This window comes from Pagrus pagrus, assembly GCF_965226575.1.
Source record: "Pagrus pagrus genome assembly, chromosome: 18".
Classification (NCBI taxonomy): Eukaryota; Metazoa; Chordata; class Actinopteri; order Spariformes; family Sparidae; genus Pagrus; species Pagrus pagrus.
The window spans coordinates 28,393,421-28,464,462 of record NC_140202.1 but is presented as its reverse complement, the minus strand read 5'-3'; the positions used below and the strand labels follow the sequence as shown (position 1 = coordinate 28,464,462).

Here is a 71,042-nt window from a genome sequence, read left to right as displayed (position 1 = left end):
TTTTCATACTCCAGAATTCTGTTGATGTACTTTTACTTTTCCGCGCTGACTCGACTTCACCACATGACGCCTCCTCCTCCTCCCGCAGGTGCACGCCTACATCGTGAGCTACCTGAAGAAGGAGATGCCGTCTCTGTTCGGCCGGGAGAAGAAGAAGGAGGAGCTGATCATGAGGCTGCCGGAGATCTACACCATCCTGCAGAGAGAGCACCACATCAGCCCCGGAGACTTCCCCAACGTCACCAAGATGCAGGTACGGACGCTGACAGGAAGTGACATCAGCAAAATGTTTTCAACTAAAATTCTTTGCATGTTGCACCTTTTAAAGTGATTTTGATAGGGAATCAGGCCTGGGAAGTCTTGAAAAGTCATTGAATTTGTTGTTTAAGACGGTGTGGGAACCTTGAAAATGACAGTTGTGTGAGAACAAACTGATCTTCAGATGACAGTAAACACATTTTTGAGCTTTACTGATGTCAGAGAGGAACACACACGCACACACACACACCTGCAGTGCAGCATCTCTACAGGCCTCACACACCAGCTGCAGAGTGTGTGTGTGTGTGTGTGTGTGTGTGTGTGTGTGTGTGTGTGTGTGTGTGTGTTCCCCAGCTACACTTGTATTTATTGGATTATTGGCGAGAGAGGATGTTTCACATTTTTCAGTTCCCTGGTGAGATGTGAGCCCTGAGGAGGCACACACACACACACACACACACACACACACACACACACACACACACACACAGTTGTGTCCTATCCTCCTGTGTTGTGTTCTTGCTCGGAGGTCAGAGGTCATCGGAGGACTCTGTGTCCAGCTGCAGAAAGAAAACAGGAGGTTTGACTCAGCTCAGTCTCATCACGTGTCGCTTTAATGTTTCAGCCGATCAGGTTCGTTCACCTGTGATGTCATCCTGTGGCGATTTTCTTTTCATTTCAACATTTTATTGACAAACATTTAAAGGAGCAGTCTGTAGTTTTGTAATGAGCAGGGAAAGATCGTCATTGGCTGATTTTAAACAAATTAAATAATCATCATCATAAATAATCTTAAAGGACAACACAGTTTATACTGTTTTACTTTGTTTATATGTGGCGGACCCTGCCACCTTTCTAGCTTCATACAGTGTTCTGGGACAGTGTTCTGCTCTGAGAGCAGCTTGTTGATTCACTCATGGAAATAAATAGTTTTATTACCTCATTAATATTGTAAATATTAAAATTCTGACTTTGAATTTCTTCTACAAAATGACACAGAGCTGCTCTGGGTCTGACTTTGGATTTTATCGCCCTCTGTCTGTGACCAGCAGGAACTGCAACAAACGACAGTCTCTTTACAAACAACCTCTCTCTAGATAAAAGCAGTGAAACAACCAATCAGAGCAGAGATCCAACAGAGGAGCTGGAAGAATCTGCCAGTTTTAAAGGAGCACTATGTCGTTTTAGTGAAGACATTTAAAAATGTAGTTTAGGCAGAAAAAAAATCAGCCAATGAAGATCTTTCTCTTCTTTCCCAAAACTACAGAGTGCTCCTTTAAATAAATATAAAAACTTCATAGAAATTAGATTCATATATTTGTTTATATCTTATCACAACAAACTCAATAACCCACCCTCGATTTATAAAAAGTAATTGTTCGTAATGAGTTTTTATTTACTGAAAACAATAGAGTTCATCAGTTTGAACATTAAACATCTTGTTTTTGTTGGAAAACGGATCAATAAAGATTTGTTTTTGAATTTATCTGAGATTTGAATGTTTGTGTGTCTCCTGCAGGACATGCTGCAGCACTACGACTTCAACAAGTTCCCGTCTCTGAAGATGAAGCTGATCGAGTCCGTGGATAAGATGTTGGCCACAAAGATCGCGGTTCTGATGACGATGATCCGGGAGGAGGAGTCGAAGGCGCCGCCGGCCATGGTGTCCGGCGGCGCCTTCGAGGGCTCCCAGGACGGGCCCTTCGGTCACGGCTACGGCGAAGGCATCAGCGCCGGGGCCGACGCCGAGGACTGGATCATCAGCCGTGAGAAGCACCGCTACGACGAGCTCTTCTACATGCTGATGCCCGTCAACGGCAAGATCACCGGCGTCAACGCCAAGAAGGAGATGATGAACTCGCGGCTGCCCAACAACGTGCTGGGGAAGATCTGGAAGCTGGCCGACTGCGACCACGACGGCATGCTGGACGACGAGGAGTTCGCGCTCGCTCAGCACCTCATCAAGATCAAACTGGAGGGCTACGAGCTGCCCACTGAGCTGCCCGACCACCTGGTGCCCCCGTCCCACCGCAAAAACCCCACCGCAGACGCCCTGTACAACCACAGCGAGGACTAGAGTGCCGACAGGGCGGCGAGCGAGCCACCAAAGAGTCTGGCTGAGCTGAGAGGATGTTTCTGCTGCCGATGTTCAGACTAACACGAGAACCAGTCAGCAAATAGAAGGTCAAAGGTTAAAGTTTAGGATGTACACACGAGGAGCTCGCCACCAAGATGATCTTCAACCATCGTTAACTAATCACACGTTCAAATCACAGCAGCACACAAACAAACAGTGACTGAGAAAAGCTAAGAATATTATGCTTTTATTTTGGTAAGATTTTATATATTGTAATTGCCTTTAAAGCACCAAAGAAGAAGAAAAAATATAATGTAGCTTCATATTTTACTAATTATGCTTTAATTTGGCCACTTTCATTTTGAAAGGACGGTGTGTTTAAAGGAGTATCTTGATATTCAACCAACTTCCTGCCTTATTTTCCCTCCATCTCTCACCTGTGTGTCCAAACGCCTCCACAGCTGATCCTCCCTGATCGACTGATTTCCTGTAAGTTGCTTGAACCTCTTGAATTTTCTCTTCTTCTCTCTGTCGAGTTTATTTTGGTGGAAGAGTTTTAAAACTTTTCTTCATTTCCAAACAGCAAAAGTTTCAGACATGAATAAAATCAAACTTTTTTTTTTTATGCCAATAAGCAAATATATATATGTATTACTTTTTTAAATTAATCTTTGATTATTTTACTCTCTAAAATGTCTGAAACGATGTCTGAAGAACACAAACGCACCAATATATTTTGTATTTTATAGAAAATCTATTTAAATATTTTATCTCATTTCCGTCTGTTCGAAGTTGTAACCAGCAGAGATTTCGTGATTATTACAACATAAATGACTCAAATGATTAATCGATTATCAGAATTACTCTCTGATTTTCAGCAGGTGGACACTCACAGTAACTGTTAACGTAACGTCACGACTCAAACAGGATCACAAAAATGAATCACATCCAACAAGTCTTCACGCGTCGAGCTCCAGAGTCGTCTCCACGTCCACGTTCAGATCAGATCAGTAAGCGTTAACTCACCCAGTTCATTCAGTCTGAGAACCAGGACGCAGGGTCTACGGGGGGTCGGAGGTCGAAGGTCAGAGTCTGTTGTTTGAACAGCTCACAGTCAGGAGGAGATGACGGTGGAAACGTCCGCCCGCTCTGCTGCTGCAGCTCGCCGTTAACTCGTCCTCCGGGACGGACGGCGTCCTGAAACGTGTCGCAGTCGACAGTTTCCTCACATTGTAAACAGCAGCAGAGAGGAGGAGAGACGGTGACCTCTGACCTCTGCTGACTGCGTACTTTGCTCCTTATGGACACTATGGAAACAGATGTATTTTAATTATGGAGCAAAAATCCACTCGAACGTCTGTGGACACTCAAATATTACAAGGCCGTGTGAGTTGAACTGCTGCCTCGCCTCCACAGGAACATCTTCAGTCATTTCGTGTCTTATTAAAACGTACTTATTGTAACCGAAACCATGATGTGATCCTGAACCTAATCGAGTAGTTTTGACTCCTCAACCTGACAAATCTACAGTCGTTTGACAACACTGACAACGACCAAAGTCCTTTCCTGCTCGTCGGAAAAGCGTGAAACGCGAAAAGCTCAAAATGTGTGACATGACACACGAAACGTTCTATTTACACACCATCCCGCCATCAAAATGTCCAGCTCATCTCAGCGGTGTTGGACGGACACAAACTGTTGACACTCAGCTGGAGGAACTTGTTTGTATCGTACTGCATTAGGATTTGTCAAGAAAAAAGCAGACTGGGGGTGTCCACATACTTTTGGCCATAGTGTCTGCGTGACGTTACACCATAAAATCTTTAAAACATCGAACTATTGGTGAAGCTCTGCCACCAGTAGCTAACGATGCTACGTATCGGCCACGTCTGTAAATCCCAGATTTAATCAACAAAACGTTGAGAAAAGCAGCTTCTCATTTCTAGCAGCAACAGTTTGTTCTACCAAGTGTAAACTTCCACAAAACCAATAAAGAGCAGCTAATGTTAGCTGCTAATGTTAGCTGCTAATGTTAGCCTAGACTCTTGGCCTTGGACGTAACTTTAGATTTCATTTACCAGCTGACATTTGACCACTTTTGCTTCTTTGTTTTTGTTAAAAATGTTGAAATCAGTCACTGTTGAAAGGAAGATTTGATCAACAGTCAGCTGTTAATTTAAAAACATTTTCCATTTGCAAAATTATAAAAATGAGTCAGTGAAAGCGAATCTTGCTCTGAATGTGCCTTTAAGTAGCCTGAAAACAGGGAGTTTATTTGGAGAAAAGTCGGCCGCAAGTCTTGAATCTGAAGCAGAAATTCATCTCGTCTTATTCACATTAATTCTCTGTGCGGCCCGAACAGACGTCGGCTGTTATCAGCTGCAGCAGCGAGACTGCAATGTTTGCACGAGTGGGTTCTCTTCAAATTAGCATCTTGTTCCAAAGCTAATATTAATGAACTCAGATTTCAAAGCTACGTTTGCACATTTCCCCAGCAGTGCCTCTTCAGTGCGACGTGCTTCGATGCCCTCTGTTTCTATGACAGGACAGTCGTCGTCCTCGAGGACTCAGCAGCTGGGCGGCTTCTGTTTTGTGCCTTTGACCTGCAAAGAACGATGAAAATAAAGTTTAATGTGTTGATCAGAATCTGTTAAACTGTGTGCATTTCATCTTCTCATAAGGGAACGTCTGTAGAGTGATTAGTCGTCCATAAAATTCAGGATTTCAGTGAATAAACATGTCAAATGATCTGTCTGGTGGTCTGAGGAGCCTGGACAGAGCAGGAACTGTCAGGTTTGAATGTTTCTGTGTGTAAAGATCTTCTCTCAGTCCGACTGTACGTTCAATGAAAAACTCAAATCTTCATTTATCAGAATGTAAAAGTTTTTATTTTTGTGATTTTGACATTTTGTATTCTGTATTCTTGTTGTCTGAATGTGTTACTGGTCAACTGTCTGTTACTCTGTTCTGATCATGTTTTATTGATTATCTCATCTGATCGGCGAGGTGGAGACTAATAAAGTTTATTCAATACATGTACTCAACATGTTGTGGTGGTCAGAGAGTTTGTGTTCATATTTTGGCAGAATTTCTGTTTTTAACCGAAAATGTTCTTTTATATTTCAGGGAGACTGAGATTTACATGTAAACTATGAAAAGACTAAGTGAAGTTTAAAGTATTCAACAGTAAAGACGTTAAAGAAAGAATCAAGAGTTTAGGAGAAGACTGCCGTCGTCAGCGTTGTTGGCTCGTTCACCCAATAATTCATCTTTCATTCAGAGGACAGAAGGACAAGGACGATTCAGAGGACAGAAGGACAAGGACGATTCAGAGGACAGAAGGACAGGGACGATTCAGAGGACAGAAGGACAGGGACGATTCAGAGGACAGAAGGACAAGGACGATTCAGAGGACAGAAGGACAAGGACGATTCAGAGGACAGAAGTGCAGTTTGTCGTGTTAAACATTTTAAAAAACCTCTTGGTCTCTTTCTTCTCTGAGATTTAAATGTAAAGATGGAGATTAATATCATGTCTGTGATCAGTAGCCTACAGAGCTCAAGTCAGGATGTGGTTAGCCTAGCTTAGCATAAAGGCTGGAAACGGGGGAGAAGCTAAGCCCTGAGGAAGAGCGGCAGGCTTTGAAGCCAGTCCTCGTGTAATTACATCATCACGTGTCTCTAAACATTTACGTCTCTAAAACGGTGGATGCATCTTTTCGAGCTTCACAACCACCGTGAAATGACTCGTTTCATAACATTTGGAAAGTCTAGAAGAGCTGAACTTAAATTAAATTAGATTAAATTATTTTAACTCTATTCAAGTTAGCCGGGCGCTAAACTGGAAATTAACTCGGTAGAAAGAAAATAGTTCCCACATGAAGGCAGACGTCTTTAAAACTCTGCAACTCACGGCAAAACAATGTAGAGGGATGAAAAGAACGAGGTAAGTTCTTGATTTTAGAGTGAAACGTCCCTTTAAGGAGAAAAGCGATGACTGAGACACTCTGGTGGAAAAAGTAAGAGATATGAAATATGTGATGTAGCTTTGACTTGAAGTAGCTGCAGTCTGCAAATCTGAACCTCATGACAGAGTCCTTTTTAAAGGACCAGTGCACTGAAATGAGCCCACAGTTAAACACCTGCAGGAACTACTTATCTTATTTAGCAGAAAGTCGTTCCAATGAAAACTCTCCAGTCTCCGGTGGTTGTTGCATAACTTCCTGTTCCTGTAGAGTCAGGATGAAGGATGGACGTGTGTCATTATTCATAATCCTGACAGGAAACACACACACACACACACACACACACACACACACACACACACACAGACACACAGACACTTAATTCTGCTTTTATTGTACCTTGGACGGTTTCCTCCTCTCTTTCCTCTCAAGAGTCATGAATATGTTTCAGTTCAGACTCAGCAGGAGTTTATGTTTTATTAAACTGTTTCTACACTCATGAATGTGTTTGAGTGTGTTTAACGTCTGATCAGCCTTTGAAGGAGGTTTTTCTTTCAGCTCTTATAAAGAGTATAAAGAGACGTCAGAGTGAAGGAGACACTGGTGTAGTTTAAAGGACCATTGCACTGCTTTTACATCCCTGAGCCTGTTTTACAAATCAGTTGTTGCAAAAAAAAATGTCCTTAGGTGCATTTACAGAAATTCAAACATCTGAAATAGAAATGTATATCCAGTCATCATCTCCTCCATGCTGACTGATGAGAGTCAGGTGAAGTCTCGTAGTCCACAAACATTTCTGGAGCTTCACAGTAAAACAGAGTTGCAGCGTTCTGCTGAACACCTGAAGCAGCTGGAGACTTGATGTAAAACCTCAGATGGATCTGTACAGCTCGCCTGCTGTGATCACAGTCTGCAGAAACCCCCAGATAAAAAATTGGTTTGTGAAGACATTATTTACACCCTCTACGAGCGGTCAGACGAGGTGCATGCTAACACTTTTAGCTAATCAGCTACAGTGAAGATTTAGGCTTTAAAAAGGGTGTAAATGACGTCTTTGAGATCAGTTTGTGACGTCAGGGCTTCTGGAGAACTGGAACAAACAGATCTGAGAGATGTTTTTAGTGTTTTTAGTGTTTTCATAACATGTGTTTTGTAAGAAAGTGAAAATATTAAACAATTATTTTCTAATTTTTTGTTTGAAAATCCGGCTACAATAACTGTTGCCCTCGGACAAACTGATGTTGATGAGCCCTTCGAGTGTTGATGAGAATCTGTTGATCTGCAGCACGAGAGATGATTTTGTCCTGCAGACAGTGAACTAAACTTTCACCTGCTGATTCTGGTTCATCATAAAGCTTCTTTTAGCTGACAGCAGTGTGTCTCTGTGTGTGTGTGTGTGTGTGTGTGTGTGTGTGTGTGTGTGTCTGTATGTCTGTGTGTGTGTGTGTGTGTGTGTGTGTGTGTGTGTGTGTGTCTGTATGTCTGTGTGTGTGTGAACTTTGAAGCCATTGGATTTACAGCATGAGCAGCTCCACTCACCTGACAGCAGGTGCAGGGGGGTTAAAGTTCACATTGACATGTATGAACACACACACACACACACCCACAGCCACACCCACACACACACACACATATGCAGACAGCACCATCAGATTATTCTGATTCCAACACGTCTTTGGATCTCTCACTCTGTCTGAGATTCTACAGCTGAAGATACAAAGAGGACGAGAGTGAAAGGTAAGAAGAAGAACAGCCTGTGCTAACTGCAGACAGATATGTATGAAGCCAATCAACCTCATGTTACACTTAGAAGAGCAAATTAAATCAAGGCTCGATAAAAAGAGGAGTTGGTGCTGTGTTGATGTTTGTCTAACAGGATGCAGTGTGTTAATGTTTGTGAGCCATCGTCTGCTAACATGAAGTTTGTCATGGTTGTTTCACAAGGTTCTGTGTTTGGTTCCTGATCATTTAGCCGATATATGGATGATCTCCTTTAACGGAGCCACGATGTAGAACTGCAAATAGTGTAAATGCAGATGACACTGTCTTATACACACATGCAAAACAGCAGAGCTAGCAGCTACCCAGCTCATAATTGTGCCAACATTAGCTTAATCAGTTACATCTGAGTCTAAATGAAAAAGGTGTTTTTTTCTAAAACCATGTAACAGTCTCCCAACGCTGGTATCTGCATCATCATCATAACTTTATACAGTATGTTGTTTTCACTCTTTCACATATGTTATTGTGCTGTTTCCTACCTGCTGATGGTCACTAACCAAGCATGATATACCATCATGCATTGTGCTGGAGGAAAAAAAATGATCTGAGTGGCGTCCAACAGTGAAATAATCTGCTGGTCCTGATTGATTGAGCCATTGGTTGACCTCGAAATGATCTCACTGCAATGACAGAGTTTTTAGGTGTTATTGATCACATTCAGCCACTTAATGCACCCGTCAAGTGGTTGCCAGTTTGTTGCACGAGCTAATGTTGCTAACTAACTGCTAGCGAGCAAACGTGAACATTGCTAACTGTAGCTAACTTTAAGGCAGAACAGTAACTCATCCTGTTGATGCTGACGAAACACAGATACAACATGATACCAATGAAACAAAACAATAAAACCATACTTTCATTTTGCACAAGCTCTGTAGATGTGTTACTTTTAAGATCTGATTTGTCGCCATTAAAATGTTTAAATGTCTTTTAAGACAAAAGGCCTTTAATACTGAATAAGAGACACAAAAACCTCGGTAAGACAAATGTAGTCAAGTGGAAAGTACAATATTTCCCTCGGCGGTATAAAGTGGCATAAAATGAAAATAGTGTAAAGTACAGACACACACACACACAGATTATGACGGTTGAGGTATTTTTACAGCGTCGTATTGAAGGTGTAACTGCTCCTGTCAGCAGGAAGTAAAATGAACTCTTCACTCATTTTAACTGTTTGACTCAGAGACAGTGAACTCGGCTCGGCTCGATATTACTTCAGTACAAATTTAAGGTACTTTCCTCGAATATTTCCATTTTATGCAACTTTACACTTTGTACTTGTACTATAGATATTGTATTTAAATATATAATATTTAATATTGTATATCTGTCTGACAGCTTTGGTCACTAGTTACCCTTCAGATTACCTTCCTGTCCAGTGAAAACCACGTATCTCCAGATGTGTTGAATGTTTGTGATAAACTTAAAGTATCTGATGATAAATGTACTTTAGTATCAAAAGTATCAGTAAAGTAACTGGTCCATATATTTAATGTATGTATAAACTATGAGTCAGCTGATTATCACAATCACTGTTTTTATCTGATTGATGAGAAAATCAATTAATTTAAAAATGTGCAGCATGTAATCTGTAAAGTAACTAGTAACTTGGATGGATGAATGGTGGAGACTTTGTGATTCCTTCAGTTGCAAAATCAGGACTTAAATCTGCTCTGACACCAAAACTTGGTGCACAGATTTCTGTTGCATGTCCTGATCACATTTCTGGTCCCTCAAACCTCTCAGAGTTCAGATTTTTAGCATTCTGTGGCTCAATCATCTCCTTCAGGATTAATACAATTTCTCGTATCGTATCGTATCGTATCATATCGTTTCATATCGTATCGTATCGTTTCATATCGTATCGTATCGTATCGTATCGTTTCATATCGTATCGTATCGTATCGTATCGTTTCATATCGTATCGTATCGTATCATATCGTATCGTTTCATATCTTATCGTATCGTATCGTTTCATATCGTATCGTATCGTATCATATCGTATCGTTTCATATCGTATCATATCGTATCGTATCGTTTCATATCGTATCGTATCGTATCATATCGTATCGTTTCATAGCGTATTGTATCGTATCATCGTATCGTTTCATATCGTATCGTATCATATCGTATCGTATCGTATCGTAACTTATCCAACTTCCATCTTAAATATGTTTAATTTGTTAAACTTCTTGAGACTGATCATTTTTAAGCATATTTGAAACTTTCTCTGTGTGCTTCCAGCCAATCAGGATGGAGGGTGAGGAGGATGGGGCGGGGCGAGTCAGGGAGCTGCAGGAGCAGAGGATGGCGGTCCAGAAGAAAACCTTCACCAAGTGGATGAACAGCGTCTTCTCCAAGAACGGGGTGAGACAGGACGACGTGAGGAAGATGAGATGAGATTTTGACTTTATCTCATAATTGTGACTTACAATGGCAATATTTTTTCCTCAGGCTTGGTTTCATCTTCTTTTTTTTAACTGGCAGAAATGAGCTTCTGTAGGATGTGACAGGCTTCACAAGGCCCGGCCATCTTTCTCTCTGGCTTATTATTTATGTATCCATCTCCAGCACTAACCTTCATTATTTTAGAGAGCCCCACAAAGTTAAGATTATAACTGGAACTGGCTGCTGAACATGGTCCTCTGCACACATACTGCAGTTAGTTAGTTATTTCTTTATTTCTGTGTCGTGCCACACATGGGTTACTAGAGAAAGGACTGGGCAGAGCAACAGAACAGTGCTGAGTCGCTGTATTAATGTTGGTTACAGTAATAATAATGCTGATGCATGCGTCTGCACACTGATGCAACAACAAACACACACACACACACACACACACACACACACAGTCAGCATGGAAACTAAACAACCTGCACACCACTGACACTGTGACATTTACTCAGCTGCTGTACTTAAGTACACATTTGAGGTACTTGTACTTTACTTAAGTCTTTTCTTTTCATGTAACTTTCTCCATCTACTCCATTACATCTCAGAGGGAAAGATTATTACTAGTAGTAATAATAGTACTTAGTGCTATACTGTACTTACTAAGTACTTAGTGAGATGATTACAAACACTTCCTGTATTTTATTTGAGCATCATTGATCAGTGTTTTTAACCTGGAAAGTAACTAAGTACATTTGTTTGAATACTTTAGTACAAATCCAAGGTGCTATACGAAGTATTTCCTTTTATGCCACTTTACGTCTGCTCCACCACATCTCAGAGGTAAATATTGTACTTTTTACTGCACTTCATTTATCTGACAGCTTTAGTTACTAGTTACTTTACAGATTAAGCTTTTTCAATGCAGTAACAGTATTGTTACAATGTAGTATAAGTACTTTGACTTGAGTAAAGTAATGCTTCCTCCACCACTGGTTTTGTGGCTGCAGTGATGATGTCATTAATGATGTCAGTGTTATTGTTCCCGCCTGATAACCAGTTATTAGCTGTGTCTCTCAGCTGCTAACACAAACAGTAATCATCAGAGATTGTAACTGAGACAGCTGCTCTCAGCGTCCACACGTTCTCAGAAGGAACAACACAGAACATGGAGATAAGTGTTGGTGCTCTGTCTCGTGTCCAACAGATGTGAGTCTACTCTGGGTTTGATTTCACGTGTTTTCTCTGATAACCGTCCGCCAGCTGTTGGCTGAACACTGAGGCCTGCTGCTGCTTCATTCCCAGAATTCCTCTGAGATTTCTGCAGGATGGCAGCAGGGAGGGAAACGTGCAGAGCTCTCACTCTGTCACTGTTTCCACCCACATTTTTACTTTACCCACGTATGATCCTGCAAAGATCTGCAGCTTTTCACCATGAGCTCATGTCCTCTGTAATATATCTGGAAATGTGCAACAGTTCATCAATGAGTTCTTCTGTTACACTCACACACTTTTATTGATGCGTTCATGTTTCATCATTTCATCACTTTAATGTGACAGTCATATACTGATAAAACTGCCAGGATCAATAAAGTCTCATCTTATCATGGAGACAATAAAAAAATACATTGTAATCTAATTGTTGATTATATTTTATATCATTAGCTAGTAGGCTAACTAAAAAGATCGAATAAATGTAGCATGGAGTCAAAAGTTACTGGACTTATTAGTATTATTATAAATATCTTCAGTGTCCAGTGTACCTCCTCAGGCCAAAGATCATGATGACCTTCATGGTCGTGTTGTCAGATCCACAGCCGCATGTCTTATACACCTGTGTGACGACAGAAGTCGAGCTGTCGGCATAAAACGATGAAAATTGTCCATCGCACTCCCAAAGTCCAGAGTCCAAAGTGACATCTTCAGATGTCCTGTTTGTCCGACCAGCGGTCCAACATACTAACAATAAAACCTCAGGTCTTGGAAGATGTGCACGAAGAGATGCTGGACGTTCGGTGACAGGGAGTCTAGATTTAAAACAAACACTCCACTTGACGAAAGATGTACCCTGACCTGTAGATAACCAGGATGTCCTGAGATGTTGTGTAACACTCTTCAGTCCACTCAGAGTGGCCTTGGGGAAATTTAGCTCTCACAGTGAACTTCCTGCCAGTCACAGAGCTGTAAACACACCTACTTACATCTTTAAACAACAAGAATCAGTCCTCCTGTTCATGTTAAAAGAAGTGATGGACAAAATCAAAGTTTATCTGAAGTCTGAGGCTTCAGCAACCAGAGTCATCAAATCAAGAGAGTATCGGTTGTAAGTTACAGTTGTTTCAGTACAAAGTTCCTCATAGTTCACCTGCAGAACATCAGAGTCAAAGGTCACCTGTCAGTCCTTAACTGTCACCTCCTCCTGCAGGAGAAGGTGGAGCTGACGGATGTTTACACTGAGCTGAAGACAGGAGTCGCTCTGATCCGTCTGCTGGAGCTCATCTCCAGAGAGACGCTGCCTCCGCCCAGCCGCCGCAAACTCAGAGTCCACTGTCTGGAGAACAACAGCATCGCCATCGGCTTCCTCAAAACCAAGGTAACTCACCTGTCCGTCTCAGACAGTCCTGTCCCCACCAATCAGCCCACTCAGAACCAAGGTAACTCACCTGTCCATCTCAGACAGTCCTGTCCCCACCAATCAGCCCACTCAGAACCAAGGTAACTCACCTGTCCGCCTCAGACAGTCCTGTCCCCACCAATCAGCTTCCTCAGAACCAAGGTAACTCACCTGTTGGAGTCATTCAGAGTCTGAAGACCAAAGTGAAGTCCTGTCCCTGTCCACTTCGTACCCTGCTTGATGGTGCTGGTTCTGAGACAGTGGGTTCTGGTTTCTGCTCCACTTTGATTCAACACACTGCCGATGCCAACAGCATCATAAATACAGATTAATGAACTGCAGCTTCTCCCTTTTCATTCACTGTTTTCTTTTCTTTCATTTCCTCATTCAGCCAATGAACAGGAGGCGATGGTTCTGCCAACATGAGTAAATTGCAAACAGTATAATGAAAACTGATCTGACTTTCACTTTAATTTTCTCAAAAACTGCTTCAGTAGAATAACTCAAAGTTCCTGGTGTTGGTAGTTAACATAAATCCATTATTCCTCCAATCTGAGAACTGTATTATGTCTTTAGCTCCATCTTGTGTTCATGTTCATGTATTACAGCTCATTTGACTGAGTTGAGTGAGATCATGGAGCAGATTGTTTTACTGAGCAAGCTGCTTTAATCTGTTTGAAGTGAGGGTCTTTAAATCTGAGCCCGTTAGTTCATCTTGACCAACACAAAAAACAACCAATCACTGTGTTTCTGTCAGATTCGGGTGGATCTGATTGGTCCAGAGAATGTGGTGGACGGGGACCGTACGCTGATCCTGGGTCTGCTGTGGATCATCATCCTCCGGTTCCAGATCGGACCCATCAACCTGGAGGAGGTAACAAACATAAGACCTTCAGTGGAGGATTATTATACCTGGAGTTCACCTGTCGTCTTGTTTTTACTCCTCATACTTCATCTGATAGACTCAACAAAATGTATGAACGATGATTATTCACTGAATGATCTGATTTAATCTAAAATTACTCAACCCAACATCATCATCTCCTCTTTCTTCCTCTCCATATTTTCTTTTTCTGGGTCTTCTTTTCTCCTCTCCTCCCTACTTCCTTTTCCTTTCCTTCCTTTTCCTTTCCTTTCCTGTCCTATCAGGGCGGAGCCAGCGTTGCTCATCGCTCTGCGAAGGAGGCTCTGCTGATCTGGTGTCAGAGGAAAACGGCAGGTTACCATGGCGTTGATGTGCAGGACTTCTCGTCCAGCTGGAGGGACGGACTCGCCTTCAACGCCCTCATCCACGCACACCGGTAACACGCGCACACGCGCGCGCGCGCACACACACACACACACACACACACACACACACACACACACACACACACACACACTTTCCACTCTCCATCCTCTCTCTCTGTCTCTCCATCCCAGGCCTGACCTTTTCGACTACCGCCGCCTCCATGGCGACGACGCCGTTCGTAACCTGCAGCACGCCTTCACCTTGGCGGAGCGGGAGTTCGGGATCATGCAGCTGCTGGAGGTGGAGGACATGGTGGTCCCTCGTCCGGACGAGAAGTCCATCATGACCTACGTGTCTCTGTACTACCACTACTTCTCCAAGATGAAGCAGGGCCAGACCATCCAGAAGAGACTTGCCAAGGTCTGAACCACCTCCAGGGGGCAGCACTCAGACACATATCACATACACTGGCTTTAAAACGTATTCACCCACTCAGGCGTTTCCCTTCGTTTGCTTTTATAAAAGGAATCAAACAGATTTCTACGAAGTTACAATTAATTTAAATATATAATGTTAAATAAGTGATGTCATAAGTACTGACCACCAGTGAGTGTGTGTGGAGGTCTCAATCAGGCTCGACACTGAAACTGAGTCATTTACTGGAAAAGGAAACAGAAAGGAAAGGAAACAGAAAGGAAAGGAAAGGAAAGGAAAGGAAACAGAAAGGAAAGGAAACAGAAAGGAAGGAAAGGAAAGGAAGGAAAGGAAAGAAGAATCTCAAGTAGTTTGATTTAAAAATCATAATTTTCTACTTATTTGAAACATCTGAACACCGTCAGTCGTCTTATTTCTAACAAACCAACTTGATTGAAGATTTCTTGTCTAGTTAAATGATCTTGCTGCATGAACAGATTGTTTAACTTTTAATTTAACATAAACAAGAGTCCACCTGTTCATTCATTAAAGAAATAGCAGTTAAAGAGAAGTGGCTCAGGTAGAACAAACTGTGGACGTGTCCGCCCTCTGCAGGCTGAGTTAGGAACAGCAGCTGCCTCACACTCATGGTGACTGTCTCTAATCCGTCGGCCTCCTCCTGCCTGTCAGACATGGTGGATTACTGCTGGATTAGATTCAAACAGGAAGTCACCTGCTGACACAGCTACAACACACAGAGCAGAACACACACACCTGAATGAACACACAACAAACAGCTGGTGTAGAAAACCAGTTGAGTGAATCAGAGAGACATTGATGAAGGATTACTGGAGGTAATGTCTCACCTTAGCTGGTCAGGTGACCTCAGAGCCTCTCTATCCTGTGTGGGTGATTGTGGGTGGGGCTAAAGAGGCTAAGCTAATCAGATGAGATCACACACACACACACACACACACACTACTGGAGGCAGGAAGAGAAACACCTGCTGAACCAAACTGAAGCTGCACACCTTTACCTGCTGTCAGCACCGGCTCAGAGAGGAGACGAGTCTCTGGTTCAGCTCAGTCTGAACTAAACCACCGAGGATTTAAGAGTCTGATGGAGATTGTTGTGTTGTTGTTGTCTCTGTTGGGTTGCTAGGCTACATGTTTGTCTTGAGAGCTGTGTTGTGTTGTAGCTGCACAGATGAGAGATTCTTCACATGCAGAACAACCACAGATGTCTGTGTGTTGGCTAGAAAGTTGTAATTTCTCTCCTGTTTGTTGGTTTCTGAACTTTGTAAGGATTCCAGCTGGACTCCGGTCTGATACAGATGTTTGCTGTGCTGTAAAGGTTTCCTTCAGATCATGACTGCTGTCTGCTCCTGGTTTTAAAGGCTGCATTACAAGAACATGATGTCGTTTTCTGAACTTAATAGACTGAACTACTTGTATTTACGCTATTACTCATTATATCCACGTCCACACACTGTTTCCTCCAGGAGAAGTTCAGATACTTGTATTAAAACAGACTCTGGTAAATGTAGAAGCACTGATTCAGCTTCTTTACTCCAGTAAAAGTAATCGAGTACAGGCTCTGACATGTACTCAGAGTATCAGAGTACAAAGTCTCCCTCTGAAGGACATTTGTGGTCAAAGCTAACTGAAGCTCACGTCATATTAATATAATTCAAAGACTATTAAAGTTAAAGGTAGAGTCAGTAGGATTTGTCCCAGCTGTTCCTGAACGCACCACAAAGATAGTTGATTGTTGCGTCTCATTCCCAGGACGTCAAATAGCCACATGTTGGGTTGGTAAAGCGTCCCGAGCAGCAACAAAGAGAGAAAATAAGAAACTCTCTGCAGATACGAGACACTAACACGCCTTTTCTCCCCATTCCAGCCTCCCTCTCTGTCTGTTTACGTCTTTTTCGTCTTTGTGTCGTCTCGCTGCGTCTGCCGTGCGTGATGTGCTCTGATAGGTCGACATCAGTCTGGTGATGTTGGGAAGGCGGCGTGCGATGACGCCAAATAACAATAATCCATAATTCACCTCAGATGCATCAAACTAAAGTAACAAGGCTGTTTTGAAGCTGTGAGGAGGAGAAAGTTCAGGTGTTTGTGTTCAGGTGTAGAGAGGAGGAGTCAGAAGTAAAGTCCAGATACCTTCAGTGTGTTGAAGTATTTCAGTGATCGGTTCATTGATTCTTTGGATTATTGATCCTCTGATCTCATGTTGTGTTGTGATGGTTGGAGCTCAAACAATGTTGGCTGTGTATGTTCATGTCGCAGGTGAACCAGGTATGTCCAGGTCCAGTGATTTACCTGGGGTCACATAGTGATGGTTGACTTGTACAGGTGGGTTCAGGTGTGTCACCAGTGTGTGAGTGCATAGAGATTTAAAATGATTAAACTGGAGGGAACACAGGTGTATCCAGGTGTGGTTGAATTATCTAGAAGCGTCCCCAGCAGTTGTATTGTATGTACCAGGTGTACCAGGTGTCTCCGTGTTTACCTGTGTCACATGTCGTATGTACTAAGTGCAGCAGTTCTGTCAGAGCTCGGTTCAGGTGCATAGATGTGTCTCTTTTGACCAACAGGACTTTTTCTCATTAGGTAAAGAAAGTACAGGTTGTGTCCAGGTGTGTTCCAGGTGTTTCAGGTGTGTTTAGCTGGGTTTGGTGTGTGACAGAGTGAACAGTATGTCAGTGGGAGGACGTCTCAGTGGTCAGTGGGTGAAGAGGCAGTACAGGAGAGAGTCCTCCACCAGATCCCTCGACAAGGTTTGTTGTGTGTCTCTCCATCGTCCTGTCCCGTTGTTCCTCTGAAACTTCTTCAGCTGGTTCGCTCGTTCGATGAGAACTTCTCAAAGCTGGTGTCTTTGAGTAGAAACTTCAGTGTGACATCGACACAGCAGAATAATTAACAATTTGTGTCTCGAATGTTGTCCTCAGATAGTCGGGATGCTGATGGAGCTGGACAACATGAAGGTCCAGTATGAGAGACTGGTCTCAGATCTGCTTCACTGGATCAAAACCAAGGTGACAAACACAGCAACAGTTCTCACATTTAAGGAACCGAGAGAAAGAACGTCTGTCACAATGGACTGATTGATTATCGTGTGGCTGATTGATCAGGTGGTGCAGCTGAACGACAGACGATTCCCGAACTCTGTGAGGGAGATGCAGAAGCTGATGATGACTTTCAAGACCTACAGAACTGTGGAGAAACCTCCCAAATACCAGGTGAGACTGTTGTCATTTTAATCCAGAATCTCCCTCATTCACTCAGCTCTCAGTTTGATTTCTCAGCGTTTAAATCTCTTATTTTATTTGCAAATACATTTTTTTTCAGCCACTGAAAACAGCTGATTCAGAAGAATTATTATTTTGGCATCGTAGTTTATCTTCCTTGAGTACATATCGAGGTTTGTCTTGTGTGTGCGTTTTATTATTGTGCATTAATATTTAATCTTGTGATCTTCTGGTCGTGTGTCTTCAGGAGCGTGGAGCGATTGAAGCTCATCTGTTCAGTCTGAAGACTCAGCTGGCAGCCAACAACCAGTGGGCTTACAATCCTCCAGAGGGTATTAATTCACATTCATACGCTGAGACACTTGTTGTATTATATTGTTATTTTGCCATGGCACATAACTCACATGATATGATGATGACATCAGAAGAATGACCCTGTTGACCTCTGTAGCCTTCTACAACACCACATCTCCCACATCAGCTAACACTGTGTTTTGTGTATTTGAAGGTAAAACTCTGAGTGACATAGAGAAGAGTTGGGTTTTGCTGGAGAGAGCTGAACATGAGCGAGAGCGAGCCCTGCAGGAGGCGCTGCTTCGCCTGGAGAGCCTGGAGCAGCTCGCCCAGAAGTTTGGGAGGAAGGTAAAGACATCTGTACCAAAGACATCATTACAAACCTCCAAACTTTACACGATCTAACGAGTCTGTAAAGATTTAGTCTCTCTTTATGTTTTTGACTGTAAGTGAACTTCAACTCCAGTGGCACTGAAATAAAGACGTTTCTTTAACCCATTACTGTCCTGACATTAGCCAAATGTAAAGTAAAGTTGAAGCCTACATGTTGCTCTCTAAACCTCTGAAGGATGAAGACATGAATAAGCTTTGTTCTCATTTCTCAGGCAGAGCTGAGGGACGGGTACCTGGAGGACACGCTGCGTCTGATCCGGAGGCAGGACGTCCGAGCTCTCTCCACCCTGGAGGAGGCTCAGGCGGCCGGCCGGCGTCTGGCGGCCCTGGCCACCGACGCTCTGGCCAGAGAGCCTCGCTTCGGCGCCCTGAGAGACATGGCCAAGACCATCGAGAGAGGAAACTACCACAGCAAGGAGCAGATCATCAGGAGGTGAGTGAGGAACATCATCCAGAAACTGGACTAAAACTAAGATGTTCTTGATCACAGAGGGCATTTTATGTGTGTGTATATTGCATGAACATGAACATATATCTGTGTGTGTTTGTCAGGGAGGAGAGCATCAGCCATCGATGGAAGGACCTGCTGCAGCAGCTCCAAGAGCAGAAGGTGCTGCTGGGAAATGTAGTTGAAAATCTGAGCGTCCTCAGAGACGTGGAGCTCGTCTCCCAGGAACTGAAGGAGCTACAGGTGAGTTCACTCTGAAACTGTATTAACACATTTTATTATTAAATAATTCAAATGTGAAATCTTCTCGTCTCTACCGTCTCCCCTCTCTGTCTCTGTCTCCAGTCCCAGGCCAGTTCGTCTGAACTGGGCAAACAGCTGGCCGAGGTGGAGTCTCTCCTCCAGAAACAGGATCTGCTGGAGGCTCAGATCTCAGCTCACGGTGAAACCATCAGCGCCATCAGCAGCAGAGCGCTCAAGGTACAATACTCATGATCATCCATGTTACTGTCAGACAGTACATTACTCCTGTACTGTAGTAACCACGGCTGGACGATGAAGAAAATGATACTGTGATTATTTGTATGGATACATTGAGTGAAGATCTGATCTAACCTTGAATGTTGACCTGTCTTTGTCTTCCTGCCAGGTGAAAGTGAGGGACGGTCAGCAGATTCAGAGCAGAGTGAGAGCTCTCGACACTCAGTACAAATCTCTGGTGTCTCTCAGCAGCAGCAGGTTCTCTTCTGTTTTCACTCCAACAGCTGATTGATTAATTCATCACTTATTGAACAACAGATCCAATATTCTCTGTTTGTCTCCTCTCCTCTCCTCTCCTCTCCTCTCCTCCTCTCCTCCATCAGGAGGAGACAGTTGGAGGCTCAGTTGAGGTTGTTTGAGTTCTTCCATGACTGTGAGGAGTTGGAGGCGTGGCTGTATGAGCACTGGCTGAGGCTGCAGACCGCCGGACTGGGTCGAGACCTGAACCACATCGAGCTGAGCCAACACAAACACAAGGTGGGACACACAAACACACAAACTGAAAGTCTCTCTGATCTGAATCAGTTCCAATCGATTCAATAAATCTGATTGATGCTGTGTCAGGTTCTGGAGGCGGAGCTTCAGGCCCAGGAGTCTCTGTATCAGGGGGTTCTGGCTCGAGGTCAGGACCTGCTGTCCAAACAGAGTCAGGTCAGCCAGCGAGCCATCCAGAAGTGGATCAGGACCCTGAAGAAGCAGTGGGGTCACATGACCGACGAGGCGACAGGGCGCCGCGACAGACTGCAGGCCGCCGCCATCATCAAACAGGTAGAACCAGGAAACAGGAAACAGGAAGGAAAGACAGGAACCGAGCAGAAGAGGAGGAAGGAAGAAGTTTTGTTGTTATTCATTACATGTTTCTAAGAAGGAGAATACAACTTGAACACACGGCCACACTAGCTGTGTGTAGCCTAGCACTGAAGCTAAGCTATTGATCAACATAACCAAAAACAAAAACTGTGTTTGTACGATTCACTCTCGTGTTTCAAAGTAAAGAAGCCACTGAGACTTCCCCCGGCTCTCTGACCTCCACAGCTGACTGCCTTCTCTCTGTTCAGTACTTTGCAGATGTGGCGGAGGCCAACTCCTGGCTGGGCGACAGGAAACCGCTGCTGACCAGCGAGGATCATGGGAAGGACGAGTCGAGCACGGCGGCGTTGCTGCAGCGCCACCTGCGGTTGGAAAAGGAGATGGCAGCCTATGGCTCGGAGATAAAGAGGCTGTCAGAGCAGGCGAGGAGCGCGGCGCAGCTGACGGCGCTGACTGTGAGTATAGCAGCTGATCATAATCAGTTAGAGATTTTCATGTTTATTGATTTTTTATTGTGCTTTCTTATTTTTATTTCCAGATTTAAACACTTTATGTTGTTACTCTCTTTTAGTTTTTAATGAGCTTGTGATGATTTCTCACCTGCAGGTGTTTACATGACCTTTCATGATTAAAATAAAAAAAAAAGTTTAATATATATATATATATTCATCACATTGTTGTTTTTAATATATTTACAATTTTTATGTTTCTTTATATTTGTATTGATTTTCAGTATTAGGCTGAACCATCCATAGTTTTATTTTAAATTTCTGTTATATTTATAATTATTGACTTCTGCAGTATTTTTTCTGACTACGTTTACTGTGATTATCATTTAACTTCAGCTGATTCAAAGTCACATCACTCTTCTCCTCTCTGCTGCTGCGTAACAACTCAGAAGTCAGAAGACTGATTTTCACTTCACAGCTGATGTTTTTCTTCTAAACCGTCTCTCCTTGTGTAGGCGGAGCCTCAACAGAGTAAAATGATCCAATACAGCGACTCCTCTGATGAGGAGGAGGGGCCTGGAGCGATGACATCACTATCGCCTGGTGCCAGTAGTGGGAGGGGCTCTGGGGGCTCTCAGAGCGACGACAGCAGGGCGAAGCTCCGCTTCAGATACAGCCGAGGTACAGGAGGTCCGCTCTGTCACTGCCACGCAGCAGAGCATGATGGGAAATGACACAAGCTTGGACATGATGATGTTCGGTCACCAGGACAGTTAACACACAATACATCTTTATATACCATCTTTATATACCATCATATATACCAGTTGGTTATAGTAGTTAGATTCCTGTTTCCGCTCGCCTTATATAGATTTGTTAGATTTATATTTTGAATAGTTTTCTTCACATAAATAAATACATTTCCATCCGTTATTGATGCAGAAAATGCAGATATTCATTAATAAAAAGGAAGATTGACCTCAGGTGGAGGAAAAGTTAAAATAAAAAATATCTGAAAAATGTGAAGTAATTTGATCTGAACTGATTTCCAGGTCAGTATCAGTGGGATCGTAGTGAGATCGTGACGATCGTCAGCACTGAGCCGGATGGAGATCGAGTTCTGGCGAGAGACGGCCGAGGAAACCAGCAGCTCATCCCCAAAACCTACCTGTCGCTGCTGCCAGCCGCTGTACGATCAGTAATCAATAACATTTACATCAGTCTTACCTGTAGAGATTTTAGATCAATAATAAGTGTAATCATTGTCAGTTAGCCCTCAATCTTCTTCTTCCTCTCTCTGCACAGGCTCCTCCCCCCACCCCGTCCTCCACCAATGGTGTGCCAGAAAGCCCGAGCAGGAAGTTGAGTCGTCCGAGGCGAAGCCGCTCGATGCGTCGCGGCACAGCTGAGATCCAGACAACAGGGCTGCCAGATCCGCAGTACCAGAGGGACACTGTGGAGAGCACGCGGGCCAGTCTGGACCAGGACTACAACTCCCTGTACAACCTGGTCAAGGTGACAGGGGCATCATGGGAGATGTAGTCTGATAATACTGTGAGAGACACATTGAATGAAAAGACTTTATATTTGTTTGTTTTTGTGTCTGCAGTCGAAGACGAGGAGTCTGGAGGAGACGCTGCGTCTCCATCGATTCTACAACAGCTGTCAGGAGTTCGAGTCGTGGATGGAGGACAAGGAGAACGTCCTGAACACCTTCAGCACCGACGCCGACAACCTGGGAATCGTTCAGGCCAAATACGAGGTACGAAGACTTCGCTCAGTGTGATACATTAGCTTAAAGAATTTAAACCAGGTCCATGTGTTAAAGGGATAGTACAACAACTTTGGGAAATAAGTTCCCTTGGAGATATTCAGATGGATCCAGATAGTCACTCATCGGGTCTTGATTAATCTGATTCAGGCCTGATTGATTATGTTCTGTTGTTGAAGTTTTTCATCTCCAGTTTTAGTGTCTGAGTTTCACCCAAACTTTTATTTAACTTCTAAAATGACCAACTGAACACGAACAGCTGGACTGGAACCAATAAAAAACTTGAAGATTTTAAAAAGGAAAAATCAAACCACATAAACTCAAATATCAACAAACTCGCCTGTGTTGACTTCCTGTTCCAGAACTTCCTGACTGAGTTGGCCAGTGGGCGTGGCCAGTTGGATGACATCATCAAAATGGCGGAGGAGCTGGTGAAGAGCCGACACAGTAAACAGAGAGAGATCCTGGCCAGACAGAAGAGAGTGTCCAACAGGTACAGACTGAACATCAAACTGTACAGTGACGCTGATGATACTCACACTGCATATTATTGATCATCTATCAGTGATCAGTTATCTCACTCTGCTCTGACCTCCCGTCCCTCCTGTCTGCAGGTGGGATCGGATCCAGCAGCTGAAGGATGAGAAAGCACATGAGCTGCTGAGCACAGCGGACGTTCAGTCCTTCCTGCAGAGCTGCGAGGAGGCCAAAGCTCAGCTGCAGGATCAGCTGACCCGGCTCGACACCGTGGACGTGGGCTGCAGCTCCTTCACCCTGCAGGCCGAGGAGAAGAACCAGGCTCAGGCCCTCAGAGACATCCAGGCCCTGGAGGGCAAGATCGCCTACCTGAAGAGCGTCGCCAAGATGTACGGCTCTCATTTAGACTAAAGAAACCTCAGTTTTCTTTTCATGAAACCTTGTTGTTAAAGAGTTTGATTGATTCTGTATTTTCTTGCTGCCACAGTTTTATTGAAGACTTTGTCCGAATGGTTGAAGATCTGAAAGAAGAACGAGCACGATGTTGATGAAAAGCAGACTATAAATATAATAACAGATATTTTTTTTTCAGATTTGGGCCAGAAAGGGATAATTATGACCTGAAAAGCTGAAATGTTTTCATCAGCTGGTTTGATCTCTGATGTTCGCTGTGTCTTGTGGTCCATGACATTATTTCCTGTCCTACAGGAAGAAGGACTGCAGTCCAGCAGAGAGCGCAGCCATCACAGAGGAGGTTCGAGGTCTGGAGGCTCTGCTGAGTCAGGTTTGACTTCAGTTCATCATCACAGACTGAACTTTTACTTTCATGACATTATTTAATATAAATCAAAATATGTATGTAATCGAATGATGCGCGATGAGTCAGTGAGTCGTTCTTAGTTTCTCCTGTTCTGTCGTGGACCAGCTGAAGCGTCAGGCGGCCGACAGACAGCGCCTCCTGGAGGAGGCCCGCAGGCTGCAGAGTTTCCAGCAGCAGGCCAAGGAGCTGCAGCGCTGGGCCGGCTCGGTCCAGGAGCGCCTCCTGCAGGAGGAGACGGCGACTGACGTGGCCTCGGCCGTGGCTCTGCTGGAGCAACACCAGGAGCTCCGGCTGGAGATGGAGGAGCAGAGGAGCAGGTAGAGACTCTCTGTTCTCAGCAGAACCAGAAAGATGTTCTTGTGACTGAATTTATAAGAAGGAAAACTACATTTGATTTGAGCCACAGAGAAGTTCGACATTAATAACTGCAGGTGGACCTGATGTGTTCAGGTCGAATGAGTCCATCTGTTTGTGTTTTCTCAGGCTGAAGGACATGGAGACGTTGGGGAAGTCTCTTCAGAAGGGCTCAGCCAATGGGAAGACAGGGAGTGTTGACATCCAACAAACCCTGGACACCCTCACTGCTGACTGGTCCAAGCTTGACAAGATGTGGACCAGTAGGAAGGGGCTATTGGAGCAGGGGGTGGAGCTTCAGAGGCTGAACCAGGAAGGAGACCGGATTGAGGCGGCGCTGAGTGGACACGAAGCCCGACTGAGAGTCAAAGATGTCGGGGTGAGGACGCTTCACTCTGACCTGTTTTCATGGTCCTCGTGATGTTTGGCACCAAGTTTCAAACAGTTTAAACGACTTCTGTTTGTTAATCAATGTGTGTTTATGGGTGCAGGACTCAGTGGACAGTGTCCACAGTCTGCTGGGCCGACAGGAGGAGCTGGAGGGTCTCCTGAAGGCTTTGGACCAACAAGTCGATCATTTCACTGAACGTGGTCAGGAGCTCATCAACCAACAGCACTACGCTGCAAAACAGTAAGAGAACAGAGACGCCACAGACATGTGGACGATCCGTCGGTCAGTATCAGATTAGAAATGAAAGAAGGACACGACTTGAGAGTTTTTGGTCTCTGCAGTGGATATTTACAGCTTTTCCTCAGAAAACAAAACTATTAGAGCGCTGAGAGTGAACCAGAACAGTAAAGTTGTGTCCAGACACGTGAACAAGGAGCAGAGAGTCAGTATTACATCTGTAAAGCTGTGAGGAGCAGCAGGTTCACTGCAGAAAACCCGAAACAACATTTTTATTGGATCTAATAATGTATGTTTATTCTATATGTGTAGATAAACACAAACATATTTTGTTTTTTAAACTCTCAAATATCATTTTAACATTGACCTGACACATCTGGTATTGTTCAGGCTGCAATAAGGAGGCAGATAGTCGCCCACCACTGAGTCCGGCTCTGCTCGAGGTTTCTGCCGTTAAAGGCAGTTTTGTCTCATCACTGTCGCCAAGTGCTGCTCATGAGGGAACTGTTGGGTCTCTGGAGACAATTTACTGAAGGGTTATTGTTTAGACCTGCTCAGTTTGAAAAGTGTCGTGAGATGACTTTTGTTGTGAATTGGTGCCGGACAGATAAAGATTGATTGATGAATGAACAGGTTTCAGTGAACTATGATGCAAAATCTGAATTATATCAGACGAAGGATTTTCAAATTTATGAAACAAAAACCTGCAGTAACGATGTTTTTTAGTTTTTGAATACATCTTGATTTCTTTTATGTGTCATGCTGTTTCAAAGCATCAAGGAGAGGAGCAGGAGCATCCAGACGGCCAACAGGAAGTTAAAGGAGAGCAGCAGGCAGAGGAGGAGTCTGCTACTGGCCTCAAAGAAATATCAGGTATTATTATTTTATTATTTTATCATGATGTTGGCCCAGATGCCTCAGTGGTTCTTATAGCACCACCGTTTCGGTTTGAAAACTTCTCCACAGGCGTTCACTGGTGACATTTGCTGAAATCATTCCTTCTAGCAGAGCATGAATGTTTAGGTTTTAATGATCCGTTACTACTTAACTCCACCGGCTCTAACGGCAAGAACAGCTAAATCATCAGTACAGCAGTTTTTTTATACAGATGCTGAACATCGCAGCTATCGAAAACACGACAAAATAAAGATCCATGTCCGCATGTTCGCCTCACTCAGTGACTCTTCAGTGTCCCTGATGTTTGTGCTGCAGGAGTTCCAGAGAGATTCAGACGAGCTGCTGCTGTGGATGGAGGAGAAGTTTAAGGTGGCGGAGGACGAGTCGTACCGCGACCCCACCAACATCCTCCGCAAGCTGAAGAGACACGAGGCGGCTGAAAGGGAGATGCAGGCGAACCAGGTGTGGCAGGACAGGCTGGTTCAGGTAAAGTTTTGCTCACTGGTTCCCAGTCCAACGACTGCTCGACTTCTCTGACGTCACGTTGTGTAAACACAGCTAAAATAATGTGATATGTGTTCAGCTGGGGCAGGAGATGCTTGCTGAAGAGCACTACAACAGTAAGAGCATCAGCAGGAAGTCGACTCAGCTCAGCGGCCGCTGGAGGAAACTTCAGGACAAGATGGCTGACAGAGGAGACAAACTGAGACAGGCGGGACAGCAGGAGCAGCTGATGGAGCTGCTGCAGGTACAAACACTGAGATATTCAGTGAATCACTGACTCAGCCTATTAAACCACAATACTCATGTTCTAGATAATTGATCACCTCCTTAACGAGCTGAGTATCTCTTGTTTTTCCAATTTAGATCATTGGTAAAGAAGCTCAACTGCCACAGGAAATGACGACAAAAATGTCGATAAATGTTGTATAGCTCACTGAACCTGAGCCTCCTGTTTCAGCCTTCTGTAGTTTAACTCTTCTTCTCTCTCAGGATGCCAAGCTGAAGATCGAGGCCATCCAGTGGATGCTCAACAACGCTGCCAAAGGTCACGACCTCCGCTCCAGCCGACAGCTCCTGAAGGTGAGGTCACATCAGGCTAACACTGAGTCTAGCATCCTTACATACAGCAGTTAGCCTTTTAGCGGTCAGTAATTGCCGTGTTTCTGTGTGAAGGAGCATCAGCAGCTGGAGCAGGAGGCCAAGGAGCTGGCGGAGAAGATCAACTCCATCGTCAGCAGGGCCAAACACCTGGCCTCCAATCACTTCGACTCCCAGAGGATCCTCCAGGAGACCGACACCTACCTGACTCTGTGAGTCCACTCTGCAGGGAGGGTTAGCTACAGTGAAACAGCAGGATTCACTTCGGTCCAGGTTGATTGTAGACTTGTAGCAGGATGTAGCAGGATGTTGGACGATGAGAACTGGCTTTATTTAAACAGAAAATAGGTACTATTCATTACAAAACAGGAAACTATCACCAGACAGAGCAAATATCTGTCAACTTAAATATCTCAAACATTCAGATTTCTGCCAGCAGAAACAAACAAAGACCAGATTAATCTTATTTTCACTCAGGGAAATAATTGCTTTTATTTGAAGATGCTAAAGGAAAATTAGCGTGTTTGTAGCTGAATTAGCGGAGCAGCTTTGTTAGCGGTGATTCTTCAATCTGTCTCGGGACAAGCACGTCATTGGTTTAAGACTCACCTTCAAGCAGGTAGACCAGTTGTGGAGGGAATGCAAATCCCTGCCGCGCCGAGTCAAACTGAGTAGAGCCAGGCCGGCAGACGTGATGGAAAAACAGCACAATCGAGAGTAAAACAGGAATTGGACAGGATTTTGTTTATAGCAGGTGATGTTGATTTGGCGAACTTTGTGCTACAGGTTCAAGTCTCTCCAGAAGCCTCTGGACCGGCGTCGAGCTCAGCTGGAAGCGTCGGTGCTGCTGTTTGGGTTTTATCACGACGTGGACCTGGAGCTAAGCTGGATCTCTGAACATGTTCCTGCTTCTGGATCGACGGGATACGACAAGTCTCTGGCTGGAGCCATCAGCCTCATGCAGAAACACAAGGTACCATCTGGATCACAGTTAATCACTTGTAACTTTTCTCATCTTTGTTCATGTCAACTGCTCAGATTTAGAAAATGATGGTGAAAAAGATGTTTGTGACTTTAAGATCCGTAATCGTTTATCTGAACCTCTATAGGTCAGAATAACAGCTCAAACTAAGAATACCTATTTGTTTGCTTTGTGTTCACGTAGGAGTTGCAGGCTGAAGTGACCGCCCACCAAAAATACCTGAACCACGTCCTGGAGAAGGGGCGGAGCTTGACGAAATCCAGCAAATCAGACGGAGAGGAAGTTCTCCAGAGGTGCCTTCCCTCTGTCCTCATGGTCGACAGTTTTCTTTACATTTCATGTGAGAAAATACTTATTCCCCTTGTGGACTTTTTTTTGCAGGTGCAGGCACTTGAGTGCAGAGTGGGAGGAGCTAGAGGAGGCCTGCACCAGGAGGACAGCTCACCTGAGCAAAGCCATCACCAGAGAGCAGGTGAGAGGGACAGAGAGACAGATGTCGGCCCGTATCACGTGAAAGACAGCAGGATGTGACTGGTCGGCTGTCATGTGACTTAAAACTACAGCTGCCTCACAAGCTGACAGGGAGAGGATGTTTGTGTTTGTGCTGAGTTTTCTCTGAATCGTCTCTCTAGCTGCTGTTGGACTGCTCAGAGCTGGAGTCCAGGCTGACCGAGACACTCAGTCTGGTGAACATCGACGATTACGGCAAAGACGAGCTGGCCACACAGAGTCTCATCACCAAGCACCAGGTACAACACACACTCTGTATCTAACTAAAACATAATGGGACCTCGGATCGTTCCCTGTGGCACTCCTTCTACAGATTCCTTCTTTACGTCTTTACTTTGCATTTGTCCACTTTTCTCCAGCATCTTTTGCACAGACTGAACAGCCAAATGTAGAGTGTGCTTTCTGTCTTTTTGTGTCAGCATGTTGTATCCGTCAACATTATCCTGATGTTTCCTTCGCTGCAGGTGGTGGAGGGCCAGCTGGATGTGCTGGAGGTGGAGGTGGAGCAGTTAGGTGACCAGGTGGAGCAGGCGGTTCAGAACTGGAGCCTGGAGGAGCTGAACAGGCCCTACAGCCGCCTCAGCAGTCTGAAGCAGCAGCTGCAGCACCAGGCTGCTCTCAGGTAAACATTGAGTCGTACTGCTGTCAGATTACTTCGCTCACCTGTCCGTCTGTGTACCTGTGTGTCTTCACTGTCCATGTGTCTCCTGTCAGGGGTCAGAGGTTAAAGGAGGTCCTCCATCTCCACGAGTTCAGACGGGAGTCATCAGAGTTTGAGGAGTGGATGAACCAGCAGAGACAGACAGCAGAGTCTCAGGAGCTGGGCAACGACTACCAGCATGTTCAGGTTACAGCTCATTAACATCTCATCAACGGGAGCCTGTGTCAGAGCCTGTGGCAACAGATGAGTCGAACCAGCTTGTTGCAGATATTTCATGATCTGTTTGTGTCTGTTTCAGCTGCTGCGTGGGAAGTTTGAAGGTTTCCTGAAGCAGCTGGAAGTCGGAGAGGAGAGACTGCAGAGCTGCAGCGACCTCGCTGCTCGACTGATCCGCAACAAACATCCACAGAGCTCAGCAGTCAGAGAGACGCTGCAGCTGCTCAGGTACGATGTGTTAGTGAAGGTCACCAGATCTTTTATGTCCCGACAAACTGTTTTTTAAAAAGATAGTATTTTACAACAGGCGGGGTGGAGGGAAGAAATACTGGAGGAACTCCACTCCTGCTTTTGATTTCAGTTACTGAAGTTGATGTTCAGTTTGATCAGTTCTGATTCTGAATAAAAATTGTGACCAAATTCACAAAATGTTTGACGTAATCATCTACACTGACAAACCAACCCCCCCCCCCCCCCAAGACACTAAGCCTTTTGTTTGATTGGTCTTCCTTCCTGTCTTCTCGTTCTCTTTTTCGTTGTGTTGTTTCTGATGTTGTTTGTTTGCAGTGCATGCTGGGAGGATTTGAATGGCGTGGCCAGGGAGCGTCAGGATCAGCTGCAGAGAGCCGAGGAATGTCACCGCTTTTACCAAGACCTGACCGACGCGCTGAGTCTCATCAAGGTCACTGTCTATAAATACGTCACATCCGTCCATCAATACGTAAAGACATATCTGCTGAAGTCTCACTCTCCCTCTCTCTGTAGGAGCGACAGAAAAGCATCCCTGATGATGTGGCGAAGGATTTGCGAGGAGTAACGTCACAGCTGAGGAAACATGAAGCTCTGCTCCACGAGCTGGCAACCACAGAGCAACAGGTACAGACACACAGACAAGAGTTAACGATCCATCCAGCAGTCACAACAGCTGAGCAGGAAGTGCTGTTTTCTCACAGTTACAGGCTCAAAACTTTAAACTACATGTTTTAGAAGAAAACTGTTGTTTTGGGGATTTGAGTTGTGGCTGCTGCTGGAGACAATAAAATGTTCTTTCACACTGATGTTGTTGGTGATGTATTTTGTGTGTGCTGCAGTTGCAGGAGCAGCTGGACGCTGTCGACTCCATCCTGCACCTCTGCACGCCTCAGCTGAAGCTCCGTCTGGAGGAAGTGCAGCAGGAAGTGGTGGAGCGGTGGGAGGAGCTCCGACGCCACGCAGAGCAGAGGGAGGAGGAGCTAAAACTGGCGTGCCAGAGATACCAGTTCCTCAACACGGTGAAGACAGAAGGACAGACAGAGGGATGATTAAACGTCATTGATAATCCCATCATGCTCCTCAGATCTTACCCATGTGTCTTTGTGCTCTCCAGGCGCAGGACTACTTCCTGTGGTGCAGCCAGCTGATTGGTGCGATGGCTGCCGAGGAGACCATCAGCGACGTGGCGACCGCCGACCTCCAGCTGGCACAGCACCAGCAGCTGTGGGCCGAGATGGAGGCCAGACAGGAGACGTACCGGCAGGCTGTGGACATGGGAGAGGAGCTGCAGACGCAGGACAGGACCAACAGGAAGGAGGTGAGAGTTTAAATCCCTGGATGTGTCAGTGCGGTCTCGTATCAGAGGACGTTACCTGTGATGGTTTGTGATTCAGGTGTCGGAGAAGCTGAAGGCGCTGCAGGCGGAGCGACACAAACTGGAGCAGCAGTGGAACGAGAAACAACGCTGGCTGGAAACTGTTCATCTGGAGCAGGTGTTCTACAGAGACGTTAACAGCATGGACAAGACGTCTGGCTCACAGGAGGTACGCACGCACACACGCACACGCACACACACACACACGCACACTCTGAGTTGGTCTCCAGAGGAAATGACATCACATTCAGCGTCTGATCAGCTGTCCCGTCCTCAGATCCTGCTGCAGAACAGCACTCTGGGAGACACGGTGGACGAGACGGAGGGTTTGATCAAACGCCACGAAGCTTTTGAGAAGCTGCTCAGCTCGCAGGAGGAAAAGGTCTGACCTGCTCCCGTCTTCTATCTCTTTCACTCTTTCACTGCAGCTGACTGTAATTTGATTCATTAATCTCCAGATAGTCAAAGAATAGTAAAAAAGAAATGTTAGTGTTTCAAGTAAAAAGTCACTCAAACTTTTGACACTTATGGGTAAATGGAGAATTAAAGACATTTTTTAATGTACATTCTGTTGGCGTGGTTTATTTTGCTTATCATTATTGTTGTTAATGCAGAAATGTATGTGTCTAAATAAGCAGGAGTTTATTACAGGATCTCGTCTTTAGGCCGACGATCATGAGCGTTAACCTCGTGGTGACGTGCTGCTCTTTTCATTCAAACCTTTCCTCCATATGTTCGGTGCAGCTGTCGTCTCTGAAGGATCTGTCCGAGCGGCTGAAGAAGCAGCTGAGCAGAGAGAAGAGCGGCCGGGTCCAAACCAAACTCAGAGCCCTCATCCAGAGACGTGACAGGATCAAGGAGCTGTCCGTCAAACGCAGGGAGGAGCTGGAGCTCTCCAGGATGCTGTGTGTCTTCAACAGAGATGTCGGCGCGGTAATCACAGACTTTTCCTTTTGTCAGTGTAAATGGTTATCTTCTACAGCTGCAGTATGTTCAGTACACTTGTCTGTCTGTCCGTCTGTCAGGCTGAGGAGTGGGTGTCTGAGCGGATGCAGAAGATGGCGGAGGACGGTAAAGCTGACCTCAGTAACCTGCATGCCAAGATGAAGCTCCTCCAGAAACATCAGGTGTTTGAGGCCGAGATCCTGGCTCACAGCGAGATCATCAGCTCTGTTCTGCAGGCTGGGAAGGAGCTGGTCTCCCTCCGCCACCCGCGGTCCAAGGAGGTGAAGAGGAGCGCAGCCGCCCTGGAGCTCCACTGGGAGGAGCTGAAGAAGGCCATGGCCAACCGAGGGAAAGCTCTGGAAGACAACAGAGACTTCCTGGAGTTCCTGCAGAAAGTGGAAGAAGTGGAGGCCTGGATCAGACAGAAGGTGGGAAACGGAGGGATGGTGGATGGATGGGTGGTGTATTTGCAGAGGATAATGTGTGTCTCTGGCCTGCGTGTGTTTCAGGAGGTGATGATCAACGTTGGAGATGTTGGGGAGGATTATGAACATGGAGTTCAGCTGCTGAAGAAACTCAGCGAGTTCAGAGGAACTGGAGACGGGGTGAGAGAGCAGCGTGGCTGTGAAGCTCCACAAATGTTTTGTGGACTGAGGAGATAATGACTGAATTCAAATGTCTGGGTGAATCGTTCTTTTAATGTGCAGGACGTGACGGTGGACGACGCTCACATCACAGCCATCAACAGACTGGCAGCCAAACTGGAGAAGAGACAGAGCGCTGATGAGCTGGTGACTGTTCGACAGAGGAGACAGCAGCTCAACGACAGGTGACACTCGCAGGTATCCTCACCTCTCTGGGCGGATTAAGAACATAAAAAACCCTATAAATGTTTCGTCTCTCCAGGTGGAGCAAGTTTCACGGAGATCTGAACAATTACAAGAAGAAGCTGGAGGGGGCGCTGGTGATCCACGGCCTGATCAGAGAGCTGGAGGAGGTCAGGGACAGAGCCAACGAGAAGGTCAGTCATGAGAGGCTGCAGTAAAACTACCTGTCAGATGTTCTTCTGAGACTAACAGGACGTTGTGTCTGTAGATGATGCTGCTGCAGGGTCAGGACTGTGGGTTTGATGTGGACAGCGTGGAGAACCTGATCAGACGCCACGAGGAGACAGAGAGGGAGGCCGGGGTCATCCAGGAGAGGTCAAAGGTGAGTCGGAGAGCTCGTTTTAAGGAGCCCCTCTGGTCCTAAACCGTTTATGGATCTGCAGCAGTATTTTAAGATATGACATTCATCTAACTGGTTGAGCAAGTTTCTCTAAATCACGCACTTAATCTGCATCTTGGAATTTTTAAAGATGGCGGTGTCCAGACTTTGTGACACAGTGTTTATTTTGGGAGCTATTTGAGACTTAGTCTTAAGACGAAAATAATTATTACTGGAAGCCAAGCGGAGGAGAGAACATATGATTGTTTCAGTGAGAGTCTCCTGACCTGCTCCATGCCTCAACCTGCAGGCTTTGAAAAACACTTGCTTTGGTTCTACTTTTGTGAAGTTTCGCACACTTGCGCCACCAGTCAGCAGCCAACATGGACAACCGCAGACTAATTTATGAGGTTGACCAAATATCACAGCAAACAAATCACACAAAAAGTATCATTCTAGTTGTGGAAAAGATTAAAACATAAGAAATTATGTTAGTCATGAATAAAAATAAATTAGAGACATCTCATTGCCGGGAGTGTTTCTGGACACATTTTTGTGCTTTCTCTGCTGGAGGTCGATTGCTGTCTGTATTTTATTGAGAGGAGGAAACATAACTGAGCCCTGTTGGCAAAAATATGTTCATGTTGTTGAGTGAGACAACAGAGTTCCTATCCTGGAGGTTTAGGACAGTTTCTTAAGTCCTGAAAACCCAGTGTTTCTGTTTTGTCCTGGTCCAAAGTGAGCCCACTGAGGTACCTCACTTTCTCTCCAAGCATATTAAAAAAATCCAACATTTAACGTTGGCTGTAAGAGTTCAGTTCTCCTTGAGGAGACCCAGAGGAGACTGTGGACTGTCTTCCCTCCCTGATCTTCTCAGGCTCTGGAGAAGGAGGTGTCGGATCATCTGAGGGCTCGATCAGGGATGAACGACAAGCTGAAAAACAAACAGAAGGAGGTCCAGAAAACTCTGAAGACTCTGGACAAGGAGGTGAAACTCAGGTGATGGAGAGTTTATTAATATATTTCAATTAAATTTGAATGATTTAAGGACCGTCATTATTGTCAGTTAACCTGAGCTGATAACCTGTTTTAGGAAGGAGAATCTGCAGGAGGCCCACCAGCTGCAGCTGTTCAAAGCCAACCAGCGCCTCCTGCTGGAGTGGAGTGTCAAGCAGAGCGGTGAGATGGCAGAGAAAGGCCTTCCCAAGACCAGAGCCGAGGCCGACCGGGTCATCGTCGAGCATCAGGACTGGAAGGTGAGTCGTCAGCTCTGTTTTTTGGACCAGATGTAACAGTAAAGTGTTGAAACTGATCTGTGATGTTTCCACAGACGGAGATTGACGCCCGTGCCGAGCGCACCGACTCTGTCCGGGACTTCGGTCTAGGTCTGATCCAGTCTGGTCACAGTTCAAAGGCAGAGATCCAGAAAGCCCTGAACCAGCTGGAGGAAGCCAAATCCAGCCTGGACCGAGCCTGGATGAACCGAAGCACGACCCTGGAGCAGGCCCGAACCCTGCAGGTGATGTCAGGTTAACTTAAGAGAGAAGATGAGTATCATGTGTCACATTTACTGTGCAGAGCTAAAGTCAGCTGTAACTCCTCTGACCTGAGTTGAGTAACTCAAACTCAGGATCTCTCAACATCTTCTAACCCTGGACCACATTTTAAAGTTACCAAGTACGTCTACTTCATTGTAATTTTAAACTGCTCGTACTTCACTTGAGTGTTTCAGTGTTTTATTGCCTTGCTACAACGAGGAGTTTTTATCTGGTTATGAAACAGTCTCAGTTTGATACTGATGCCTCTCTATGACCTACATGAGCAAACGACACCATCAGAGAGATTTATGTCAAGTTACAGTGAGGAGATTTTTCTGTGGATCATTTTATTTTCACGTTATACTTTTGTGGTTTTGACGGTGGCAACAGTACCACTTTTGTCCACAGGGGTCTCCACAATCAACAAAATATCAGAGTTTCTTGTAGCAGCTTTAAACCTTTAACATTTTGCTGGCAAATCGAAGTGCTTTACATAATGAAAGCCATCAAATCTTCTCATCAGTTTTATTGATTTTGGGTTAATGTGGCTCGTTGTACTTACTGGTCCTCCATCCTGCAGGTCTTCCTGGCCTCTGTGGAGCAGTGTGAGAGCTGGCTCAGCAACAAGGAGGCCTTCCTATCCAATCAGGACCTGGGGGTGAGAACCACCGCTCACCGTCTTCTGGGGTATATGTTAGCGATCAGCATTAATCTGATCCAGCTTTTCTCGTGTTGGTGCAGGGCTCGGTGACAGAGGTGGAGACTCTGCAGAGGAAGCAGGCTCAGTTTGAAGAGGCTCTGGAGGCTCAGGTAAAGCAGCTGGACGAGGTGGACAAACTGGGACAGACGATGATCCAACAGAACCACTATGACTCTGACAACATCAGAGCCAAGAGCAGAGCGCTCGCTACCAGGTGAGGAGATCCACTGACATCATCACACCTGTTCACCTCGTACAGAAGAGTGTTTACCTGTCACCTGTCTGTCTGTCTGATCACCTGTCTGTCGGTCTGTAGGCTGAGTCAGCTGCAGCAGCAGAGCAGATCTCGTCACAAAGCTCTGGATCAGTCGCTGCAGCTGCAGCAGTTCCTGTCCAGCAGCTACCAGGTACTGGACTGGACTCTAACTCCTGTGGTGTACTTTGATATTAAACTTTTGTTCCTTCTCCTGTTTAGTCTCTTAACTTTTACAAATGACTTGTATTTGAATGTGTAAATACATTTTCTCGTACCAGTATTTTGTAGTATATTTTCATCCATGTAATAAGCAAGGTCTTGTCATTTGTGCAGATATTAATACATTGTTAATTGGTTAAATTCTTAATGGCAATTATGCCTAACATATTAAATACATACTTACATTAAATCTGATTATTTATTTTTGATCTTCTGACTGTCTTCATGTGCTCTAAATCTGTTTCTGCTAAACTCAGATGAGTGTGTGTCTATTCTGTGTGTATTAAATGTGTGTGTTCTCCAGGTGTGTGTGTGGCTGAACGAGCGCAATGCTGTGGCGTTGGATGAGAGCTGGAGGGAACCAACCAACCTTCAGGCCAAAGTGCTGAAACATCAGAGCTTCGAAGCCGAGATCCTCGCCAACCGCTACAGAGTGGACACCGTCAGCAAGGTGGAGTGTGTGTGTGTGTGTGTGTGTGTTTTCAATAATATACACACAGTGGATTTTAATGTTAACAGTCCTCCGACGTCATATCTACTCAGTCACATGTGATGCTGTAAACGAGTCAGTGTTTGATTCAAGCTACTAAATAATCTTCTTTCTCCAGTTTTCTGTGTTTCGCTGAAGGTCATTCAGGCTCGTCCAGTCATTCATTTGTTCATTGACCATGCAGAGAGCAAGCCTGTAGTAATATAGTCACATGGTGAGAGAGCAGGGTGTCATCTGCAAAATACCGATAGCTGAATTAAATACTTTACTAACTGGAAGCCAAGCGAAGGAGCAAACATAAGATGGTTTCAGTTTCAGAGTGAGTCTCCTGACCTGCTCCGTGTCTTGTTTGTTGTTTTGATATGTATCACAAAGCAGCAGTTATATTTCAGTTTGTCGGACAGTAAAAGTTTGGACCTGTGTGGTGATGTCACGTCTCTGTGCAGGAAGGAGAGAAGCTGCTGTCTGACTCGCGTTCAGCTGAAGCGAAGGTTCGACCTCGACTCAGAGAGCTGACGGACAGCTGGGACTCTCTGATCCACAACTGTAAGGAGAAGAAGACCAGACTGCAGGAGGCCTACCAGGTAAACACGTCCTCATTCATTCAGGATCAGTCTGCTCGTTTCGTCGGAAATATTGTGGCGAGACATAAAGTTGCATCAGCAATCTATAAAATGTACCTAAGATAAGTGAGTGAAATCGGCTTTAAACGTTCGGTGTGTGTGTTTTTTCCAGGCGCTGCAGTTCCAGCGCTCATTGGACGACATGGAGCAGTGTGTGGCGTCAGTGGAGAGCGAACTGGCCAATGACGACTGTGGAAGCGACCTGCCGTCTGTCAACAGGCTGCTGAAGGCCCTGCAGGGTCTGGAGGAGGAGATGGACGGACACAGAGACAGAATCCAGGTACGCAATGTCCACTTCCTGTCTCACTGCAGAGAGTAGTGTTGGAATATTTGATTTGGTTTTTAAAGCAGCTGATATTTAATCATGTTTTTGAAATGAACAGGGTCTGGTGGAAACGGCGAAGAGCTTCCACTCTCAGGGAAACTTCCTGGCCGAGGAGATCCAGATCAGAGTGGCTCACACCATCAACAGGTCTGATAAGAGTTTTATGACGTGAGAAATCTGGATGTGGTGTTATTCAGTTTTTTTTCGGTAGAAGCAGATTTAAATTACAAACCTATTCAGGGGGACATTTAAAAGTCAGTCTTAAAGATTTATTTTCACAATCTCCATCTGTCTCCTCTGTTCTTACTCAAGTGACAGTTTTACTCAAAGACAACAGACAACATTAGACACTAACTGTGAATCCAAAATACTGCGAGAGAATATTGATATAAACACTGAAAACACAAACTGTGTTTCTGCATCAACTTCAACACTTCAGCTGTGCCCACTCTCAGATTCAGTGGTTTAATTAGAATTTTTCAGTTTCAGTGTTGGAAACTGAAAATGAGGAAAGAAACAAACACTTAATTTGAGGAGAAGATGACTTGATACTAGTGAAACAATCTGTCCACGCAGCAAGATAATCTTACTTGACAAGAAAATTTATGTAGCCCTCCCAACCAACTCTAGTCCACGAAAATATCAACCTTTTAATGTGTTTACTTAAACTAGAGCGTATGACTCTGCCTAGGGTGCAGAGAGGCCTGGTTAGCTTATTTTATAGCTACATTGTTATTGTGAACTTTAATACTCCCATGCATGTACCTTTAACACACTATAGCCCTAATAACACCACATTCAAATAACATTTGTGACTGCAAATACACGTTGCAACAGGAAGAAGTGTTTATTACACAGAAAGAAAACATAGGCAATCACCCTTTACCTTTGACCTGGTGACCTTTGAGTTCAGAAAATAAAATAAAAACTAAATAAATACCCGGGTTTTGTAAGTCAGTTATGGTACCATATCGTTAGCGCGCATGTCGAGTTGGCGCTCACGTATCCTTGTGAGAGTGTTTCTCAGTACTCACGGATAACCACAGTTTCCTGAAACCCTCGGCTCAGAGGAGTGAGGTGACAGGAGACGGAGAAAACTAGTCCTGCTGACACGTCCTCGTGCAGCAGCAGTCTCTCTGCGACAGCGGGGATCCTGAGCAGCCGCAGCAGATCAGCGGCGGGCAAACCGGCGGGCATGTAGGTCGGAGATACACTGAGCATAATTCAAAACACTAATAAACTCACTGTTCGTTCTCATACATTTCCATATTGTTACCAGTTCAAATAGTGCTCATACTCACTCAGGAAACTCGGCGCCAGATATTTCTCCCTCACACTCGCGGTCTGCTTCCAGCTAGCAGACACGAGGCTAACTCTCGCTCTGTACACAACGATAATGGCGTCTCGGACACTCGGTACAATTCCCGGCTGAAACAGCTCTGAACTCGGCTTACTTCCACATTTGGTACCGGTAACACACAAACAGACCTTCCGGTTTAAGGTTTTAGTAACAGTAACTTTAAACGGTTTCAAATAGCTTACAACTACTTTTCCATGGTGTTGTCACTCTTTCTCCCCGTTACTAGCCCGAGCCTCGTCTCCTCTCTTTTTTTAGTCCCGCCCCCTTCCGAATCCGGTAGGTAGTTGACGCTCATCTCTGACAGGCACGGATTGGCTAATCACAGATTGATACCTGGTTACTCAAATAAACAAAAGGACGTCATGAGACATTCACAGACCATGAAAAACATGGGACATTTTAGTACTTTCCCCAAATGAAGTGCACTTATTAATTTCTCTATTACTTCAAGGTTATTTCACCATAGAACTAATTTAACAGGCAATGTTGCAAAATATACTGAATATTTGTAAACCCAAACACATGAAATAACATATCATTTTATAGCAGGGCGCTACACTTAAGTCAAGTTGGTTTTGTCTTGAAATAAGTTGACTCTGACGGTGTTCAGATGACTTGACATCAGACTGGCTACAGCACAGTCATCCTTAATTTAAGCACGCTAAAATAAATGGTGACCATGGGAGAAGAAAATGAAGCTGGAAAAGTACTTCTTATACTTGAGACAAGTTCCTTCTAAGTGAATTACTCAGTTTTAAGATTACCTGATTAACTGCAGTATAAAGACATTCATGAGCAACATGATTGAAGGATATACCGTGAGCTCAAAGATAGAAACTACTAAATAACTCTGAAGACAACAGAATTAATCTCATATTTCCAGATGTAAGATTTTAAATCTCAGAACTTTTTGCATTAAACTGCTCTTGTTTGTGTCTGACATGAACAAAGATATGACCCAGGTGGCGACGAACTGGAATAATCCATTTACATTATCTCTGGAGGTGTTTCTAACAGTTGTGTGTGAACATGTCCTCTGTCAGATACAACAGTCTGTCGGCGCCCCTGCAGAGTCGGAGGGAAACCCTGGAGGCCTGGCAGGTTCTGTTCCAGTTCTACAGAGACCTGGAGGAGGAGGCGGCCTGGCTGAGCGACAGGTCGCCCTCCATCACTGCTAAAGACTGGGGGAGCTCGCTGAGCGGCAGCCAGCAGCTGCTGCACAAACACCAGGTGCTCAACTCTACTGAAACCACAACAAGCAGCAGATGCATAGAGAGCATTTTATTTTGATACTCAAGACTCAACTTCCTGTTTGAAATGAAAATGTTTTTTTTCTTTCTCAGGCTGTGATGCAGGAGATCTCAGGCCGCGCCCCATTGGTCCAGGCAGTTCAGGAGGCGGGGCATAGTCTGGTGAGGAGACGTCACTCATTGCTAAAACTGCCTCAAACTGGCTTTTATTTTGAATAACTAGGTCCATTCCTGGTTTCCTGTTAACATACAGTGATTGTTGGGGCTTTTATTTTGAAAAACGTCCCTACTTAGATAGTTACTGACAGGATGAGGCTAGTTTTTCCTGGTAAGACACAATTACTACACAGGGCTTTTCTTTTGAAAACCTACCTCCAGTTCCTGTGAAGCTGTCTGGGTGTTTTATTTTGAAAATGTACCTCTACCCCTTGTTTCCTGTTAAGATAGAGTTACTTTATGGGACTTTTATTTGCAAAAAATCAAAGCAGTGGTGGAATGTAACTAAGTATATTTACTCAAGTAGTTTTACTTGAGTATTTACTCGAGTATTATACTTTTCATGCTACTTTCTGCTTCTACACCATTTCACATCAGAACTTGTACTCCACCACATTTATCATAAAAAAAAGTATTGTACTTCTTCCCGCTCCTTTTTCGAACAATGTGCGGTGTTTTGTTATGTCTTAGCTCTTTATTTTATTTTACTTTTTTTAATTTCTTTTTTTCTTTCTTTCTTTTGTATGTACAAATAGTTACATACATTTTTCTTTATACATGTTCGAAATAAATAAATTCATTCATATCTGACAGCTTTAGTTACTTTACAAATGATTTTACACACAAAACATGAAAATGTTTTGTACAATTTAAACTTTGAATACTTAAAGTACTTCATTTTGAATGCAGGATTTTTAATACGATACATTTAGAGTGGAGTCGTAGTACTTTTACTTAACTAGAGGATCTGATTACTTCATACACCACTGGCTAAAACTCTCGAAAGAATTAAAACACAAGCTGGAGAAGACGTTTACTACAATCATCATTTTGACGCCTGCAGGTCAGAGGTCGTCACTTTGCGTCTCATGACATCACGGAGCGTCTGGAGGAGTTAAAGCATCTCCACGAGGAGCTGATGACGGAGGCGGAGAAGAAGGAGAAGCTCCTGCAGGAGGCGCTCCGCATCCACACCTTCCTCAATGAGGTAAGTTATTTACATTCTAGCGTTTGTATGTGAGTAAGTTTGAGTTGAGTAACGTGTCTGTGTGTGTCGAGGTGTCCGAGCTGCAGCTGTGGTCGGAGGAGCAGCGGGCGGGTTTGGAGTCACGGGACTGTGGGAGGAGCGAGGAGGCGACGGAGGCTCTGCTGAGGAGGCTGGACTCTGTGGACGTGGAGCTGGAGAACCAGAGGAGGACGGTGGAGAGGCTGCAGGAGGGCGGCGCCTCGCTGCAGCACCTCGGACATCCCAACAGGTAAACACACACACAGCAGGCTGACCTGTACGAACACCTGTACAGGAGGTCACACCTGACTGTTGGACAGAGGACTTAATACACTTGTTGTCAGGCTCATTAGATTTGTTTATAATCTTTATAAATCTCACACTGTTTGCTGTTTTAATTTGAAAAGTCTTCTGTGTGTCTCAGCCACCTGGTCACGGAGTCCCTCCCTGACGTCCTCGAACACTTTGACGCTCTCCTCCGACTCTCCTCCGCCCGTCGCACGACTCTGGAAGACCAGCTCCGCCTCTACGTGTTCGAGAGAGAAGCTAAAGAACTACAAACATGGCTGACGTCCAAGAAGGCTGTGGCAGAGTCCAAGGACTGCGGACAAGACCTGGAGGATGTAGAGGTGAGTAAAGATCATCAGGCACCTAAAGTTAGTTTCTTGATGTTGTTGACTTCGAAGTGTTTGATCTGAATAAGAAGTTCTCTGATGTCTGCTTATTTTCATATTCAACATTTCTTCTGCTAAATGAAAAAAACTTTTCTAAAATTAAAGTGCAAAAAATCAAGTTGTGGGACTGGTGCTGAAACTCTGGCGCTGGTGTCTTCATCCTCTTCTTGTCCCTCCCTCCACCTGCAGGTCCTTCAGAAGAAGTTGGAGGTTCTGGTGTCAGAGATGTCCGGTCTGGGTCGGAGCCGGCTCACCTCAGTACAGCAGCTGGGCAGAGGACTGAAGCAGGACGGGAAGGCCCGGAGGAGGGACGAGGCCCTCAGCAGGCTGTGGGACGACCTCAACAGCAGCATCAGGACCAGAGAACAGGTCGGTGAATAACACAGTGATGTGATGCTCAGGAAGGAGGTGGAGAGGGTGACGGTCTGTCCTGTGTCCTCCAGACTCTGCAGTCAGCGAGGGAGGTTCATCAGTTCAATCACGATGTGGACGAGCTGAAGGGCTGGATGGCTGAGAAGGAGGCTGTGCTGGACTCAGAGGACCAGGACCTGAACTCCATCCAGACTCTGCTGAGGCAGCACGAGGCGCTCGAGGTAGGAAACACCCAGAAATCTGAATTCAAAACTAAAACTGTCAGACAGAAAGCTCATGGTTCAGTTCAGTTCAGTTCAGTTTGGTTTAATGACCTTTAGCATCATCTGTACGACACCTGTTGACCTGCCTTGTTGTTGATGTCTCCCTCAGAGGGACCTGGTTCTGATCTCTGAGGAGGTGACCAGGAGCAGAGAGGAGGGCCGGGCTCTGAGCAGACGGCAGCCTCAGGCCAGAACCGCTGTGAGTCAGAGGCTGGAGGAGCTGGAGGCCTGCTGGTCCAGCATCCAGGACAAGGCCTCCCAACGCCGCGCCAGGCTGGGCCAAGCTGAAGACGTGCAGAAATACTTATCCCACTGGACTGAACTCATGTAGGTCCTCCGATCATCAGCAGGGCTGCCGCCAACCCAGAGACACAAACAGGACAACAGATGATAGCTGATGCTGGTTTGTTTCAGCTCTACAGAGCAGCTTCAGCCATTAAGACAGGAAGTCAGGGGCTTTTGTTTTGAAAAACCTAGAACCATCCAAAGTTTCCTGTTAAGATAGAGTTACTTTATGGGGTTTTTATTTTGAAAAGCCGTGTATTATCTTTAGGTTTTGATGTGTTATAGACACATTTAAATATTTTTAAAGACACAGGAGCGGTTACTTCCTGTCATGTGACAGGATGTTGATCATTCTGAACATCATAGTGAAGCAGATCCTGTCTGTGTTGATGAAACTGGGCGTCCATCTTGTGTCTCAGGGCCTGGCTGAGGGAGATGCTGTCTCTGGTCCGAGGGGAGGTTCTGACTGTGGAGGGAGCCGACCTGCAGCAGCTCATCAAAAAGCACAAGGAGTACCGCCTCCTGATTGACAGACAGCTCAGCAAATCACAGGCCATGAAGGAGGAGGGGCGGCGCCTGATGGACGAAGGACACTTCATGTCCCAGGAGGTAAGATCTAAAACCTCAAATCTGACTTCTGAGCTGACATCCTGATCCTCTGACTCGTCTCCTGTCGTCCTCGTAGGTGGAGGAGCGAGTCTGTGAGCTGGAGGAGCTGGAGGTGCGGGTGGAGAAGGTGTGGGAGGAAACCAGAATCCTGTATGAGGAGGAGCTGGAGATTTTCCTCCTGCAGAGGGAGCTGGAGCAGGCGGAGCGCTGGCTGAGCTCCTACGAGAACACACTGACGGCTGAGGACTACGGGGTAGGTCCAGACTCTGTGGTCACTGACAGTCCAGACGGACACTCCTAGTCTGTTGTGTGCCAGTTCAGGCCTCCATTTTGTTTCGATATGTACGGAGGAACACCTTGAGGTCTGATGTTGCAAATTTCAAATGGGGAAATTCTGACCTCCAAAAAATAGAAAGGAGGAAGAAACAGGATGTTGGTTATTGTAGTTTTTCTGCAGAGACAGATTGCTGCAATGCTCCTGCAGTCACAACTCAGTCAAATCTAAACACACAGACATGAAACATGTTTTAGAATCAGTGTGACGGTGTGACAGGATATCATAATATCATAATGATATAATATCATAATAGAAACCATAGAAATAAAACTGAACTTAGGAAAAATCTCCAAACCAGCTCAAAGCTGTATTATAAACGTGGTTTGGCAGTGCAGTCGATTTAAAACACACCAGGTTGAAGGGAAAGTCTGGATCCTACCGAAGACTAAGGGTTGGATCGACTCACAATGTCTGTTGTCTGCTCTTTCGGCTCCTCCAGGACTCTGTGTCGGATGTCATGGAGCTCCTGAAGAGGCAGGAGGACTTGGAGGCCATGATCCAGGCCCAGAGCGACCGCTTCATCGCACTGCAGAAGAAGAAAACACAGGTTGGTTTGTAGCTTTAAGAAAGAAAGAAAATTAAAGACCATTTCCTCTTCAGCTTGAATGTTGTTTTCCTTCTCAGAGGGAGAAGAGACTGGGTCTCCATGGATATGAGGACATGGACCTCGAGGACAGAAAGCCTCCAGCCAGAGTTTCCTCCCTGAGGAGGAAACCGTCGGATCCAACGAGCCCGCGGATCTCCTCTTCCAGAGACCTCATCCACCGACTCAGCGGCAGGAGGACGGACAGGACGATCAGATCCACCACGCTGGACAAGAAAACCAGTCTCACAGCCTCTGTTAGTACCCTGCCGAGCCTGTCCCTCCACCTGGACTCAGACTCCAGGAGACACTTCGGTGGCAGCAGGAAGTCTCAGAGATGGGAGGCAGAAGAAGAAGCCATCAGTCCTCCTGATGGTCCCAGCTCCGGACCGACTGCGAAGCCCCGGAAGAGTCGAACCAGCCACTCAGACTGGACTCCTGGTACTCCCCTCAGATCAACTGACTCCACCTCTTCAAGACGTCCTCAGTCACCTCCACCATCCCCCAAACTTTCCTCCTCTGCTCAAACCTCTTCTTCATCTGATGAGGCTCCTGAGGAAGACCATCGTCCTGGATCTAAACCTCCTTCCTCCCCTCCAACCTCCACCTCTTCTTCATTTAAAGAGACTCCTGAGGAAGACCATCGTCCCTCATCCATCCAACCCTCCTCCCCTCCAACCTCTTTCTCCACTTCATCTAAAGAGACTCCTGCCAACAATCTTCATCCCAGATCCAAACCTCCTCTGGCTCCAAAGCCCAGAATCCCTCCTGCAGAGCAGGAGATCAGTCGCTGCTCTGAGCCCCTGATCCAACCGGAGAAGGCCACTGCACCACCTGACTCTCCTCCACTGACCAGGCAGCTTGTTGCTCCCACTGAAGCTCCACCTCCACCTCCACCAGTCGCAGAGAGAACAAAGAAAGAGCTCCACAACCTTGAGTCCTCGACCAGAGAGCATCCTGATGTTGTTGATTCTCCACCTGCTGCCACTGAGGTTACACCACCTGACTCCCCGCCTGCTGCACCAATCACAGAGGAGGAACCTGGGCCAGCTGATCTCTCTCCTCCAACCAGAGAGCTGCCTCCATCTCCTCCACCTCGACAGAAGACGATAGAAGATGTACCAGAAGAAGAAGCCGGCCTCCCCAGCTCCACACTGGAGGTAAAAACTCAAATCAAACCACCTGTCCTGACTTCATGATGACTGAAATCTGATTGGCTCTCTCACACCTGCACTGTTGTTAGGTTACAGCCATGCAGCCAATCAGAATGGAGGGGACGCTGGAGATCAAACTGAAACAAGGAGGGAACAAGGTGAGAAACAAACCTGAGAGGACTGACACCAGCTGACGATTCTCTGACCCGACGGACAAAACAACAAAACATACGAAAGAAAAAACACAAATACAAGCAAATAGAATAAGTGACCAATTAAAAGAATAAACATAAATTATTATAACAGCAAATGTATTTATTGTTCGTTTGTTATTTCATTTCATTGTGACGAGTGGTTGCTGTTGGCTGTGTGTGTCTCGTCTCTCTGTGATTGGCTGATTCTCCTGCAGGGTCTGGACCACTGGGAGGAGGTGTTCGCTGTTCTGGCCGGAGAGACGCTCAGCTTGTTTAAAGACAGAGAAGCTGCTGCACAGGTACCGAACACCAAACCCAGACAGCACACACAGCACGGAGTGAGAGCTCCGTGGCTTCAGTCTGATCAACAGCGAACAGTCAAAGCTTCAGTCGCTGGACGACATAACGCTGCAGCGTGACTTTCAGTTTAATAAAAGGCAATAATTGTTATTTGTTATTGAATAAAAAGGCATAAACCAAAAACCTTCAGTGTGATTTATGCATGTTTGTAACTGATCTAAACTATTTAGCAGAGCAAAAACAAAGTTGTTTATCTGATACCCAACCGATATCAGAATAGTCGAATATTTGTGTCCAGCTGACGGCTGAAGATGTTGTTACAACGTCACAAGTTTTAAACAGTCTGATCTCTTATTGATTTTATTGAATCTGTCACAGATTTGTCCTGAGGTGCTGCTGTAAATATTGATTGTCACTGTCTGACAGACAACATCCAACATACCTCGATATTAAATACATCGTCGACACTGAAACAGAATCTAAACGAGCCTCAGAGCTTCAGAATCATCGTCCATCTCTACTTTAATTTATTGATGTGTTTGAAGAGATCGACACAATGTAATTCAGTCATTTTATCTCAGAAATGATTAAACAACAGACAGACAGACTGATCAGTGATGTCACTGATTCTGCTTCTTCCTGTGTTTCCACAGAAGACCTCTAGATGGCCTCCTATCAACATGGCTGGAGCTGTTTGCAGGGAGAACGTTCACTACAGGAGGAAGGAGAACACCATCAGACTGACGTGAGTCCGTCACATCCTCATTATCATGAGTTTTATTTTCCCTTAAAGTTGGAAATAATATTTTTGATGGAAAATATTTGATTTACAGTTTTAATGGCTGCATCGCTCCCTCAAAAATCTGAAATACAGACACACACTTGATGTCTCAGGTGGAGTTTGAGTCAACTGACGACTAGTTACATGATTTATAGATATTTCTTATTCTGTTCAAAGCATAAAAACAGAACAGCTGATAAACTGTAAGATTTACCGGAGCTGCAGGAAGTTTGTGGAAAAAAAGACATTTGGTTGAATTGAAACGGACAATTTTCTATATTTCAGGTTTTTATACAATTCTCAGTCTGTAGTGTTTACTCTAGAAATATATAAAATAATATTCTTGGAAGGGTTTAACGTTGTTGACTGTGTGTCTCTTTTCTTCATGTCAGACTGGAGGACGGCAGTCAGTATCTGTTCGCAGCGTCCAGCAGAGAAATGCAGCTCCTGTGGATGAAGAAGCTCCAGAAGTGCACTGAGTCATCCAGCAGTGACTCCGACGACTCAGGGTGAACACACACACACACACACACACACACACACACACACACTACAATCTCTTGCGACATGTCTTCAGACACACTGTGACTTTCAGGAGTTGCAGATGTTGATTGAACGTAGAGCTGCAGGACAGAAACCAGAGTATGACGACATGAAGCGGAGCTCCTGATGAGTCTGAGCCGTCGCACACAGCTACGAGCGTAGCTTCATCTGAAGTCAGATAAATACAGTTCATCCTGATGAATGTCATGTGGCCTGCTAGCCAACAGAAAGAGAGTACACCTGTGAAAGATGCGAGGATGGTTGAGTCTGACTACAACATGGCAACAAAGTGTTCTGATTCAGATGCTGTTAGCTACCAACTCAACCCTGCACCCTGAAGCTGTTTCTCTTTCTACACCTCTCAACAAACATCCTCCTGCAGGAGGCAGGTGATGTATTTTATGACTGCATTAGTCATGTTGCTCTGCAGAACTCACATTTCGTCTCCATGCTACAAACCAAACTGGGTCTGATGGCAGCATGAATAGAGCCGTGGCTGCTTCCTGTTCCACCGTTGTTTGTCCGCTGAATGTAATTCACCTTGTCAAAGTATCTCATTAAAGGAAAAATCCTGCTGGTAGTGAGTTTCATTTCTTTGGCCTCTCACCCACCTGAGAGGTGCCCGGTGGCCCCACAGTGCACAGTGTGAACAGGTGCATGTGAAAGTCAAAGTCAAATTACCTGACGCTGTTTGAAAGAAACCGCTTCAGTCTGAAAGTCCGTCAAAACACTTCTGACTGACACACATCCTGTTCGACTCCACACCAGAAACCAACCGGCACTTTTGTATCAGCGCGACTCATTTAATGTCAGGAAATCATGAGGAGAAGAAGAAGTCTACAGAACTGGAGCCGTTCAGTCCAAACAACGAAAGTCAGCACATAACATTTATGCTCGAGTCGCAGCTCAGCGTTTGGAAGACAGTCGGCTCTTTGTCTTGTTTCTTTCTTCTTTCATACATATTTACTAAAGGGTCATTCCACCTCAACTCACCTCTTGAGTTTAAAGTTTAAGCTTCTGTTAAATTCATGTAAACAGTCCTACAGCTGTGCTCCAAATACTTCTTAAGTTCTGGGGTTTTTTGGGCCTCTGTGATGTTCAGTACAGATTTCAACTCAATCCAGTGAAAAATCATCTCAGAGACCCTGAGGATCGTTTACAACATGTGTTCATTTAAATAGTTGTTGCTGAATGTTTACGTCATCAAGTTAATAACAGGAAGTCATTTTTTTTTACCAGAACGAAGCTTCGGAGATGAAAAACACTTGTTGAGTTATTTTGACTGAAGATTTTCCAAAGAAGGAAAGTGTGAGTGTTGATGTTCAACATGAAACGTGTTCAGTATCGTCGTTCATGATTTCTTTAATAATTAGCAGATTTTCGTGCTCTTCTGCGGCTGTAACGTCACATTCAGTGGATTTATTCCATCAGCAGACATTTGTTCTGTCTGGTACCTGTTGAGTCTGTTTTCCATTTGGTTCTGGAGATTTGAGTGCAGATATGAATTTTTGAAAATGACAGAAAAATGACTTCCTGTTATTAAGTTGATGACTGTAAACATTCAGCAACAACTATTTGAATGAACACATGTTGCCGAGGTTCCTCAGGGACTCCTGGATGCTCAGGACAAATTTTAACCCAATCCAGTGAAAAACAAGCAAAGAATATAAAAAATTTAACTCAGAGGGCCAAACTTCAAAAATTAATATCTTAAAAAGTGTTTGGAGTCCAGCTGGAGGATTTTACAAGGTCCCGTGACTTTTCATTTAGTTTGTGTCCAGCTGTGTTGTGTGAGACATCAGGAGTTGGACTATCGCTGCACTAAACTATGAAGTCAGCTGACATGTCAGTGCACAGTTAGCTCTGTGGAGTCTGTGGGTTGAGGAATCATCTCGACCACAATGAATTCACTCTCATCGTCTCCTTGTTGTTCAGGAGAGCGTCTTCAGTCAACCTCAGTCTGGAGAAGTTAGCCGAGGGGCCGGACGATCCGACCAAACCAGCTGACAGACGAGCTGAGAGCCTGGAGAGACAATCATCCACGGAGGGGAAACCTCCTCCCAAACCCCCCCACACATGCTACAACAGACACAGCCACCCCAAGGAGGGCGCGGACGGGAGCACAGGTTAGCATGTTGCTAACGAGCCGGGCATCAGTGAGTGTGAGTGAATCTGTGTTTGGTCTGATTGTTATTTACTCCACTGCAGAGACACCGAGCGCTCACATCCAGCCTCCTTCAGTCCCTCCTCCTGCACCCCCCGACACCCAGGACCCCGCCGCCGCCCAGGGAACCGACGACAACGGCAACAAGTCGAGGATGAACGTCTTCAGGAAGTTTTTCTCCAAGAAGTAAAGTTTTACTGACTCAACTTCAGCGCTCGGCTTCCTTCATCCTCTGAGGCCACGTTAACTTCTCCAGAGACGCACTGATGGACAATAAAATCAGATTAATACAGATTTAATATCCAGACGTGATGCTGGAGGAGGTGAAGGCCTCATCAAGTGCCAACTTCAAATCAGCGCTTTATTGAACACAAAGTGCCTTCCAGAAAATTAAAGACTGAAATTTAATGATCATAAAAGTAGAAACAAAGAAAATGAAACACTTTAAAACTTCTCTCTGCACGTTTAGTTGTTTGTTTCAGAGAAATACACGACAGTTTGTTGCTCCTGATCCTGTGGAGATTTATAAAAACCACATCAAAACCAAATACAACTGACTTCACTTCTGGATGAGATGTTTGCAGCTGTCCAGGTTACAGAAATAATCATTTCCTCGATTGAAGAGCAGCTTCACATCTTGTTTAGCCTCTTTACAAATTCAACTAATGCTCCTGAAGCCAACATGGTGAAGTGTGAGCAGGAAGTGGTCGTAGTAAAACTACTGTTTTAGTTTTTTAAGGTTTGAAGGACAAAATGTTTGTGTTTCCTCTGGATGGAGTCAGGATCAATGAACAGGATCAATGAACAGTGAGACGAAGTGAAACTACCTGAAATTAACTAACTCAAAAAAGCTTTTAGTTAAAGCTGATTCGTCGATTGACAGAAAACTGGTTGCCGACTATCTTGAACAGTTTTCAAACATCTGCTGCTTCCAGCTTCTTAAAATCGAGGATTTGCTGCTTTTCTTTTTGTTCTGATTTATGTTGTGGACCGTTGGTTGGACGGAGCATCTTTCAACTCGCTCCTTCCAGCTCCTCCCAGAAGAGGTCGGCCGGCGCCGTTCATCCAAGTTTCATGACGTTTAAAAGTAGGAGGTGTGAACGGAGCAGCGTCTCTACCTGTCATCCCACATGTCTCTGCATTCAGAACCCAAACATAACACTGTTTAACTGACCTGCATCAGTCTGAATATGGAGGATTAGTGTGAACGTAGCCGGGTAGAACCGCCGCCTCTCAGTCAGACACCTGCTGACCAGTATCCAACACAAAAGAGGTTTTGAGACAGGAAGTGGTTTTTAGAGAGCTCAGTGACCTGCTGGAACAGAAGAAAGAAATGATCCTGATCCCGGCTGATGAGTTCAGAGTCCTGCAGCATTAATCAGGAGTTTTCTCTCCAGTGTGTTTTTCCAGTAAATGTCCTCGTGATTCTTCCAGAGAGCTGCAGTGTGACGATGCATCCCATCGCTTTGAAAAATATATTTATTTATTCAGAATTTAGAGCGAACGAGTGAAGAACCGGAGAGCCTTCAGATCTCACTGGATGTGTTAGTTTGATCTCAGGTCCGTGTTCAGTCTCATCACCTCGTGTGTGAAGTGACTTCATGTGAAGAGTTGGATCTCAGCCACAGCGACCGGATCAGAACACATTTGTGACATTTAGGAGCAGAAAAGGTTCCTCAGAGGACGACGCTCCTCAGCCACGTTCAGAGAGATGAACTTTGCTTAGCGACTTGTGTTTGTGGAGACGAAACTCCATTTATTTATTAATGAGCGACAAATCCAAACAACTTGAGACTCATCCTCTCCGCCATTCAATCAGATCAATAAGTCAATCATTAGAGATAATGAGTCAGATTAAGTCTTCAGACTTCAAACACGTCTTCAGTTTGTGAAATTAAAGTCGATTGAAGTGTTTGAGTCAGAAACACGTGACGTCACATCAGGACAATATTATTTAAATTAAAGCTTTAGATATTTTCTATTAACTAATAATCTCATTCATTGATTTCATTGATTACTGTAACATTCCTGCGCTGTGTTTACAATGTTGTAGATGATATAAAGAAATAAACTCATTAATCTGATTGAGTCTCACTGAATGTTTTAATTAAATGTTTCCTCGTTATATCGTCGACTTCCTGATCCTGTCCCTCCTCTCAGAGGAGCTCTGTGCATGTTGTGCTCCCACACCATCCATTGATGGATCTATTGATCAGGATGTAACTGTGCAGAGTTCAGAGGTCAACCGTCTGGGCTGACAGGGTCACAGAGGAGCTTCAGGCTTCACTGACAGCTACAGTAAGTGTGTTTGTCTCATATTTACATCAGTTTCATCTGTTTTACTGAGACTTTTACATTCTGCCTCCAGGAAATAGACACAGCCGCAAACTCTGACTCTCATAGTCACCAAAAAATTGAAGTTTTTCGACCTTGAACTGAATTAAAACTTGGTGCAGCTGGTGGCTGACGGAGCTGCACGTCCTCCACTTAGTTTTACATTCAGATCCTCAGCTGAGTCTTTGAACGTTGATTGTTGAGTCTCATTCCCAGGACGTCAAACAGCCACATGTTGGGTTGGTAAAGCGTCCGAGCAGCAACAAAGAGAGAAAATAAGAAACTCTCTGCAGATACGAGACACTAACACGCCTTTTCTCCCCGTTCCAGCCTCCCTCTCTGTCTGTTCACGTCTTTTACGTCTTTGTTTCGTCTCGCTGCGTCTTTATAATTCACCTCAAATGCATCAAACTAAAGTAACGAGGCTGTTTGAAGCTGTGAGGAGGAGAAAGTTCAGATGTTTGTGTTCAAATGTAGAGAGGGAAAGTCTCAGAGATACTCAGGTACAGGACAGATACCTGAGACATGTACTGAAGTACAGTGATGAAGTATTTGTTACTTCCCACCTCTGCCCTCCTGCTGTACCTCCAGCTCCTGACGTCACATGACACGTCGTTGATCCGCCAACATTTTATTCTGCTGCTGGATGAAAACAGAAAAGTCTTTAAATCTCCACTTGATGTTTGAATCTTTCTGAATTAAATTACAAACTGAACATTTTCAGATTATTCAGAGATTCACCTGTAATTAGATTTGTACGTATTTTTATGTCACACTGAACATTTCACACTTCATACTGTTCATACTTGCGTCTTTTTAGCAGTAACGGAGTATTTGTGCAGTGTGCTCCCCCTTTAAACTCCCTGGGGTGTAGTTGGTGCTCTCGGCCGCACGGTGTCGCTGTCCCCGCAGTAATGGGCCTGCTCTCGGTGTGAGCCGCGGGCTCCAGCCGGCAGATCGTCCGGTTCAAAAGTTTATTTTCAGCGCTTGACATTGATTGAACCATTAACCCTGCGGCGCCAACACAGCTAATGATTTTCCTGCTTGTTTCTGCCGCAGGACAGCAGCAAGTGACTCATGTTCCGAGGTTTACTTCATAATCTGAGGCCGGTTCTGCTGACCGGCCCATGTTCCCACCGCCGGACCCGTTTGTTAGTCCAGCCTGGATTCAGTCGGCCCGCAGCCTCAGCAGTGACGCAGGAAACCGTATTTACAGGAGAAACTAATAAATCAAGATTTAAATGTGAAGATTCAAACAGAGAAGTTTAATAACATGGGAGTGAAACGTGTTTAATTCTCAGTTAAATCTTAAACGTGATAAACACAGAGTGAATATTTAGATTTAATAAAGTGAGAGGAAAAATATGATTCATGTCCAATTTAAACCGGATGATGAAGGTGGGCTCATAAATCCTGTTGAGATGTTTTGTTTTAACTTTAAATGAGACACAGATTGAAGCAGCTGTTTAAGATGTTTAATGTTTAAGTTGAAACTAAAGCTGCAAATTCAGCTTCATTTCTTTATTTCTTCTGTCTTCAGCAGAATGAATCTCAGGCTCCGTCAGTCTTTCTGTTGGACATGTTTTGGTCCCTCCAGGCCTCCGTCTGATTCCCGTTTCTACATTCAGCTCACGCCGACAGAAGAGAAGAAACCAGCAGGAGCCAGACAGACAGTGATCTGGTCCAGAGGAACCGGTCCAGCACCGGTCTGATCCAGCGGCGCGCTCAGGGCCCCTCACACAGAAACACATCTGAAAACAGTGTTTTAGTTTTGAGGCAGTTTGTCGTCGTTCTGCTGCAGGATTCATTTATTTTATTCATTTCTATTAATTCATCGCGTTGCAGGAGGAGTCGAGACGGACGTGTGTTTTCTCCTTCAAACTAAAATCTTTTGCAAATGAAATCTTCAAAATAAAACATCCGTTTATTGGTCGTTATTCTGTCATTGTTGGGGGATTTTTAAAAACCTGACGATGAGATTTTGTTCAGTAATCACAGCCGATTACACATCAGGGTTTAAAACACGGGTCCTGTGTTTGTCATTTAACTGTGAATCCTTTCAGGGAACAACATGAAGAATTAAACTTTATTCTTGAGGAGTAATATTAAAAAAACACGAACATTTAATATAATGGTAGTTTTTCTACTTTATGAACATTCTGAACTATTCGATCTTCATCTGTAAATAAAACCAAAAACAGCCACTAGCTACTTTTTTTATTTTATTGTTTCTAATAATACAATAACTGTGATTTTTAACAGCCTAATTCTTTAACTCGTCATTTGCATTTATTAGGCCACAGAATACAGAAATAATATGAAGTTATTATACAAGAAAATCATTAAAGATTTTTCAGATTATTCGATGAAAGGCCAAAATAAGCAGCTTCACACGGAAACAAAAGGAGGAAGATGATCAGGACGTAAAGATGAAGAATTTCAGCGTTTATTTCCGTTTTTATTTCGCTTCCTGAACGCCTCTTCAGACTCAACGATCCGTTTCAACCAGTTTATCTGAATCACTCGTTTTATTTGAATTACTGTGACGTGGTGATCAAAGTGATCCAGCAGTAGAAACGCATCAGGATGCAGAAACTTTTCCTCCGTCGATTTGAGAGAAAGTGAATTTATTTTGACTTCTTTTCAAACCAGATGAAGAAGCAGCGGATCACAGCTGAGGCGGTCAGATGGATCGATGACAGTGAAAGGCTTCAGGTGTTGGTGTAGTTCCTGTCTCCGCCGCTGGGAGGCGCCCTCTCTCCTCCTCTGCTGTTGATCCCTCTGATTTATTTGCTCACAACTTTCCCTCTGAGCCTTAAAGCCAATAATAATAATACTGAGGCTGTTTACATGTGTTGAGAAATCACTCGGCGTCGATGTGTTCAAACATTCACAGACTCAAAGGAAATAAATACGTTCTGCAGATTAACACCCTCCGTCCTCCGTCCTCCGTCCGCCGTCCCTCAATCCTTCATCCCTTCTTTCCCCGTGGCTTATTGGAACACCAAGGTTTTATTCTCGCACTCCTTTCCAGGTCAGTTCCCTCCTCCTGGCCTCCAGAGACAAGAAAAGGCAAAGGTCAAAGGTCACAGGAGGAAGCTTCTGGTTCCTGAACTCAAGACTGTGCTTGTGTTCAAACAACAACAACAACAACAACAAGACCCCTTAAAGACCTCCACGGCACCTTAAAGAGTCCCAGGATTTCATTTTAATCCCCGCAGCCCCAGAAGAACCCCAACAAATACTTTAAGTCCTCCCTTAAGAATAAATAAAACCTTTGGACGCCCAGGAATCCTCGAATTACCCAACAGAGCCCCTAAACATGCCCTCGAACTCCCTTGATAATCTGTGGAACACTTTAAGAACCTCAGGCCTCTAGAACCCTCAGCGTTCCCTGGAACACCACAGAGCACCCGAGTCCCTCAGAATTCCCCCTGAGAACCAATACAGTTCCTAAACACTTCATGAAAAACCTTCAGGACCGCTGGAAAATCTTTAAGAACCACAGAACCCCTTCATGCAAACACTGACCAACATAAGAAACTCTTGAATGTCCTTTAAACCCATAAGAACCCACCGAAGAACCTCTGGAAGCCCAGAGGAATCCACAAAAATCTCCGGGAACTCAGATGTTTTAGGTTCCTACTGAAACATCTTGGTACTCCTTTACAAACCCGTTCATACAGACCTGAGGAACACCTAAAGGGCAGCTAAAACTCCCTTAATAACTTATAGCCCAAAAGAACCCAGGTGCCGGACTACCCAGTAAAACCACTGGGACTCTTTAAGAAGTAAGGATCCAAGGGCTGCTGGAACCCCTCAATGATCCACATGAACCCCCTTAATGACCTCTTTGAGAAGAAACCCCTGGATGGTACTTAAAAACCCAAAGAATGGGCTACTTGAGCTGCTATAAGAACTGCAGGAACCGCTTGATAGACTCATTAGAAGCTGGAGATCTCACTCAAGAACCCCCTTAAAACTCTCTGACCTTGTTGAAAAAAAATGTCTTTTTAAGAGCAGCTAGAACCCCTCAAGAAGTCCCTGAAACCCTTAATGAACTTAAAGAAACCCCTTACGAACCCTGTTTAGACCCTGTGGAACCTCCTTAAGAACCCACAGGCCCACTGCTAAAACCCCTAGAAAACCATAAGAACCTCCTCAACCCCATAGCTCTCATTCAAGTTCCCCCAGAACAACCTGGAAACCTATGAAGCCGACTACAAACCCCATTAAGAGCCTGTGCCACCACAAGAACCTATAAACCCTTAAAGGTCCCTGGAACCTGTTTGAGACCAACAGGAGCCCATTGTTAACATTAGATCTGGCTGAAGAACCCATGAAACCTGTTGAGAACTCCTAGGAACCCTCACAAACTCCCTTAAGCGTGTGAGAACCTCCTTAAACTCACACTCACCTTAAAAACTCTCTGTAACCTCTTAAAGAACCCAAGGAACCTTTAAGGTTGTTGTACCTGATGTTCTTCTTCTCTCTCTCTGTGGTTCTGTTTGAGTGAAGACAAACAGCAGATGTTCTGCATCAGTCTGCTGAAGTCAGAACTCGCAGCTTGTTTCACATCCGGATCAAACATTCAGTGGAGGCAGAACTTTGAACACTTTGGTTCTGTGGAGGAATCAGATCTGAAACTCAGTTTTTAGTTTGATTAAACACGGCAGCTAAAATTATCTGCAGTTGGTGTAAAACTGACGGGATGACTGACGAGTCAATGAAAACAGATGTTTGAATCAAATCACGACGATAGAATTAATCTTCTGATGGCTCAGATGTTAATTATGATGGAGGTCAAAGGTCACCTTCATGTTCTTTCTCTCTTCAGCTCTGATTAAATTTAAAAACTCTCTGTTCCACCCAAACACAAACATACTCCACGTAACACAATCAGAAAGTTTTTACAGTGATAATTACATTTGTTTTATTACCTTCAGTCAATAAATCCATTTTGTTCCACGTGCCAACTGTCAAAACTTTAGATCAAGCTTGTGGAGAGGGAAGTAGACATTTTCTGCATTATTGTATTAAATATAAATGTTTAGATCTGCTAACAAGACGGATTAAATGTGTCGTCTCCGTGGACATCTGGAGGCTGTAAATGTGGTGGACAGCTCCGAAACCAAAGCAGCTGGTGAAAACATTTTTTAACACTTTCATAGGAAAGTTTGTTTCAAAACTTACTCGTGTATCAGCAGATGTTTGTCGCCACAAATATTCACAGTTCTCACCAAAGTGTCATTTTAAGATTTATTCTTTTTATTTGTGTGTCTGTTGAAGTACCGGTTGGTAGTTGACCAACAAAACAGACTAGCAGAGTCAACCTCTCTGATCCTTTGCACTGCAAGTTCACGCAAATAATATGTTTTGAAATTCACAAGAAAATGAATGGAGTCTGGTGTGGTTTGATGTGAATACACAGTTGTCAATCTCTGTTTCTCTTCGCCTCGCACTACAAATTTGACCATGTAAACATGTTCTAAAATTGAGAAGAAAAGTGAATAGAGTCTGGTTTGGTTTCAGTTGTGACTCGACTGCCAAAGAGGCAAGAACAGTTAACCCCCTCTGATCCCTGGCACTGCAAGTTTAAGTGTATAATATGTTTTAAAATTCACAAGAAAATGAATGGAGTCTGGTTTGGGCAAGTCAACCTCCTCGAGCCGGTCTCATGCTTAACACGACAAACTGATGAAGGTTGAATGTGATTTAAAATTCAAAAGAAAATGAATGGAGTCTGGTGCAGAAGTTGCAGTTCTGACTCGACTAACAAAAGAGAGAAGAAAATGAACCTCAGCAAAACCAAGTATTTGATAGGAGTGACAGTGCTCAGAATTTAGGTTAAAATGAATGGAGTCTGGTTTGAGCTGAGCTGAACTCCCCAAACTGCAAATTCAAGTGAAACCAAACCAGCCTCCATTCATTTCTCTTCCAAATTTTAGCACACTGAGATTGACAACTGGGTATTCAAATCAAACCGCACCAGACTCCATTCATTTTCTTTTGAATTTGAAACACATTAAACCTTCAGCTCTTTGCCGTGTTAAGCACGAGACAGGCCCGAGAAGGAGGTTGACTTTTCCCTCTTTTGTTGGTCAAATAACAACTGGGAGTTCAAATCAGCCCAAACCAGACTCCACTCATTTTCTTGTGAATTTTAAAACATATTTATACACTTAAGCTTGCAGCGCCAAGGATCAGAGGGGGGTTAGCTGTTCTTTCCTCTTTTGTTGGTCGAGTCACAACTGCAACTTCAAATCCAACCAAACCAGACTAATTTTTCTTCTGAATTTAGGACACATTTACACATTCAAATTTGTAGTGAGACATAGAGATTGACAACTGGGTATTCAAATCAAATCGCACCAGACTCCATTCATTTTCTTTTGAATTTTAAAACACATTAAACCTTCAACAATTTGCCATGTTAAAGTATTTAATAGTGGTGACAGGGTTTGAGTCTGGTTTGGTTTTATTTGACATGCCAGCTGTTGGTCTGTTTTTAAAATTCACAAGAAACAGAATGGAGTCTGGTTTGTCTGGTAGTTGGCCAACAAAAGAGGCGAGAGTCAACCTCGCTCTCGACCCTGCACATTACTGAGTGTTTGATGTGTTTTAAAGTTCACAAGAAATCAAATGGAGTCTGGTGTGGTTTGATTTTAATGCCCACCTCGTCAATCTCCGTCTCTCATGCTTCACACCTCAAATTTGATCATTTAAATGTTTTCTGAAATTCTGAAAAAAAATGAATAGAGTCTGGTTGGTCTGATATGCTGGTAGCTGGGACTCTCTCTTAGGTCACAATGCAACTCTGACCTTTTAAATCGGCCTAAAATTCTGAAGAAAATGAATGGAGTCTGGTCTGGTTTGATCTGATTTGAAGTCCCAGTGTTTTTTAAACATTTACTCCTTTAAATCCAAGTTTCCTCCTCAGACCACAGTCAGAGGAACTTCTGCTCACTCCGCTGGTGGATCCACCTGCTGTTTTTGATTTAAAGGTTCAATCCGAAGAAATATTTCCTTAAAACATGAATCCAGACGTGCAACTGGCGCTTGAGGTTTTTCCCTTTCCGAGGTTATATGGATGTTTTTTTTCTCCTCCTCCTCCTCCTCCACCTCCTCCTCCACCACCACCATCCACCACCACCACCACCACAACACGCACAGCAGCCACACGCACACGCAGCAGAGAACATATAAGCGGAGCTGCTGATCTCTCCAAACTGCGCTCACATCTCCAGCTTCTGTGAGCAAACTAACAGCAGCAACAACAAACAAGCAGTATGTTTAGTTGTTTAGTTCAGTGATGTCACAGAGGAGCTCACAAACAAACATCAAGATAAACCATCCCATCAAAATAAAAGCACGACGCATGAAACGAATGTTATCCAAAATAAATTCATTTTTACGCACCAATTATTATTATTATTATTATTATTATTATTATTATTATTATTATTATCATCATCATCCGAGGAGCTTTCAACTAACTCATCTACATGTGACTGAAAGCTCAGGAAAGCCGCATAAAGAGACCTGGTTATTTCTTTTTTTTGGTCCGTTTTTCTTTTTTCTTGCTGAAATATAAAAGTATAATAAATGACTTTTTTAAAACAAAATTCTACCTTCCAAACATTTTTTTTGTTGCATTTTCTACCCCATTTTTTACGCAACAGACGTCAGCGTGGAGCTGAGACCTGCTGTCAGATACTCCAGCTGAATGTGCCATTAATGTGGAAACTGCACAATTATAAAAACGTGTTGAAATATTTCCTTATGGGGACTTTACAAACACAAATAAAATGACAAAAGCATTCAAACAAGCACAAAATGGAGTTTGAGGCAAAGTGAGTTCATGAAATGATCAACGAGCATCAAAAAACCTCCCGAATCAGACAAATCGCTTCTTGTTGCGCCTGTTTTTTAAACTTATTTCTACATTTATTAGTTTTAATATTTCCTCAATCAGCTGAATGTGACAGACTCGCTTCTCTTCTTCAGCCTGTTCAGAGAAAATCATCTCTGACTGTGGAGCCCAAAGGCTCCGAGACGCGTCAGTGTTTCCGTGCGTAAAAACGGCAGCCAGTGTCCGAGCTGCGGCTGCTCCTCCGGGTGAAAGTTCCCATCAGAAAAGAAAAGTCGCTTCATTTGGAGCCAAAAATATCTTTCGTTTTCTAAACAGGAGGACATTTTCAAAAAGGTGGAGCTGGCTATTGAAGGATTTGTGTCACATTTACGCACCAAAACTCCACTTTGCGGTTTCCTCTAATTGTTGGTTTCTGAGTGACTTCACAGAACTGAAGTTTGAGGGAAAAAACTCCAAAACTATTGAATTAACTCTGCTGGAGTTTTAAAAAAAAAATGTGTCTCAGGATCAGACAGTTCAGCTCGGGACATGTTGCTTCACACATCAGCGACATTTTGTTGTTAAATGTTCAGAAATATTTTGCCCTCAGACCGCCTTAAAAAGTGTTAAACGAGCTGTCGAGGAGCCGCAGTGACAGATTCGGCTTCACGTGTCTCAGATTAAACAGTTTGAGGTGGAACGACTGACTTCAAATCCAGAGTTCAAATGTTCCTTTTTTTTTCCTACTGAAAATCTGCTGCAGACAACAAGTGTGGAGGTCTGATGTGGCCACAGACATACAGGACTGGACTTACGCGTTAGTTATCAGTAATATTAAGAAATGATGCTGGTGGTAGAGGGCTCATATAGTTGTGTAGGAGCAGGAGTGTCAGCTGTAAATGGAGACGATCTTTGGTTCGAAATACGTCCCCTCATATCATTTGGAGACTATAAATAACATCCTATATTTTCTTTATTATTACAAATTGAAATGTGTGTGATTTCATAGTTGAGTCTCATCATGTGTTTATTATTTGTGGTCACGTGTTTACAGCCCTCGTGGTCACGTGGTAAACATAACACTGTCAGCAGCAGTGTTATCAATTAATACTAATAATAGCATCACATAAATAAATGTGTAGTAATACAGGCTGTAGTGTAAGAGAGTTGTAGTACTTGTACTGTAGTAGTACTGAGAGTATTTGTGAGAGAAGAGTTTTTAAGTTCTTTAATTCAGTTTGACTCCAATAAAACAAACCTTCATTTTGTTTATTTATCTGAATTACTCCAGTTTTATTCACTCGGCTGAATATAAAATGTTTTTGTGTGAAATATTCTAAAGAGAATTTAGTTTCCAGTGTTGCAAAAAAAGATTTAAATATATTTTTTGTCGAAATTAAACAGGAATCAGCCTCCAAAATAACAACAAATGATTTATAACTGAGTATAAACTCACACGTGAGTGTTCCCGCAGTAACAGCAGCAGTGGCAGTATTGGATTTAATAACTATACTAAAGGCGTCAAGATGTTTTGTTTTTTTCCAAAAGAGAATTAAATCCTGCTGTAAAAATGTTGGAATGATCCTTTAAAGCTGATAAATAACGTGATGTTTTCCTGAATATAACTGAGGACACAAACAGGATGAAAACACGTTTTGGAGTTAAATGTGAAACATTTTACGCGCGCCTCCCGCGGCGGCCCGCGGCTCTCCCTCTTATTCATTCAGTGAGTTTCTGCTTCACTTCAGTTTGTTGTCAGATTTTCCTCCAACATGAAGCCGCCGGGAGGAAACTGACGACAAACCTTCCTGGAAGCTGCACGCTGACATGACACCGTGTTTACGCCTCCCGGCGCACATTTTACGCGCGTTTTACGCACAGAAAATCGGCTTAGGAGAAAGAGCCCCGTAGCCTGTCTGCTGCGATCTGACACACAGATCACCTCCGCGTGTCCTGACCGTGTCCGCCTGCCCTGCGGATCCCCTCACTGTTTATTTTCCCTCTGAGTCTGGATGTAAACAGTTTTGAAGACGCCGAAGGGGAAAATATTTGAGTGTAAATATGAGGAGCGGCGGGGATTTGGGTGTACGCACGCACGGTGTGTGTTTTCCAGCGACGGTTTTAGTTTAGGTGGGGGAGAGAATGAGCGAGGGGAGGGGTGAGGGTGAGGCAGGCGAGTGTTGATAGGGGTGAGTGTGTTTCCTGCGCTGCAAAAAGTGTCCGTGTCGGAGAGACGTTTGGGCGTGTGAGACGCTCCTAAAGTCTGATTATTGTTCAGAAAAAACACAGAATCATGTCTGAAAAATCCACATTATCAAATAAAGTTCAATTTATTTTTCAAATCTAGTGTTTGTGGTTGAAATGAGACTAAAACGTGAGTCGGAGTCGCTGCTTTCAACATAAAAATGCAAATAAAATCGACAAAACTCCAAAAACAAACGATTCTCCTCGGGAGCAGTGAAGCTTCTGCTCCTCTGTCACATTTTCAGGTTTATTTTGATGAAATTCTGATTTTCCAGGCTGAATAAGACGTGAAGAGACTCGACAGGTTGAGCATTTCTTGCAGCGTGCACGGCATTGGTGGATGTGTGTGTTTCCCTGTGCGTCATGATTGGCTGAAAGCGCAGAGGACGCCTTAATATTTAATACTAATGTTCCCCTGGTTGGCTGAGGACTGGAAAGGTCCAACCAATGTTTTTTACTTGCTTTAGTGGCTGTGGCTCCCTAATTAATTGCAGCTATCTGTCTCCTATCGATGTGTGTGTACGTGTGTGTTGTGTGTGTGTGTTTCCTTTTTCTCCCCAAACCGAACATGAAATAGTTTGTTGGGCTATACTTTCTTTCTTCCTATCGTTCCCCCCTTCCTTCCTTCCCGTCCTGGTTCGCAGGCTCAGTCCGGACAGATTGAAACCCAGCTGTGTTCGTCGCTTTTGCTCGTTGCCATTTTCCCCCCTCATTGCCCGGTGATGTTGGATATGGGAGAGCGCAAAGAGGTGAAAATGATTCCTAAATCGTCGTTCAGTATAAACAGTTTGGTGCCTGAGGCCGTGCAAAACGACAACAACAACCACCAGAACCAGCATCACCACCAGAACCAGCACCACCAGCAGAACCACCACCGGCCCGGCGGAGCGGACGAAGCCGAGCAGAAAACTCCTCTCTCGGCCGCGCAGCAGGACGGAAAAGCGGACCCTAAAAGTGACTCGTCGAGCCAGGAGAGCTGCACGGACGAGAAGGAGAAGCAGGAGGAGAAGAAGGACGGCAAAGACGGGGACGGCGGCTCCGGGAAGGACGGAGAGAAGAAGAGCGGCAAGTACGAAAAACCTCCTTTTAGCTACAACGCGCTGATCATGATGGCCATCCGGCAGAGCCCGGAGAAGAGGCTCACCCTCAACGGCATCTACGAGTTCATCATGAAGAACTTCCCGTACTACCGGGAGAACAAGCAGGGCTGGCAGAACTCCATCCGGCACAACCTCAGCCTCAATAAGTGCTTCGTGAAGGTGCCGCGGCACTACGACGACCCGGGCAAGGGGAACTACTGGATGCTGGACCCGAGCAGCGACGACGTCTTCATCGGCGGCACCACCGGGAAGCTCCGGCGGCGCTCCACCACCTCCCGGGCCAAGCTGGCCTTCAAGCGGGGCGCGCGGCTGACCTCCGGGCTGACCTTCATGGACCGGGCCGGCTCCCTCTATTGGCCCATGTCCCCCTTCCTGTCCCTGCACCACCCGCGGGCCAGCAGCGCCCTGGGCTACAACGGGACCTCCTCGGGCTACCCGGCTCACCCCATGTCCTACAGCACCATGCTCACCCAGAACATGGGCAACAACCACTCGTCGTTCCCGTCCTCCAACGGGCTCAGCATGGACCGGCTGGTCGGCTCGGATCTCCCCTACGCGACGCACCACCTGACGGCGGCGGCCCTGGCGGCCTCGGCGGTGCCCTGCGGCCTCTCCGTGCCTTGTTCCGGGGCCACTTACTCCCTGAACCCGTGCTCGGTCAACCTGCTGGCCGGGCAGACCAGTTACTTTTTCCCCCACGTCCCGCACCCGTCCATGACCACGCAGACCGGAGGCGGCGGCTCCTTGCAGGCCGCCCGGGCTTCGGCCTCCAATTCCCCGCAGGCTCCGTCCTCCTCCTCGCTGCCCTGTGACTCTCTGAGGCCGGCCCTGTCCGGCTCTCTGCCGGCCTTCTCCTCGGGACTTTCCGGGGGTTTGTCTGACTATTTTACGCATCAGAACCAGGGCTCGACCTCCAACCCGCTTATACATTAACATCCCCAAACCCTCAGCCCCTGCTCACCCCTCCGTCCACCTCCCCCTGAAGGAGTGAGAATCTTAAAATGACTGGAACTGTAAGTGAACATTTTACACTGAACATTTACATTGTACAAAAAATACAAAATTATTATAAACTACCTACTATAGAAAAAAAGAGGAGAGACTCAAACTGCAAAACAAAAAAGAGCAGCAGAGAAACAGAAAGCAGCCCTGAAGTTTCCAGGTATTTTTTAATATTATTATTATTATTATCTTCTTCTTCTTCTTCTTCTTCCTCTTCTTCTTCTTCTTCCTCTTCTTCTTCTTTCTTCTCCTGCAGTTTTAATTTCTGTGTACATAATGTCTGTTCCTATAAGTGTCTCTGGGGTTTGTCTCTGTATAGTTACTGTCAGTCAGCGACGTGCAATGTGAGCTGAGCTAAACACAGAGAGGATGCTGAAGATGAAGATGATGAGAGCTGTAGGCTGATTTGTTTCTGTTGTTGTTGTTGTTGTTGTTGGAGGAGGCATTACTTTTTATAGAATGTGTATTTAAAATAGTTTTGTCTAATTTTGAGATTTTAAAAAAGGTAATAATAATAATAATAATATCTCTAATAGCCGGTTTTTGCCCGCATGTTTGCAGTATTATCAGGTCTCATGCGGGTTAGAAAAGAAGCGGCGGAGAATGATTTTATTTCACAAAATTTAAACACTAATTTGTTTATTTTTATTTGTTATTTTCTATACAGTGAAATGTGTGTTTTTTAAAAAGCGATTCTGGCTCCGCCGTCAAAGTCCTGAGGCTGTTTCTCCATTCATTCATTTGCCAGTTTAAAAACTGTTAATGTACTTTTTTATAGACCAAAGAATCGGTTTGTAGGAAATATTAGCGTCAGTGTTCAGCTGACAGAGGCCTCATGTAGTAGGAATTAAGCAGTGAATGAATGAGTGAGTGAGTGAGTGAATAAAGGGGTGAATGATGCCTCCTTCGCTGCAGAAAATGTCCATTAAAACGAGATTTTTATCGCAGATTTCAAAACATTTTTTAAATTAGCAGAAATCTGAATGGAGTTTGGTGGCGCCGGTTTCAATTTTTCCCCCCAACGAATGTTTCTTGGTGCACTTGGAGGCATTTCGCCTTAAACCGCCTCGCCTTTAGATTAAATGTTAATCTGCGTTGGAAACAGCGTCAATTTAACTCCTGTTCTATCAGAAAAATTCACTTTTTAAGGTGGAATTTTGAGCGTAAATGTCTCGTTTGTTGATGGATGTTTTCCGCGGTGGCAGCCTGTGATGTGCTTCTTTGACTGTAAACGTGATCGCCGATAAAAACGGACGTTCACGCTTCTCCTCCTTTTATTTTATTTTTTGTATAATTAGTAAAAGAGAGAGAAAAAATGTCTATTTGTAATTTGAATTTGGGTTTTTTGGAAGAATTGTAAAAACCCGTTTGTTTGACAGAAGAAAAAATGCCTCATTATCTAATACTACTTGGAATGATTGTCCTTTAATTGTCGTCTCTAAAAACAATTTTTCATGGTTGTGATACTATTGTGGTCTTATTCTTATTCCCGTGTTTGTCGCTTACAGAAGTTCAAAAAGAGAAAAAAATGTTTTAATCATAAAAAAAATACAAATAAAAGAATAGGTTACATTCATAACTAACGCCAATCCTTTTGTCTTCTTTGCTCCTGCCGCATTGTCTGTTTTTATCACCAGGTACCTGAACGCAACAAAAATCCTTAATTTTAAAATATTTATGAAGCTGATTTTGAGATTTCAGAGAAAATTTCTGCTTTTATCTTAAATTTGGGGTTTTCTTAATGCGGTTCTGCACTGCAGTGTATTCCATTCCGCCAGACTTCCATTTAAAAATCCCTGATTTTAATTCCAGCAACAAAGCTGTGAGTTTTCCTCTTTAACGTCCCACGTGACTCTGATCTGTTTGTGTTTTTGGGACTTTTAGTTGTTGTTGTTGTTGTTGTTGCTGTTGTTGTTGTTTACGCACACACAGTGAAAATTACACCGCAGCGCGCGTGTGCGTAAAGCTTTTACGCATAAAGATTTCCGCGCGTCTGGCTGGAAAAACTGTGTCAAACGATGCGGCAGAGGTCGCGTTCAGGCTCACTGACTGACTGTGGGACATTTTCTCCTCCTGAGCGCTGCGGGCTGCGGCCTCACTGAGCTGCGCTGCGGGTTTATGTGCGCTGATCCCGCAGAACACCCTGAGTGAGCAGCTTTAACACCACAGATTAAATCCCAACTTCAAACTGAAATTTAAACTTCAACTTGCAGATTTTTTGTTATTTCCTGACTCTGGATCTGAGCGTGTGTCTGCTGTCGTGTGTGTGTGTTGTCTGGTTCGTTCTTTACGCACCAAAAAGCTGAATTTTCCTCTTAAACTCTCAGATTTTGTGTGTTTTGCAGCCTGAAGTCAGTTTGTGTCGCTGACTCGGAGCGTTGGTGTTGTTCTGGCTCTGTGCTCTCACTTTGGTTCAGCTCCAGGCTCATTTTCTCTCCTCATTTCTCCTCATTGCTGCCGCATCTGAAGGTTTCTGATGCCGCTTTTGTTTCTCCACATGAACCCTGAACTGTGTCGGGAAGCAGCAGAAATGTATTCACTGAAACTTTGTCTCGTTTCTTCTCTCCGGTGTGTTTCAGCTTCAGTTCTGCTCCTCTGCGGAGGCTCCAAGTCTTCATTGTGTCTCAGCTGCTGCATGTGGAGCTTTTTGTTGCAGTTGGTTGATTTTGTTCTGCAGAATTTTCTCTTTTTACTGAACAGAGCTCAGATTTTAAGGCGCAGTGGGAGAGTTTCTTGTCGCTCTGATCGTGGTCGGTTTTTGCCTCATTTCGCTTTATTCGGTTTAATTTCACACCTCAGATTTAAAATATGTGTCAATCAATAAATCATTTCAAGCTGGAGATTTTTTAAAGAAACATCAGAACTCTTTCTCTCTCTCAACTCGTCATATTTGATCTGATCTCCACATTTTTCCCGCCTCATTAAACTTTGACTGATTTGTTTTACAAATTAAATCTGAACTGAGATAAAACTGAGTTTCTTCCATTAACTTGCAGATTAGATGTTTTATTTTTTGCGCTCGCTCGTGTTTCTGCAGTTAAAATGTGTGATGAGACTTTAAGTGATTTTTAAGAAGCTGCTGAAACATTTTTGTGTTTTCTTGTTTTTCTCCATCAGCAGAAATTAAACCTGCAGGTTTTTTCTCGCAGAAACTTCACATTTCCCGTCTGAATCAAACCGCCGCTTTCTCCTGGTTGTGGTTTCATATGCGCGGCGTGTTTATCAGCGCACTGAGATGTGATGTCACTGTGTGTTGTTGCAGCTGGGTGGTTGTGATGTGCGGGCTGCTGCGGGCTGCTGCGGGCTGTAAACTGAGCCGCTTCTCTTTGTGCCGCACAAATCCTAAAAAAGTCCAAAACATTTGCAGCATTTAAATTTTATTTCCGGTGTTTCAGCTTCTGGTTTGTTCGTGGGGACGAGCTGAAGCTGAAGCTGCTCAGCACCGTTCCGTTGTTTTACGCACAAGAAGAATTAAAACCTCCTCCTGCTTCTCTCCGGATACATTTATATATATTTATATATTTACAATCCTAAATATGAACCCGCTGTGCGGCGGCAGGTTTCTCTCTCTGTTCTCCTCAGAATCTTTTTCTTTCTTTCTTTCTTGCGCTTCATATTCAGACGCTCGTTTCTGTTTCTGTCTCATCCGGATATTAATTAAAGACGGAAACAGTCTGAAGCTCGACGAGTTTCTGTTTATTTTATTGTGTAAAATCTGAATGTGATGTGTGTGTGCAGGTCAAAGGTCAAACCTCCGCCCTGCAAACAAACACATTTTCTATTTTCGCTGAATTTATTTTGAAATCCACAAAAATACAAAATAAAAGCTGCGATTCGTTTAAAATCAACAGCAAGCATCCGGATGTGTTTTTATATTATTTTAAAGAAACACACCGGATGTGATAAAGTCCACACCGGCTGTGTCGGAGGTCAAAGGTCAAAGCTCGTGTGTGCAGCCTCGGAGCGAGCCGCCACATTTCCGGGTGAGAAGCGGGTCGTTCTGCTGAATCCTGGGCTCAGACAGCAGCTGTGGTCAGAGTCCTGAAGTGAAGATGATCTCTGAGGTTGATCTGTGGCTCTGACTCACCACCTGAAGCGCACATGCTGCCGGGTTCTGCTCCGGTTCGGGTTCTGGTTTTACGCGCGGAGAATTTCTTTTTTGGATTTTTTTTTTTTAAGTTTGAAAGTTTCTCTGAAGCTGGATCAGAACATCCTCTGCGTCTGTTTTCAGCTGTTTGGACTGTCACTGCTGGGATGGAGGTTTTGTGTGTTGGTCGGTTTCCCATCATGCTCCGCGGCTCTGCCTCAGAGGAGACTGCTGCAGGTTCAGGTGGAAAATGTTCAGTGTTCCTGTTTGCAGGCCTGAGGAGTGTTAAGGTGGATTTGTGGCTGCAGAAGATATTCAGGGAAAGATGTCAGTGTGGTTTTGGTGAAATTGCAAAAGAAAAGTGATAATTTGAATTGTTTAGCTCCACATTAGAAACCAAACGATGAGAGGACTGTTTGTATTTCACCACATCGGCACCACTCTGTCCTCTGCAGGCGGTCAAAGACCGATATCGAGGATTTTTAGGGGATTTTCAGCTCTGACAGTCTGAAGTCAGAAATAAAACTCCCACTATTTGACTTTTTAGCTCCATGTTGGAAAATAAATCATCTGAAGTAAAGAGACGCTGATGACGAAGAGATTTTCCTTCATGATGAGGACAAACTTAAAAAAGCGTCTGCATGCAAATATTGATATCAGTCGAATCCGTCCAACACGAGACTTTCTGTTCCCTCGATGCTGTTCTGACCAGTTTGAATCTGTTGGTTCTGGTCCTTACAAACCTCGGTGAGTCCCATCAGGATCCAAACTCCGTCTCCGAAACAAAACTCTCAATAATTTGAATGTTTTCGAGCCAAACGTGAATTAATCTGGTGTCACGACTGCCGTCTAAAAATACACCAAAGACCAAAGCAGCCTTTAAACTTTTAAGAGATTTTACTCCCTGACAGGAAATAAATACTAAAAATCAGATTTTTGGCACCAAGTTTGGAGTTTTTGGAAGCAACGTCTCAGTGCTTCTAAAAATATCTGAATAAATCAAATCTGGATTTTATTTGAGAATTTAAAGTCCAGATCCACTTTACAACCTGACGACTGAAACACTTTGAATCAGCGTTCAAAGACCAAATCATAAGAGCTCGTCTCACACGAGGCTTCAAACTCTGAGGAAGAAAAACCTGGAAACTTTAAATGTTGTGGCTCCAAATGAGTAAATCTCAAAAATAATTTCATGTAATTGTTGGTGATCATCTGTTAGTGGAAACTTTCCAGTCCAGCTGTTCTCTGGATCCACTTTCACCGACTCGAACGAGGAGAATTGTGTGTTAATTGTCTTCAGCAACACAAACTGCTCCAGGCTTTGATCCAGTGGAGACTTTAGTGCATTTAAATCAAAGACATTTTTTCATTTTCACCACAAAATTGGAAAAATTGTCAAAAATCTAAATGTGAGAGACGACAACAAAAATGAGTCCAGATGAATGTTTGAGTGAAGATTCTCATGATGATCCAGTTTCAGTTTCAGTTTCAGACGCTCGACAAGAAGAAAACACGACTTTACATAAAAATTTGAAGAATTTGGAGAATTTAGAATTTCTCGGCACCAAATTGGAAAATTAATAATAATTTAATGTCAGTGATGATTATCATCTTAGAAATCTTGACGCTTCAAAATTTAAATCAGCCCAAGTTTCAGTGGAGACTTTTATTGTCCAGCGACGCTCCGACAGAATTTAACAAGAAGAAAAAGCTCCTAGATTTGATTTTACATTTTTTTTTCTGGCTCAAAGTCATAAAATCTGAGAAATCCCTGTCAAATATCAACATCAGGCTCCAACACCAAAACTTCAGTCACATGAAACTTTCACAGCAAAAATACCCTGAAAACATTTTTGTCACCAAATTGAAAAATATAAAAAATCTTTGGAGGTTTGTGGAGAGAAAAGATGAACGTGTCAGTGCAGGTTCAGAACCAGAACCAGAATCAGAATTCCTTTATTAGTTGATGCTCCTGATCCAGTTTCAGGCTCTCAGAAGAAGAAAACACTGAAAACTTCCAATTTTTCAGCACCAAATTTAAAAATATGAAAAATCCCTGATGGTTATTGTTGTAATGTCTAAAAATATCAAAATCAGGCTTGAACGAGCCGAACTGCTCCGATCTCTAGTGTCACATGAAGCTTTACAGGAACAACATTCTGATGTCTGAAGGTTTGTGGAGCGTCGTCTTGAACACGTCGCCTTCAGGCCTCAGAAACACAAATGAGTCCAGATAAACGTCTGAGTGGAAACTTTCAGTGCTCCACATCCAGCTTCAGACTCTCACAGGAAGAAAACTCAAATCAAATCATCATCGGTCATTCAATCATTTAAAGAAGAGTTCAAACTGGAAAATAAACATAAATCACTGAATGTTTATTGTCGTGTTGTCTTTAAAATATAAATATCAAGTTCAACAAGACAAAACTTCAGAGTCACATGAAGCTTTACAGAAAGAAAATTCTGAAATGTTTCTTTTCTTTTATTTTTGGCCCCAAATTGAGAAACGTTTCAGAGCCATCCTGAAAATATCAGACTTCAGCGACTCAAATGAGTCCAGATGAAAGTTTCTGTCTTGTGATGCTCCAGATCCAGTTTCACAGACGAGAAGAAAAAGTCTGTTACGATCATTTTTTAAGACATTTTTAGCACCAAATTGGAAAATATGAAGAAATCACTGAGTGTTTATTGTTTTCATGTCTTAAAAATATCTTCATCAGGCTTCAACGAGCCAAATCTTCACTGTCAGGTGTTTTCATCCAGTGACACAGAATGTAAAACGAAGAAAAAGCTTTTAGATTTAAAATGTTTTACATTTTTTTTGTTTTACAAGTTTAAAAATATGCAACGTCACCGAATGATTGTTGTTGAATTGTTTTTAAAATATTAATATCAGGCGGCAACGTCCCAAACTGCTCCAAACCTTCGGTGTCATATGAAGATTTTAGTGGAAGAAAAACCCTGAAAACTTTTAAAATGTTGGCACGAAACTGAAAACATACAAAAAGTGAAATAAAATAAAATAAGAGTCGTCTTGAAAATATCAGATTTCAGTGACAGAGTCCAGATGA

General features: G+C 44.2%; 3 protein-coding genes across 3 annotated transcripts in view; all 3 read left to right on the top strand.

Moving 5' to 3' along the window:
* The window catches only part of ehd4 (EH-domain containing 4), a 24,926-nt gene extending 19,547 nt beyond the window's left edge, over positions 1–5,379 (top strand). Inside the window, exons 7-8 of the mRNA XM_084380475.1 lie at positions 89–253; positions 1,778–5,379. Coding sequence (XP_084236601.1) covers positions 89–253; positions 1,778–2,335 — 723 coding nt within the window. The 3' untranslated portion in view covers positions 2,336–5,379. The remainder of the gene's footprint in view (positions 1–88; positions 254–1,777) is intronic.
* Positions 5,380–10,331: 4,952 nt separating this feature from the next.
* On the top strand, positions 10,332–51,377 carry sptbn5 (spectrin, beta, non-erythrocytic 5; the record flags this gene model as incomplete). The annotated part of the gene is made up of 80 exons (XM_084381523.1): positions 10,332–10,445; positions 12,417–12,484; positions 12,589–12,641; positions 12,752–13,062; positions 13,841–13,957; positions 14,233–14,384; positions 14,506–14,734; positions 17,682–17,768; positions 17,865–17,972; positions 18,229–18,313; positions 18,490–18,623; positions 18,881–19,101; positions 19,221–19,359; positions 19,462–19,596; positions 19,766–19,854; positions 19,980–20,133; positions 20,221–20,424; positions 20,715–20,921; positions 21,431–21,596; positions 21,968–22,113; positions 22,221–22,430; positions 22,525–22,677; positions 23,049–23,179; positions 23,301–23,552; positions 23,872–23,947; positions 24,089–24,300; positions 24,467–24,716; positions 24,829–24,968; positions 25,739–25,838; positions 26,178–26,348; positions 26,446–26,610; positions 26,856–26,945; positions 27,039–27,175; positions 27,750–27,936; positions 28,129–28,238; positions 28,327–28,417; positions 28,578–28,694; positions 28,920–29,077; positions 29,170–29,302; positions 29,415–29,560; positions 29,900–30,014; positions 30,098–30,208; positions 30,424–30,603; positions 30,699–30,902; positions 30,979–31,128; positions 31,237–31,341; positions 31,704–31,892; positions 31,985–32,332; positions 32,414–32,509; positions 32,612–32,733; positions 32,811–32,925; positions 33,000–33,113; positions 33,988–34,109; positions 34,204–34,366; positions 34,441–34,629; positions 35,229–35,306; positions 35,390–35,562; positions 35,665–35,755; positions 36,128–36,274; positions 36,760–36,897; positions 37,049–37,216; positions 37,320–37,408; positions 39,665–39,851; positions 39,965–40,033; positions 40,932–41,075; positions 41,147–41,343; positions 41,518–41,722; positions 41,957–42,136; positions 42,211–42,360; positions 42,512–42,729; positions 43,107–43,296; positions 43,373–43,549; positions 44,073–44,180; positions 44,258–45,376; positions 45,460–45,528; positions 45,780–45,863; positions 46,518–46,609; positions 47,038–47,154; positions 49,124–49,314; positions 49,397–51,377. The coding sequence occupies 80 exons, from the start codon at positions 10,332–10,334 to the stop codon at positions 49,540–49,542; spliced, it is 12,798 nt and encodes a 4,265-aa protein (XP_084237649.1). The 3' UTR covers positions 49,543–51,377.
* Positions 51,378–62,239: 10,862 nt separating this feature from the next.
* Positions 62,240–65,467, top strand: foxg1a (forkhead box G1a). Its single transcript, XM_084381170.1, has one exon. The coding sequence runs from the start codon at positions 62,505–62,507 to the stop codon at positions 63,813–63,815; it is 1,311 nt and encodes a 436-aa protein (XP_084237296.1). The 5' UTR covers positions 62,240–62,504; the 3' UTR covers positions 63,816–65,467.
* The last annotated feature ends 5,575 nt before the right edge of the window (positions 65,468–71,042 follow it).

Excerpts from the sequence above, each read along its gene's own strand:
- foxg1a (XM_084381170.1), top strand. The coding sequence starts at position 62,505 with ATGTTGGATATGGGAGAGCGCAAAGAGGTGAAAATGATTCCTAAATCG.